Consider the following 72,089-nt stretch of genomic DNA (forward strand, 5'->3'; position numbering starts at 1 on the left):
ACATTAGCAGAACTGCCCAGCTGAGCTCAGCACAAATTGCCAACCCACAGAATCATAAGTTAAGTGATTTACTGTGTTTTAAGCCACTAAATTGTAAGATGTTTTATTACAAAGCAAAAATTAATGGATACATATGATTAACAATCTACTGATTCTTATAAATTACAGTTTAAAATGCTTGTACATCAACCATCTAGTGGATACTTGCTCTATAAACTGCAAAAGACTGTACAAATGTTATTTTAATGCAAATAAAACTTCATGGATCCCACAATAATTTAAAAATATTTTCCCCATTTCCACTTCATTAAAGAGGCCAAAATGCTGTGTTCTGTAGAAATGAGGATCTTGAAAGTCTGTATTTGAAATATTCACAGTTTTAGGGGTAGCTTCCACAGAAGCTTTAACCATCCAAATACTAATGTATACTTTTTGAGAGTTCTCTAAGTAGACAACTAGAGCAGCAAGGAATTCTGGAAACAGACTTTCATGAGCCTTTGGTCAGCAGACCACAAAAGCTACCATTTAAAAGCTGCAAGTAGTATTTGCTTTATTTTGTTTCCCTGTTTATGGAAGAGATCTGAATGAAGTGAAATAATCTGAATGTAGATGCTTCACACTAAAAAAATGTAGTGGTGTGATCATTTCACTAGGGTATGTATTTCAGCAGAGTATTGATTCTGAAGACCGTGTTGCTTAGTTGGGAGAAATAATGCTCTTGTAGTAAGCATTTTGACAAAGACATATACATACAAAACTTATCTGTTCATAAAGATGTATTTGCATACTTGTCTATGTGGTAGTTCAACGGGTATTCAGAGCTGATACGGGGAAGACTGCAGGTAGCTAAATGAGCAAAGTGAAATGGAGTTGAACTGAACTGAATCTGACAACAGAAGGTAAGTCAGAATGCGGTTATCGTAAGTGTAATGTTACCTAAAAGTGATTAACTCAAAGTGGATCGATGCAGAGATTTCTAGTGTGTGAATAGAGTTCAAGGCTATACCGTGTGAGCAGAGATAGAATTTCCTTCAAATCAATGGGAATACCATCATTAATATTGCTTTTAATATTACTTGGAAGATGCCAGAGCAAGGATGCAGAAGATTTGGGAGCTGGAGCTCTTAGTTAAAAGTAACAATAGAGCTTTCTTTTCATTTGGAGTCTTGTGTTTGGATGGAGCCTGAAATTAAGGTAGCACAGACATGGTAGAGAAAACAGTTTTTGGAGGGAGGAAGGTCAACTGGTGCTCCCAGATGATATTATCAAGAGAAAAGGTGAAAACACATTTTACAAGCACCTTAAAGACAAGCCTGCACCATGATGCTTAGGTCTGGATGGTGTAAACTTTCAGTAATGTTTCTCTTAGTGTACAGCCCTCCGTCTCAAAAACCTTACATAACCGTGTCCTGACTTACAGTGGGTGGAACAGTTCTTGGAGCTTCCTGAGATGCTATTCCCAGGTTATAATCCTCAATTTGGCTTGAATAAAATTTTCCATTTCTTTATTAAAAAACATATAAATAAATAAAAATGGGCCTGGATTTGGTCTTGAGTGGTGTAAATTAATCTATTGTAATTTTCCCCCAAATCCACATCTTCTTAATAAGTTGTTCGTTAAAATTGCAGTCTATTTTCTGCTTTCACTGTTGGTAACTGAGAGTTGAGTCTATTCTTTGGATGAAGAACTGCAAAGCGCACTGATAGCTGAGTGAGCAACTCTCGTAATCCACTGGATTAGGGTAGAACTGAGGCATGGTATGGAGTCCAGTGGATGGCTTAGGTAAAGAGGAACTGCCAGGAAAACTTTGTGGGACAGGCAAGTATTCTAAAATGTTCAAGGAATGTTTATGTTTATAAACAGCATAGAGTGCATTATCATAGATGCCTGGAATTCCTTGTTGAAAATGATCTAGAAGTATAGTGATTTCACATTTAAAAGAATGATTTTAATAACCTACAAAGTATGAAGTTATGAAAGGATTATTCAAACGTATATTAATTTAATTTACAAATCTAGATCAAACTTTGTATTTAAAGCTATATTCTGTTAATGCCATAAGTAAAAAATAAATAAGCAAAAAATACCACTTGTATTTCTAATTATTATAGAAAGTGGTAGAAATACCACTTGTATTTCTAATTATTACAAAGAGTATGCTCCAAAACCCAAATATGTTTAAACATATTTGATCACATCATTCAGGGATAAATTCTTCTAGCTTCAGTCCACAAAACCCTCTTTAATCCTCCCAAGACCTAGGTCCTAGAATCTTAGAGCCTAAGCCTGAACTCCTTTAAGTCCAGAAACTTCAGTTTCCCAGTTACTCTAACCCTAAACTCTGAGCTGCTTTGAGCCCGAGACCTGTCTTCACTCAGATCCTGAGATGTAAGATCGAACTTCTAACTGACTTTTAATAACAAAGAAAATTCTTTTATCAAAAAGGTAGAGTGCCCCCAAATAAATCACATAGCACTATCATGCACTGAAAATGACAAGGGTATTTTATCAGAACTACCTTTTCCTTAGGGCTTGATTCATGTGGAAAAAGGAGATTGTGTGGGGCAGGAAAGCAGTGTTTAGTGACAGAAACTCCTATTTCCTTCCTATTTGAGTAAGATTGTTTAACATAGTCCCGAGAAATGCATCTTTTGTTAAAGTCCCAAACTGTACTCCAAATACACTATTAACCTAAGTGTGACCTCATTGCTAATCATTCATGCCTGCCTTTAAGGGCTATGCTTTTTAAAGACAGTTTTTGATCTTTTGATATGTTAATTTAATGTTTTGTAATTTCCTTTTGGTAATGTTGCCCTTTTGTACATTGGAGTGCTAATTATTGAAATGGTGTTTTATTTAAGAGGATATTTTCAGATGAGAAACACCTTAACTGAGTATTTCAAGCCTGTGCATCTCTTTATTGCTTTTCTAGAGGTCACAACTCCTTCCGTCACTGAAGTAAACAGCAACGTGGGTAATACCCAAGGGCATCACTTCTTCGTACACTAATTCTTGTTCATGATTATGATCAAAATGCCAAGGAAAATAAATATAAAGGGTGGGTAGTTTTAAAATATAAGGATATTATAGGCAGAGTACAGTTTGGATCATAATCTAAGACTTCTTGGGTCTAATCCTCATCCTGAGTCTAACAAGATGTTTAATGTTGATCAAGCCATGTAATCACTATGGACCTTCCTGTCATCTCTGTAAAATCAGTAGGTTATACTAAGACTATAATCACTTTACTTCTAAAGTACTACAATTTATGGTATAAATTGTCAGCTCCTCAAACTAAGCAATAAACCCTTCTGACTTCTGAAAGGTATAGCAAAGGATTAGCAGAATTTCCAATAATAAGAACATCTCATTCATAGAAGTTTATATAAAAGAAAAGAATGATAGACTTAGAGACATGACTCTTTTTGTTCAGCTGCAGAGAATGGAGTCAACAGACAACCCCCAGCTGACAGCACATTCCAGTTCCAAGAACCTGTCCATCTCAGCTACAGAGAGCCATCTTGCTCAAGGACACATCCTCCTAAGGCAGCCCACATCCAGCAATGGGGGAGGTGGTGACCCAATATCTCAGCAGGGAGCACTCCCATGAGCAATTACACTCTCCAGAACTCTTCACTGGACAGACTGCAGCTTTGTTAGCCCTACCTCAAAGTTCATCTTTCTCTTTTCCATTCTGTACCATTCTTCCACTTTTTTTGCATGAGTATAGATTCCCAATAAACACTTGTAACACAAATTCCAACTAAGCATCTACTTCCAAAGAACTTAACTTGGGATGAGCCAACCAGTCCATCCATAAAAGGTGGGTTGTACTCTTAGTACAATATTCTATGTCTTCAGAACTTCATGTCAATTCCAGAGCCCAACGGTAAGAACTCAACAGGAGTAATGTTCAAAAGGCCTATTTTTGCTATAAATGTTCAGACTATAATTTAGTATTATGGATTACCCTCCTAAGTGTAAATCAGATTCCAGGATTCATCTACATTAGAGAGATCAGGAGGAACCCTAATTCAAAGCTTCTCTAAAGAAATTAGAACTAATAGGTTCTAGGCCTTGAGGAAAACTCCAGGTGTAGTAAATTACTAGAGTGAGTACCTTTTCATGCCTTGCACATCACAACTAGTCCAATCCTAAAAGCAAAGACAGGGGTCCAGTTGTTTGTTTGTTTTTGAGAGAAGTGAGTGAAGTGTGATCCTTTCTTTTGAGGCACCTAAGTTGACCTATTAATATTAACATTTTGAGTTATGTGAAACTTCTGAAATAGTTTGCCTTGCTTACAGGATATTCAGCACCTACCTTAAGTAGGCATGCGTGTGTGCCTTTATAGAGGCATACTTTGCATGCACATTCTCAAAACTTCGAACAATGAGAATTCAGTAACTTGCGGAAAGTTCCCCATACTAGCCACTAGGAGAAAAAGGGTCTTCTGGCATTTTCCTCAGGATCATCTTATAAATCTATACAACAGAGGTCAGAAAAACATTTTACTGCTAGTAATAGTCTTGTGAATAGAAGTGTTAAATATAGGGATAATCAGTTCTAAATTATCCACTTTATAGTGTGATGACAAATTGAAATTATAATGGATTAATCACAGTTCAGGCATGGAAAATTAGAGTCCAGCGGCCATTGAGGATCTGGTTTCAGACACGTCCCAGCACCACTGAGAAACTGAACTTTCTGTGAACTGTACCTAACCAGGGACATCAGCTGTTTTTAATACATTTGCTAGCTGCAACTTTGTGTCTCAAGATTGTTCCTCCTTGTAACTATGCAACCATTTTGGACCCCAACCAATCTTCACTTAACAAGCACGCTTACCACTCGCCAGCTCCAATTTTTGATAAACAACTCATGTAACTAATTGTAACTTTGCAGTTTTTGCCTTTATATGCTTCCCTCATTTTGTAGTCCAGCAGAACATAATTTAAATGCTTCTTGAATCTGTATCTCCTCAGCTGTAGTCCTAAGAGACCCCTCCACCCGAAACACATTTTTATTTCAATCAGTTCTCTGTTTCTCAAATTTTGGTTAACAAGTATGATACAACTAGACAGAAAACTGTAAAAGTTAACTCCAAAATCTCTCACCAGTTTTGAAGTGTTACACTATTCTAAATAAAAATAATTTAAAGTTTAAAAATAACAACAAACAAACAAGCAAACAAAAACCTTCACCAGAAAGTCTCTGCTCTTGGCATAACAGCAAATAATGGAATCAGAACTTCAACTCTAAGCCCGAACCAATGTTTCCAATTTAACATCCATGATGTTTGGTCAATGACCCAGGAATCTTCTTTCCTGTATCTCTCAAACAATTTCTACCCTTGAGCTGTTTTAATTGAAGTTTATCAACTGAAACAGAAGTCACCTGAGATAATGATTTTATTACCACTCTAAATCCTCAACTAAATTTTCATTTTAATAGCATTTAATGTTGTAATAACATTTAATGTTAATTTAATGTTGTTTAATGTGGCCACCTTCCATGACAGTTTTCTAGCAAACTTTGATATTTTTAGAATTACTCACAATTTTAACATAAGAAAAAGTGATATTATGCTAAAATGCATTAGGGTCAGAAGATCGAATGCTATATGTCAAATGTGATGAAGGTCCTGACTTTATGTAGATATTTTCTTTTTTCCTCACATAATTTTGTCCCATATTTCTATTCAAATCATCTAAAACAAAGGTTTTGAAAGCAATTGCCTTTTCTGGTTTCAAGGACATACCCCAACATTCCTAATACAATTTGGAACCTCTGAAATTCACCAAGAAGTTGCATTATTAGTCCATTAGTATTTTGTTTTTAAATATCATCCTTTGGAGCAATGAAGCCTGTACCTCCTGTGCATCAGACTTAAATATTCTATTCTCATGCCACATACCCTTATGGGAGAAAAAAAACTGTATCTTAATATACACACACACATACACACACATACATACATATATAAAGGAAACGAGCCCAGTGAAGTTAATGTTCTGTTCAAGGTATATATTTATTTACACATATATTTAAGTAAATCTGTGTTTATAAACATGACAAACCAAAAATAGCTTCTTCTAGCAGCTGAATAAGTGCTGGATAAGTCAGTACATCCACATCATGCAATTACTGAACACCTATGGCATGTAAGGCAGTGGACTGATAGTCAGAGGGCTCTGTAACTACTTCTACAGTCTTAATACTGCCACCAACTCTCCAAGCATCTAGAATAGGACCTTAACCTTCACTGGGTTTCAGTTTTCTCAATGATAAAGGAAGAGGACTGGGCCAGACAATCAGCTCTAGCATCCCGTGGACCTGTGCCTCTCTTGTGAACAAAATCACAGCAACATAGCTGATACTCTGGCTTGAAAAGCAGACTGAACTCATATGAAATGGAAAACAATAATGTATATAAAGTGCTAATCTGGATGACACAGTGTGAGAATAGTGAGGACCTTAAATGTCAGGAAAAGCTGTTTAGAAAACACAAGTGGTATTCCAATAGGCATGATGAACAGAAGAGATTTCCCATCAGGGTACATGACATGAGGACAGGGGACACTAAAGGCTGATGCACAAGAAGGTACAGGTCTCACTGCCTCAAGGGATGATATTTAAAAACAGAGTAATCATGTCAAGAATGTTAAGGTTTATCTTTGAAATAAGAAAAGGCAAATTTCTTTCAAAATCCTTGTTTAAAATAACTTGAATAGAAATAGAGGGCAAAAGTAAGATAGACAGAGTTAATATTTTACAGGATCCTGCCATTTTTCCTTAAACAGACCTTTGAATTCAAACACAAAGAAAAAGGCACCTAGCATCATCTCCAAATTTACTTTCTTGTTGAAAATACCAGGTCTGCAGGACCAAACCATATATATATATATACAAATTTTGCTTATATCCACTTTGCTTCGTCACATGAGCAGGAACAACTTGTGTGCAAAAGGCAATAAAGATAATTACCCCAGGTCTAGTCTGAGCTGACGAGATGACAGCCCTTTCAGTCCCACTAGGCCAACTTGCTGGGGAGCAGAGTGATTCCTGTAAAAGAAACATCAGAGTTCTATCATCCCATTTCCTTAGAGCATCCTTGCCAGACGGTTAAGGGGCTTGATTTTGCACAAGAGATGATATTCAAGATATAGAGCAAGGCAGCCTTGAGGCTTGAAGGAACATTAGGTTGAAATATGTGAAATTGCTTGGCTTCTACCACTGAATGGCTTCTGAGGCCAGGTAGAGGTTAAGCGTCAGCTTCTTGTTGCAAAGTAACACACCTGCCCTGGGGCACCAGGCAGGTTATGACCTGTAAACTCTGCTCCAGTTCCCTAAAAAGAAGCCTGCTATTTAGAAAGCACTCTTGCCAGGAGTGTGCTCTACCATATGGACTAAAACACGCTTAGGAGACAATTTTTATCAGCAAGCTAACTGGGGAAGGCTTGATGCCCCTCTGTGTGGTTTGTGCAATCACTGCCCCAAGAATCATTTGTGAACGAATGGCTGTGTCATTTGCATGATCTGCCCAATATATTCAGACTCATGTTCTTCCTTTCAACCCTCACCTAGTTCCCTACTCACTGATTCCACATACACCTAATCTAAACTACCCAATAACGTCTAGAAAGACTCATTTGGATTCTTCAATCATTGATAGGCATGGCTTTTCTTTTGAAGGCACACACATTCAGTGTTTGGAGATGCTCATCTGAGAGACTGGAAGATTGATTGCAAGTATGTTCCTCCATATGCTAGGGTAGCAACTGAAGGCAACTTACATCTAGAGCATCTATGCCAGTTTAGTGAAATTCTACTACTGAAGTGGAAGATGACACTGCGCTGTGACAGAAGGAGCACTGGACTGGGAATAACATGAATGGAGTCCAACTTTGGCATGTACCAGCTATGACGTTTGGAGAAGTTATGAGGGGAAGCAGAATACACCACTCCAGAATATGCCACTTTGGCATGTGGATTATTTCAAGCTGAAGATAACTGGAGCCCAGCAGACTCAGTAAGAGCTTTTTACCTCCCTTTTAACTGCCTAAAAGAATTTACATAGGGGACCTGTACCAGGAAGAGAGCTATTACCAGGAATACCTTTTTATAGCAGAAAGACTTATCTGCATGACATGGCAACATTTGTTCACCTAGCATTTGCTCTTCCCGACTTCCTATGAATTGTCTTCCTTCCCTTTGAGGCCCCAGGCCTCTATTCCCTTCTCCTTAGCTCAGGATGGTATACGAGTCTCAATTACCTGACTGCTTGAGAGTTTCTTACTTTCATGGGGTTTCCACACATATGAAATTTCTTTTTCTCCTGTTAATCTGTCTTATGTCAGTTTAATTATTAGGCCAGCCAATGAAGCTAGTGGGGAAGAAGGGAAAAGTTTCCCATCCCTACAGTTACATTGGCTGCCATTTAATCTGCAAAATGTATAATATCTGTCCCACCACCTGGCTCCCAGGCATGTTAATAGGATCAAAATAAAATTATAAACACAAACTCCTTGCAAACTTCAAATATAGATACATGATTGATTGATACATAAATAGATAGATCGATCGATAGACAGACAGACATTATTATTACATTTGAGTTTTCTCTAGGCCTGAATGTAACATTCCTTCACCTGAACTTCTAGAAAACTGATCATTACCATTCATCCATTTGAAATTTATAGATCTGAATTCTAATGCTATGCTTTATTCATTTCATTAAAATATATCAAAACCCTACCCTGTGCCACATTGTAAGAGCAAGCTCCCACCACATGGAGCATAGAGCTTGGTATCCAAACTTTTTTTTTAAACTTTTCAAGTGTTCGAGCCTTAATCCAGCATCCATGCAATAAGTACCTAACTATCTGCCTTGCACATAGTAGGTGCTTAACACATCATTTTTATTTGAACACCTGATTTTTGCCTGTCATTTATCACACTGTCAATTAGGCAACTGATGGCTAACAATAGGAATGATCTGAGCATTAAAATAATAATAATAATAAGCTCTTGTGTTAGAGGCCCTCTCCAGGCCTACCACACTCAGTTCCTGCTGGTTTTACATAACAGGAAAATGATGACACATGCATAATAAAGACTGGTTGTACTTTCACCCCTGCAATGCATGTGGAATACCTAGTCATTATCACACGACCCATGGATAAGGAGCAAGAAAGAGCTGCTGTTATAAACAAACTACACCTGGAGCGAAATGATCAGAGAAACTGGAAGTATTTTTCATGATTTCGCAGGTAGTTTCAAAATGAGGTGGTTGAGGTGAAAGAAATTTGAGTAGCTGCTATTTGGAGGCACTGGAGACTTGGCAGAACTTCTTCCAGGCCAGGCTGAACATCTTTTCCCCTCAGAGCACAACTCCCTTGGGAAATGGGAATTTTGCAAGCCATGCCCACTGCACTGCTGCCATCATATACCTGCTGAAAACGTATCACTTGAGTTTATGGCAGTAAAACATAACCTTTACCAGACTTTAACAGAACTCCTTTCTGTTGAGGTTTAAATCCAGTCCCTGAAAGACTAACTCAGCAAACAGAGTGTGCATTGACAATAATCATCCTTGGATAATACAAGTAAGCAATGAGGCAGAAGAACCTTCATAGAACTCAGCACACTTATTCATTCATTCACTCATTCATTCATCAGATAATTTTGAGTTTTAGGCAACCTGCTAGAGGGAGGGATACAATGATGCAGGAGATGTATGGTCTTGCCAAAATGGAGCCTCCATTATAGCTCATTATTTCAAAAATTCATATTTGGTACTTGTCGGATTATAATTCCTAAAATATGTAGACATGCTATAAACCTGATAATCTGGTATTTTATCAGAGTCAATGCCAGGAGAAAGAGAAGGTAAATAAGGGAAGTGAATATTTAATCCAGGTGGTGTCACTTACAAGTTCTTGAAAATCATTTAATTCTTACCAAATCAATTTTTTGCCAAACCAGTTTTTTCATGTTTAAGATATGGACTATTGTGTTATGGAAATTTTATGTAAAATTCTTAGTGCATAGTAATGCCTCAATAAATGATAGGTATTGTTATTGAATATCTATATCCTAGATGTTTTACACATCTTAACTTACATAACCACTCCCCCAAAGCACTACACACAAAAATACATGAGAATGTAAGATGTGTTACAGCAAAGACTATCTCTTTTGTCTCCTGCTGGATCCCCTAGTCCCTAGAAAGGGTTCTGGCCATAGTGAGGCCAGAAAATTATTTTTAGTGAGTAAATAATTGAAAAATAGGATGGGATGTATTGACTTCATTTCAAAGCTGAGAAATTTGAAGACTCCCAAGATCTCACGATTAGATAGATGCCAGTGACACGGAGGAGCCCTCTGTACTTACTGCTACATCCTGAGACTAAAGGATGGCTGGCATGTGTTTAGACAATCCCCATTCCAGTTTTCCAGTCGGGCGGTGACATATTGTGATATGTTCTTGTTGACCTGATATTTTGTATTTCACTTTTCTTCAATTAACAGAAGTTGAATCCAACTTCTCCATGCTTTCATATTGTTTCAGTTCTCCCATGCAAATAAGAAGTAGTCCACACTTCTCAAGACACTGGCTTTCTCAATTTACAGTGTTCCTAAACACACTGAGTAGACAAGCAGACATTGTTTCCAAACATTTCAAAGAAAAAGAACTAAAAAAGAAAAGTATCATTTAACACCATCTCTTCTTATTGATCCAGGCAGAAATTAATGGAGTGGCCCTCCAGTAAAGCCCATACAGGAGACAAAAGAAGTTAAAGGGGAGATTTCCTACTTAGAGTGAGCAATACAGCACAGGAACCCAGAAACACTTAGCAAATGATAGGGACAGTACATGATTAAAAGCCATAATGAGAGAATGTGATAATAAGTGTTATAGACATTCAGAGCATGGAGAGATCAGGGGGCTGGAATGATCAGAAAGTTTAACAATGGAGGAGGAACTTTAATAGGAGTCTTGAAAGATCTGCAGACTCTCCCTTTTCTCTGCACTCATTTTCTAATCATTAGCCACAGTAATGAGCATGGTACCTTTAAAGAACAGTAAGGAACCCTGCCTGGCAGATTGTTCAAATGCAGCCCTCCAGGTACTCCCACCCAGTTACTGACCCATCCGGCTAACAGCTCACACCATAACTCTCTGCTACCTGAGATACAGAAACAGGCACACTTCTCTCAATGACAAGACCCTGCCAAAGGGTCGAGGGGACTGTCTGGAGGTGTTGCACTTCAGTTAGCACCATTTCACAAAGTCCACAAGAGAAAATCTAATACCTTTAGTGGAAAATTTTTGACTACCTCAACTTGTCTACTAGCAAGCACTAAAATAAGAACAGATTTTAAGGAATAAGATTATTACAAATATGAAGTGGAAAATTATGCATTAGAGTTGATATTCTTGCAAAAACTTAATACTTCTTAGAGGCAGACTAATAATGTCCACACACATGCCTGGGAAGCTCCATGGACCAGGGATTAGGTACTGCAAGCTAACTAAGGAGAAGGATATTATAGTCAACCCTTGTTAAGGAGAGCCATAAACTACCAGTGACTAGGAATAAAATAATAGGATTTTGCATATTGCAAAAAATGTGCACAGGGAATATGTGAGAGGAGGAAAATTATGAAATAGTTTCTTATAAAGGACAAAAGCAGTTGTGATAGAAAAAAATATAATTAGTTGCTTATTTGACTTTCACTAAGGATCTAGCTGGCTCTAGAATTATCTCCAGATGTAGAATGGAGTCCTGTCACTATGATATATATTTCACTGACAATCCAAAAAAAAATTTAAAAAAGAGGAAAAGTCAGAAAGTCTTCTAACCTTACAGCAGGAGTCCTAAATCTTAAGTGCTAATCTGTTGCCACTTAATCCCACTAAATGCTTACATCATATTGGTTCATTCTCAAAAATTCCTAAATCTTCATTAGAAAATCTGCTTTGTTTTTTCCCCATATCACTTTCATCTTTCTCCCATTTCCTTCAGCTGTTCTCCAGTTTTTCTCTCCTTTTCTCTGTTGCCTATCCCAAGAATGTACAAGCAAAATCCCCCTGCAAGAGCTCACTCATAGCATTGGGATCACATAATCCCCTCGGTCTCTAATGCACCTCCTGCAGTTTCATGATAATGTGTAAAAATGGAGCTCTGTGGCCCCAAGGAAATCTGAGTAGGCAGGGCTTGTTCTTGTAACACACCAGAGTTCCTTTTCTGCCTACTCTGCTCGGAGGTTCCCTCTACTCTCAAGTTCCTTGTTTCTCTTATGTCTTGTCTACCTTCCCTGTGGCCAAAAGTTTCTGCCAGGAGAGGGTCAGTTATTAGTCAATTATACCTCTTCTGAGTTTAATTAAGAAAAATATATCTCTCAGGATAATTACAACGTAAGCTCATCACTAATAATATGCTGAAAGGCTTGACATACCTACAGGTAAGGATTCTAAATGACAAGCAGTGGAAAAGATCTTTTCAGGGAATCCTTTCAGTAACCACATCTTCTATCCACCTGCTCCTGGTAGAAGATGAGGTGAAACTAACAGTCCTCTCTTCTTTTTCCTATCCTCAGAGTCAGAACTGCAGACAGTTTCCTTCCTTACTGAGTTTTCAGTTACATATGTCTATTCAAAATTGAACTCCTGAGAGGCATATCCAGGGATTTGGAAGAAATTTATTCCAAAGGGATCATGCACTTTATTAATGTCAATCAGTCAACATTTGAACATCACCCCTCACTGTGACTCCACAGACTCCCTATGGTACATGTTCTTACAACGTCTTGCTATGTCAGACTTCTCAGTCACTTTTTTAAAAAAGGAAGGAAGGAAGGAAGGAGAAAGAGAAAGAAAGAAAGAAAGAAAGAAAGAAAGAAAGAAAGAAAGAAAGAAAGAAAGAAAGAAAGAAAGAAAGAAAGAAAGAAAGAAAGAAAGAAAGAAAGAAAGAAAGAAAGAAAGAAAGAAAGAAAGGAAGGAAGGAAGGAAGGAAGGAAGGAAGGAAGGAAGAAAAGAAAGGAAGGAAGGGAGGGAAAGGAAAGGAAAGGAAAGGGAAAGGAAGGGAAGAAAAGAAAAGAAAAGAAAAGAAAAGAAAAGAAAAGAAAAGAAAAGAAAAGAAAAGAAAAGAAGAAAGAAATAGTACCCAGACCCTCACAAGCATTCTGCTAGTACCTAATTATTTGTATCCTATGTGGTGCTCCCCAGGGCTGAGGGAGGGGGGTAGTCAACTATATAGCATGTGCATTTGTGAGAAATCCTGTGTTCTTATAAGCTTGAAATATAAATTGTCACTTTTTAAAATGATTTTCCTATATAGTAGTGAATGAAATGGAAAAACAAAGTAGGAGCTTTGATAAAAACTGTGAGCCTGGACTATCTTCTTAAAAAAAATACTCTTTGTACCAGTTTCATCTGAATTATAAGCATCTAGAAGTCAGATCCAATATAACATTAATTTTCATTTCCCTAAAACATGTCACCGGGTACAAGGAAGGTGCTTAATAAAAATTTCTTTAAAAAATAATTTTTAATGGAAATTTTGTCTCAATCAGACAGGGAAATCCTTTGAATCTCAAATTCTGCCTTTAGCAGTGATTACAGATAATCTACAGGCAAGCACTCTTTTTTATTAATTACAACAATTTCAAAATATTGAAATGGAATAATAAACATTCATAGCTTACTCTTTTATAGCCCATTTTGGCCCAGTTATCCATGTAGTTACCAGAAATTTTTTCTCTTTTACTTTATGTTCAGAGCCAACTATAGGCTATTCTATTTACTGAATATACTCTCACAATTCACCTGTAATTTGGAGAAGTTTTAGATGACACACATTTCAAAATTATATAAATTCCTTCATAAAAATTTCTAGTACATATATTCAATCTATATTCATAACCAACTAGCATATTCCCTGAATTCAGAAAATATCTTTCCCACCATAGATTTTCACAGTTTCTAAATTTGTTTGTATTTTATGATGGCAAAAATGAACTTCAAAACCTACCACTTTTGATAGCCATAATCAAATAATTGTAGAAATATTGAATAAACCTGCATAAGAAGATATTAAACATTTTAAAATCATTTAATTACTAGAAATAAACATTTACTTGGTCTATGTTAGTTATCTTATTTAAGTCATGCAACCAAATCATTTGCATGCCAGTTAAATACATACAATATCTAACCCCTAAACTACTAGGATTATTCAGGGAATCATCACGAAAAGGGATAAAGAGAAGATAGCTCTGCATTGTTGAGAGACAGTATCATATTCTGGAAAATATTTTTTTCTGGGCAAATGTAATAGTGTCTTGATTGAAAGCTTCTTTTTTCCATGTATCCAGTTATTTGTTCAATAAATTCTGAACAATTACTTTGTACTTGGTTGAATGGAGGATGTGGTTATTTCTCTCAAGGTAATCATCTAGTATCAAGAAAACATACATACATGAAGACCAGACTGCAATAAAACGATATAAGACATCATATGATAAGTGTCCTGAGACAGCTTTTAAAAGATACTAACGTTTCAAAGGCTGGAAAACTCTTTCTATCCAGGGAAATCAGAGAACTTTTAAACCAAGGCGTGGTCGTGCAGTCTAAGCAGAATTTCAGGAGCAACGAGGAGCATTTAAGTTAAGAAATGAAAATGCAAAGAGTCAGAAGTGGGAAAGTACATGTATGAAAATAGTGAGAGATTAGACTAGAGAAGTACGTTAGAGCCTGACCCCTGGGGAGCCTTATATGATATGCTTTTGACTATAGATTGTATTTGAAATGAAATATAAGACTTTTGAACAAGTAAGTAGAGCGCTGGGAGCTGCCTTCAGGAAGAATAGAGAACCACTGCTGCTGGAACAGTTCTTCCCCAGGATGGCTGGATGATCAGGTCTAGGGTACATCCCCGTGTTTACTGCATGCTGGATACACTAGATACTGAGGAGACAGTGTTTACCCTCTAATGATGGAGAAAGACAATGCAGGGGTGGAAAACGTCTCCCTTCTTCCCTTCTAGGTTCTTTTGCTGGCCTAATAATTAAATTGACATAAGACATATTAACAAAATAAAAACAAATTTAATTTTGTATGTACCAGAGTCCCATAAAAATATAAGACTCAAAGAAGTAACCAAAGCAGGAAACTTTTATACCTTTTAGACAAACAATAAATTTGAAAAGACTTGACAAGACAAAGAGGTTTGGATTTGGGTTTGCCGTAGTAAACTGGTGAAGAAGTAACCTCTGGGCCCTAACTTCCCTATCCTTGCTGATAAGGATGTTTTCTACTCTCCTAGTACAGAGATAGTACCTTCCACATGGGAGATTCATTTCCTGCTTTCAGGGGACAAAGGAGGGTCAGAGTATCCTTCTTGTACTGGCTGTTTCTCAAGTACCTATGTTCAGTTCAAAATAATATGCCAAAGTGGCATATTTGAGGGTGCCATATTCTGCTTCCCTTTGTAATAATAAATAAGTAGAAAAAAATAATGATAAATAAGTAAAAAATTTAAGTAAACAATTTAATCAGGATTTTACACACAGTATCCACATTTTAAGTGAAAAAAGGATATTTGAAGCACTTGGCTCAGTGTTTGGCATGGAGTCAACACACTGCTACAATAAACTTCTATAGTGATCTACTTGGGTACAAACAATCCCTTCCTTTCCTTAAAGTTAGTTATTTCATTATTCAGAAACAGAAAAACAATTATTTAAAATCCTTCTTAAGTCTGGCACATGAAGATAGAAAGCAAGCTACATACGAGTGGCACCCACATAAAGACTGGGTTCTGCTTTTTCTGCTAAAGGAAAAAAAAAGTAAACGATTCCTCTGTCATTAGATACAGGAAGCAGCCAGCTGATTTTACGATTCCTCTTGCCTTCCACAAAATACAGCAGGAAAGAGTGATTTCTAGGAAGTTATGTCCTTATTGTGAACTGAAGAAGTTTTTAAACAACAATCAACAAGTATTTCCACATTTTCCTCAAATATTTCATTTCCTCTGAAGCCTGTTGACAGTTATCATCTGTCGTTTATCTCATCTGTTTCCAAGTTGGACTACATAATGCTGAGAGGCAAAACTCCAGGACCAAGAAACCACTGTTGTGCTTCTCAATGAAGCAAAGGCAGACGAGCCCTGACGATGCTGTCGTCCTGATCCGGGATATTACTGGGCAGATGTGGCTGTGATCTCTACAGCAGCATATAATACGGTGTCATATAATATAGGTATAACATGTGTGGTCTTTGTAATGTTTTCTAGGGATTCAGGGCAAGCATTAGCTATGGGAAAGTGCTATTTCTACTGAGTTTTCTGTTACACTTTGAACAAATATCAAATAGAAACTAACTGCAATGAGTAAAAACATTTGAAATCATTTCTCCACAGGTAGACTATTAGCTGAGACTTTAGAAGGAAAATGCATTAAGACAGAAAAAAAAATGATGAAGTAACACTATAAAACATCATTATGTTGGTGTATTAGCTGTTCTCAAACATCAATATGCACATAATCACCCCAGAGACACTGATACAATGCTCCAGGAAGGAGCTGCCCGGGAATCTATCTTTAACAATTACCTCACAAATTCAGCAATCATCTCATAATATTTAGTAATCCTAATATAGGAGGTCTCCAAAGCATACTCTGAGCTCCTAATGTATCCTTTGGAGAAAAGCAGTTTAGGGAATTAAAGTAAAAACACAATGGTGCTTCTTTCAAAGTGGTAAGACTATGGGTAACTGGTATTTGGTATACACTTCTATATATCTCTAAATTTTCTTCTATGGACATTTGTCATTTTAAAATTTAAAAATCAAATGAAGTAAAATGTAAAATTAAAGAGTTTTATTCAACACATAGACTTTTACGTTAGGAACAGAGAGTGATTACCTTAACATAAATAGAAACTTTAATGTTTTTAAAATTTTTGTCAGTAGCAACTGTGTATTATTCTTTTCTGTATCTCAACACTTTATTTAGTGTAGAATACCATTAAATATTTGAAGATGACAGAAGAACATGCATGTATGGCTGAGCGAAGGAAAAATAAAATTGGATGGATAGATGGAGGACTGGACAGATAAGAAGGAACAATAGATGGAGAAAAGGAATATGTGAATGGATAGACGAGGAGAGGACAATAGAAAGACAGAATGCTTGAGGGATGACAATTAATTTATGTGCATGATTCTGAAAGAAGGATAGTAGTTTGAGTCTTTTGTTAAGTCCCATTTTATTTTAAATTACACTTGAGCTGGTGGTATTTAGAGTCTATATGATTATGGAGGAGTTATAAACAGAAATTCCACCAGACAAGGATCTAGGAATTGAACTGGTTCCACTTAATGTAAGAGTCTAGGATGGCAGAAGAGTAGACACTCAGACAGGAAAGCTAACCATCTTTCAGAGCACCCACAACTGATATGCCTGGAGAGACGAATGTTCCATAATGACATTCCAGTGAAGTACAGCTTTCTGGTTTGGCTCATATTCTGGTTAAGAATCATTGTCTTATTCTCACTTACTCCTTATCAACCATTAAGAAAACTGCTGTAATAATAAACACAATAATTTTCTGTCACATTGGGCTCTACCATTCAATCAGTCTGTGATCCTCAGAAGAACACTTCACTTTTGGAATACACTTAGACTCATCTCTAAATGGAAGGCTAGAAGGTATCAGAAAACTTTTGTGAATTTTTAGCAGGGCTGAGCCTCAGGAGTAACCTAAATGTGTCATAAGCACATCAGGCAACCAGAAGCTTACAGCTTGATAAACAATAAATAAGTCTTTTGTCTACTTTGAACTCTCAAATTATATGCTCTTTCCTTCTCTGGGAGAAGATTAGTTATGCTGAGAAATGCAAGGAATTCAATTTACACATCTCCACATGAAGTTTCCATCTAGCCAGGAATAAAGAGGATTTTCTTATCCAACTTGTAATCGTCCTAGAAAGTTTAAAAAACATTTAGATACATTCATACTCAACTTCCGGTAACCCTTAGCTTAGTTCTACCAGGCTGATGAAGGAGATAAAGTTTAACATACATGTCAGGTCACACAGAAGGGACTCACTAAACACCCCGATTGAACTAAGAGATTTGCAGGTTAGAAAGCAGTTTCACAAAAATGACAGATATACCTAACACATTTGGAGGTTTAAATTTGCAAAGTTGCTTAGTCACAGTGAACTACGACTATTTTCCAAATGTATACTTTTCAGATCTTTTGGTCATTTTGATGGTTAACTTTATGTACCAACTTCACTGGACTATGGGGGCCCAGAATAAACATAATTTTGGGGTTTGTCTATGAAGGCGTTTCCAGATGAGACTGGCATTTGAGTAGGTGGGCTAAGTAAAGTAGCTTGCCCACCCTCCTGTACATGGGGATCAACCAATCCATTGACAGCCTGAATGGAACAGAAGCAGAGGAAGGAGGAATTCACCTCTACTGTTTCTTGCCTGCCAGCCTGAGGTGGGACATCAGTCTTCTTATGCCCTTCTAACGCCAGTTTATACCATTGGCTCCACTGGTTCTCGGGCCTCCAGACTCAAACTGAAATTACACCACGTGCCTTCCTAGGTCTTCAGTTTAGAGACAGCAGATGACAAGACTTCCCATCCCCCGTAATCACATGAACCAATTCCAATCAATCAATCAATCAATATCTGTCTATTGCTTCTGTTTTTCAGGAGCACCCTGACTAACACAGTCATCATCCGTCAATACCTCTTCTTATAATTCTCATCTCCACTTGTCTACCTGGCAAACCCTACAAGTTCTTTAAGGTTCAACTCAACCTTCAACTTTTCACTGAGCTCTGGGGAAAGAAAGCATAGTCATCCCATTCCCTGGGTCCCCACTGTACCTCATGTGTGCCTTTACCAATGCACTTACAACGTTTTACTACACTTGCTGGTTTAAACACCACATCTCCCCTCTACAGCACTTAGAGTGAGAGACAGAAAAAAAAATTTTTTAAAGGTAAGGGTAAAAAAGACACTGCCAGGAGCAGCCCAAGATGGCATGAAGTTTGCATCAGTTATTAAAAAGTCTGAGAGAGCTTACATTTAACTTGTTGAAAAAAGCAAGACACCATTCAAAAGCAAATGTTTAGTAAATACTTTGATGGTGATCTGAACCAAAACACTTTCCACCCTTTTCTTTGCTTGCTTTGAACACAAGAAAGACAGCGAAGAATAAAAATGTCATCAGCCAAAAACAACTCAGCAATTTAAAATTTCTTAATTCAAAATGTAGACCCAGTAATATAAATTTTATTAATCAAATAAATAAAACAGTACCATATAGTGATTTTGGAATCATGCCTTTTGAATCATCCCCAGTTGCTTCTTGATTTCAGTGACTTTTCCTACTTATTTTGTGAGTAGAAAATGAGTTCACTGGCACTTCACTGAACCCAAAAGTAAAAAATAATTGAAAACAACCAACAGAAAAGACATCTCAGTAGGAACAAAAGTCCCTGGGAAGCAAGTCTTGTCTGGAAGGAATAAAGCTAATAAGTAATCCAGTTAAGGACCAGCTTAAGAAGCCAGTTAAGGTCTGCATGGTCAAGTATATAGAAGTTAGGGGAGAGTAAAAATGGATGCCAAACGCAGACATAACAGGCAAGATAATAAGAAGTCTGATGAGAATTTCACAGTTGAGGTCTAAAGTATTTTCTGTTGCTATGTCAAGGTAAAAAGAGCATTTCAGAGGGTGTTTGCAAATGAGAACACAGAACAGAAAGAAATCCTTTAGGTGACCTGCAAGAAAGTTATTTCCTACTAAGAAGCAGCCATCCTCTTTCTTCCAGAGAGAAGCTGCCTAAACCAGTACAAAAGGATAAGAATGGGCCCCAGAACATGGAATGTAATCATCACTCAAACAAAGAGGCTTATCCCTAAACAATTCTCTGATGCAAATATTTATATCCTTTTGATATTGTTCGATACCATGTTATTCAGAACAGAACTCTTCTGTGGACAAATGAGGAGGCAAAGAACATTAAAAAAGATGAGGAGGTACAAACTCACTCACATTCGTATCTACAAACTCGAGCATTGATTGTGCAGTGTGCTGTGGGAGAAGCACTAAGTTAGATGCTTCCACATACGGCATGTCCTTGTTTAATCCCCATAAATTTTTCATAAGATGATCCTTCATTTTACAGATGAGAGTAATGAAGACCAGAAAACTTATTAATTCGTCTAAGTGGCCAAAGCTAATGAGGAAATTTTCTAGGATTCAAACTCGTATCTATTAGCTACAAAGTTCATCAACCCATGTTGAATGGAGAAGCCAAACTCACATCCATTTTGTATTCACATAAAATGAACCCTGGGTTAACTTTTATTAGCATTTTCTTCATTTAGCATTGCCTACATATTACATCATAAACTTTAAGCCTGCTGGAAAATGAAATAAGGAAGAGAAGTTTTATCACATTTTAAATATTAAAAAGGAAGAAAAATTACTTTGATTTTTGATAAGTGACGAAATTGCTGCAAGCCAAAATCCTGCCACAGGATTAGAAATTGATTTAGTCTTTCAAAATATCTGACCTTCAGTTAATCCATAAAAGTAAGTGAAAAATTAAATAGAAATGTTGCAACACGTCAAAATATGTTATAAAAACTAGACCAAATATGGTGTACCGGAAAAAATACCTACTTATTTAGAAATCTAAAATATTAACATATGCATTTTTCAGTTCTATCTTATTCTCACTATATTCAAGGCTTTATTTTTTATCTTCATTTCCACTATATATAAAGCATGCTGGCCTTAGTTCTGTCCCCTGAGTACATCAAGCTCTTTCCCATTTTGGAGCCTCTGCTTTTGTTGCTTTGGTTTATATTCTTCCCCCAATTATTTGTATGACTATTCCTTTTCATCTGTGCTGTCTCAACTCAAATGTCACCTCTCATCTTCAATACTACTTCCTCAAAGATACTTTTATTGAACATCTCAGCTAAAGTAACACCCTCTCTCTACGCCTCCAAACTCCAGAAGCATATGAAATTAAATAATTCAATGTTTTTGTGTGCATATTTTCTTCCTCCTGATACTAAGGTGCAAGCTCCCTGAGGGACGTATGTATTTATTTCTCTAGAACCATGCACGGCACATGTTTATGAGCTGACTGATAGGCAGAATAGTAAAGTCATCATTTACAACATGATTCATTTCTTTTGCTCTTTTATGATAACAAAAGATTCTGGAAACCTTGAAATATTGTTAGTAGTGCTTTATTATCTTTCTTTTTAAAATTTATGATAAACAGGACTAAAAGCAGGCTAGAATGAGGTCATATATATCTGAGAAAATAAATACTCAAGTGTGAAAGCCCTTTAGTAACTCAAAATAAATCACAGTTTTCGTCTTATATCTTCTGCTACACCATTAAGGACCAGAACATGGTGTAGGTTCACAAAATCAATCAAAAGCAGGAAGTTCAATCAAGGAGAGAAACAAAACAAAAAAAAACTGGATCTGGTTTAGCACCAAGAGCCAAGGATCTTGCATAAAGTGAGCAAGGCAAATACAAATTTAAATCAGGAAGGAATACCTAAAATACAGCTCTGATTTGTCAAGTCAAGATCAGATACACAGAGGTGAGGGTCACATGCATAACCCAGTCCAGAAAGGCAGACACAGTCATGGGTGAAGTGGTAAGAGGCACATAGACGTGATCTCACTAGCGGAGTTTCTGCCGTAACCTGAGACTAGCTTCCCTGTTTGTTTAGGTCACGTTTTCTATTTGAAGCAGCCATCTTCCCTCACAACCGAGCCACCTCCACCCAATACATTCTTCTGCCTTTTCCAGTTTTGTTCACCCTTCTTTTTGCAGCTGAAGCCCTTTCTTTGATATTAAGCATTTCCAATAACTCCAACACCTAGAATTATCTTCTTTTCCTCAATACCTGTTGTTATTTCTATAGTCAGTACCATCATTTTTGCCACTTAATTGTTCTTGAAATAAGGGATTCAGCATTTTTCTCTAAAAAGCTTCTTAGGACAGAAATTATTTCTTTTGTGTGTTTTCTCACAGAGACACAACAAGGAAATGCTGATTGGAAATTTTACCTACGTTTTCCATAGATAAAACTATTCACACTATCTATAATTATACCAAAAAATTATGGAACTCTTTTACTGCTTTTGGAAATGCCAAGGACAGGTGGGTTCCAGGTAGCAACACTCTGAACCCAAAGTAAATCAAAACCTACCAAAAGAATGCTAACTCTGCAAGAGCCTCAGACACTTGGAAGGAGAGAAGTGATACTGTAAATTAAAAAAAAGAAAAAAAGGCTCATAGTTGTTAAGATGACTAAAACAGAGAGTCTTTAAGGGAGTTCAGTGTGAGAGTGGGTGGAAAAGGGATTCAATGAAATTTTAAATACAGATCAAATATCTATGAGTAGAAACTAGGTAGGAAATTAGCATGTGGAGAAGAAGTAACTTGTGATACTACACATGGCTTTACAAGACTATTAGGAAAGGACAGCAAAGGAGAGAAGAAATTACATTTTTTAAATAGAATAGTTAATTTTATCAATTATCCAGTTTCAGTCCTCACACCTACTTGCTTTTAATGTTTGGCTATTAAAGTGAAAGAGAAAACTTTACAATGCAAGAAGGCAAAGTGAAGCGAGTTAGCAAGAGAAAGCAAGAATACATTGCTTTCACAGCAAGCCATGTGCTGTTTTCAATAAAAATGACATATGACAAACCTGGAACCAATGTGAATGCAGATAAAACTTATTCTTTTCACTGGGTAATTCTATAGCTGATACAAGCATTGCTGAATATTTATCATTTGAATGCAGAAAACCGTTTTGCCAATGCTCAATGTACAAACAATAAATATAAACATTGCCTTCCTCACAATTTTTTTATTCTTGCTCTGGCTTTTCCAGGACTAGGATAAATGAATAGTAAAGACCCACCTCACAGTTCACGAAACATGATAAAGGAAGCATAAATCCCCAAGATAGCATTGCTAACAATCTCTAAAAGAAGTAAATGGCCCATGGATCCTTTAAATGTTCCAAGTACAGCAGTTGAATGAATATGAGTCATACATTAAGTGGGATCATTTGGAAGGATGAATGGATCTTTAAGGTGAAGGGGTTTCTTGTCCAAAGCTGGCAGAAAAGGTATGCAAATATCCTTGCCTTTCGCATCTTGCAATATTAAGATAGTTGCGAATGTGTCACAGCTCATTTCAGTGTGAGCCCAGATCCATTTACAAAATGAAATCTTCAAAATCAACCCTCTCCTCAAGGGTGATGAAGCAAATTGACTTTGCATTGGTGGTCTCAGTAGAGTCCGAGTTTTTTTTTAATGGTTACTTCAGCAGTAGAATTGGAGGCAAGAAAGATATAAAACTGAAGGGATAAATTCTATAGGTCAGTATCAAGCACTCTAAATACTTTTTCTTGAACGAAGATAGAGTCAGACCCTCTGTCATTCCAGACTGCTGCTTCTCTCTCTTTACATGCGACATATAAGGAGACTCCAAGTCCTACATCGTTCATGCCATCAAGTTACCTTTAAAAGTCATCCGTTCATCTCCTTCACTACTGTCCCTGCCTGCTTCATAGGACAAAATCTCTGAGGCCCAAAAGACTAAAGCAGACAATTATTAAGATTCTCTGTGTCAAGACTTGCTCCTTCCTGAATATTTCCCTCACATAACAGCAGAGTAATATTTTTGCCCTCTGATCATGTCATTCTGCAGCTCAAAACTCTTTTAGGATTTGCTGTTATCTTGTGGAAAGTCCAGACACTTCAACACAACATTAAAAAGGCACTTAAAATCTTAATCCTAATTACTCTCCAAATCCATGTCTACCACTGGTACTCTGTGCTAATCACTTCAAGATTATTGCCATTCCTTAAATTTATCCTTTTTATCCTTCTCCCTTTGGCCAGACCCCCTCCACCTTACTCCATACCAATCTTCAAAAGATCCCAGCTTACAATTTACTTGGTCTGAAAAAGCTCCCCAGCTCATGAAAGGCTGAGTAAGAAGCCCTCCTATGTGACTAAAATGCACCCTTCCCTTATCTAAGTGTTTATCACCATGTACTGTTGTTATATATAAGTTTCCATAGGGCAAGGTCACGTCTGTCTAATTTATTGTGTGATAATCAACACTTAACGGTGCTTGGATCAATACATTTTGTTGAACTGAACTGGGCAAATGTAAGCCAAGACAGATAAACTCTGATTCTGGAATTTTATAGTAGATTTGTGGAGTAGAAAAAAAAATTTAAACAAGACAGACAATCTCTACAAATAGTAAACAGTTTATCTTTTGTGGACCATATCGTATCTGTTAAAACTACTGCACTCTACTGTCACAGCTGATGTACAGTCGGAGATAATACACAAACTAATGGTACCAGCTGTGTTCTAATAAAACTTTATTTACAAAAACATGCAGTGGACTGGACCTGGCACACAGGTCATAGTTTGCCAGCCTCTGAACTGAAAAATCCTATATTCTGTCCCCAGCTAACTGATTTTATTTATATTGCTTTACTTTCCATTTTGTTACTGATAAAACATATGCTTGTTTCATTTAAAAGAATAAATCTGCCAAAAATAAGGCCTACTAAAATTTGGCAGAGAACTTTTAGAATGTGATTCAGAACCATTATAAACAATGTTCTGCTTATAAATGTATTCATGATTTATGAAAAAAATGCTAAATTGTCACAAGCTTTTATAGCATCTTTCATTCAAAGCAACTGCACACTCTTTACACTTACCCTAATTATTTATTTGAAAAGAATATCAAAAGGAATACCTATGTTCTCACCTTTATTTATGTATTCCAAATGACAAGAGTAAAACGCAGCTGTTCTTGGGGTGGAGATGGCAATGAAAGCTCAAGCAGAACTGAAACAGCCCATTACCTGCAAAATCATGTCCATACAGGTGTCTCAGAAGACTGATTTCAGGAACACCAATGGACTGTGAACTACATTGTTGTATTACAGCCCAGGCTCATAAAGTTTTATAACGCAGATGAAGAAAAACACAAAATAATGCTGCAGATGGGATATTCAGAAGTTCCACTTGCCTACAAGTTGATACTGTCCTATAAGTAAGGAATTTGAGACTACTTTCTAGGACTAAAATTTAAATGGCTGCTAAAGATTTGCTCAGGTTTCATAGAGGTTAACCCTTAGGAACCATGATGTGGAATAGCAACTTTGAGCATTTATTTTGATAATAACTAGTTGTTTTCAACTTTTGAAAACTGTACAGAGGTAAGGGTACAGCTCAGTGGTAGAGCATGTGTTTAGCATTAATGAGGTTCTGGGTACAATCCCCAGTACCTGCATTAAAAACATAAAAAAGATGGCCAGTAGGCACATGAAAAGATGTTATGTGTCATTAATTATCAGAGAAACGCAAATTAGAACTACAATGAGGTATCACCTCACACCAGTCAGAATGGTCATCATTAAAAAGTCTACAAATAATAAATGCTGAAGAGGGTTTGGAGAAAAGGGAACCCTCCTACACTGTTGGTGGGAATGTAAATTTGTGCAGCCACTATGAAGAACAGTATGGAGGTTCCTTAAAAAAACTGAAAATAGACTTATCCTATAATCCAGCATTCCCACTCTTGGGCATATATAGGGAGAAAACTCTCATGTGAAAAAATACATGCACTCCAAGGTTCATAGCAGCACTATTTACAATAGCCAAGACATGGAAGCAACCTAAATGTCCATCAATAGATGAATAGATATATATGTACACACATGTGCGCGCGCACACACACACACACACACATATATATACATACATACACAATGAACTACTACTCAGTCATAAAAAAATAAAAGAATGCCATTCGCAGCAACGTGGATGGATGTAGAGATTATCATACTAAGTGAAGTAAGTCAGATAGTGAAAGACAAATATCACTAGCCCATTTATAACTCACCTTCATAATTCCTAAGCTCTTTACTTTGAGTCATCTCTGAGTTTCATTATCGAGCATGTCAGGTATGTTCTTTTAATTAATTGGAATATAGATCTGCCTTGAAATTTACAGTCCTGGTGATGCAAAACAATGGGAGAAAGGGAAACCTAGAGTCAATTTATTCAACTATGAAAAGTGCCTGAAGAGAGCAAAGAGCACATATTTACTTAAATAAACAGAAAGTTTATTTAGATAAAGAGAAAGTTCCCTTCCTCTCTACCCCTGCAACTGCTACCAATGTAGTAGGGGAGATGGACAAAGGGTTGGAGAAGGTTTACAAGTGATGTAACTTAATGGGTAATAGAGAAGGTCAAAATATTTTAAGAGGGGAAGAAAAGAAAAATGACACAATAAAATGAAGAAAAGTGAGAATGCCATTGCATTACTTAAGAGCAGTATTGGTTGCTAAAACGCAGTGAGGCCAAGCATCCAAAATTGCAAGGAAAAATGACTTTCAATCCAGAATGTTCCATCTAGCCAAACCACCCATCAAGCATACCGAGAAAACTAACATATTGTCACATAAGCAAGGAGTCTTTAGCCATGGCCAAATGTCCTAGTAACAAATAAAACAAAAAAGCATTAAGCAGACCCTTGAACACTGACATAGGCCCTCCTCCCAATCTAATGGAATTAAAAAGCAGCAAACATCCAGTTTGTAGTATTTATGATCTTGAGGTTTGTCCACTTTTTGCAGGCTGCATTCACCGCAGAACTTTGAGCACAATTTGGGCCATAAACGTTTTTCTTTTATACCTCATCTCATGTATTTTTGCAATATTGTTTCCTGGTTTGGTATCAACCAAAGTTAAAGTAATCTGAGCCAAATGCAAGTAATCTTTCTCTCCAATCCTGAACTTAGAAGAGCCCTATGAAGTGGCCTAATTCAAAAGGTTCCCAATATTTACCTTCATTTTTAGAAATCTAGAGAATGTGTTCCAACCAAATAAAGGATAAACCAAGAAATGGGGGGGGGGTGAAAGAGAGAGATTCGAGGAATAGGATAGCTAACAGAGGAAAGAAACTGAGGAAAAGACCACGATGGCATTTGTGCGTTCGTTTCCATAGAGTAGTCCTTCCAGATCAGGGCAGAGGGGTGGAGGTCTGGAAGTGGAGGTTTTCAAGAAAATGTACAAAGACATTATTTAATAAGTTGGAGTGCCTGGAAATATTATCATAGGCATTTATTAGATTATGCTGGAAAATCTGGGGGGGGGGTTGATCATGGGTATACATAGAACCGAGAAAATGGAAAAATGAGGCAATTATCAACCAAACCAAAAGCAAATAGCTGATGGGACAGGCAGCAGGGATAAGCTTGAGCACTGTAAAAACGATAACCCTTCAACTTCCTAAGTAGTAAATAGATATGGCCTAAAACTGGTATTTTCTAAAACCACATACACATATGAAAGAGGTATTTAAGTTTAAATTCAAAAAGTTATTGATGAAAACTTGGAAAATGTTACCTCTGGGGACTGAATATGCAGAACTGGGAGAGGCAATAGGGCAGAGGGTGCTGGTTTTCTATATGAACACTTTAGAACAACACAATAGTTTATCAACGTTCACAATACAACTTTGATTTTTAAAAATCTTAAATTTAAAATGATATGTTTAAGATGATGTTCATGAAAGTGTTTCTTCTTAAATCACAAAGCACTTCATCTCAGCTTAAGTCCTTAGAAAACAGAGCCTGCAGCAAAATTAAGGGAGAAATGCTTTATTTGGGGACATGTAAATAAGCACAGGAGTGAGGGTGAGGAAAAAAAAAAGGAGTTGGGGCAACAAAAGATGTGAACTAATGTGATGTAATACAGCACCGTACTGACCACCATTTCACCATGAGCCACAAAGAGACAAAACACGTGGAACATCTTCCAAAAGGGCACAAGGAGGCACTTCCTGGTATAACCTTTTACTGGCTCCCCCTCCTTCTTCTTTCACTCCCTGTGTCTCATTCCTGCTTCCCAATATCACACTTTCAAAAAGACTACTTGCACATAAGCTGATGTTTCATGCTCTGCTTTTTCAGTACTAAGAAACGCACCACAATACAGAATGGAAAAAATAAAAATAAAAAACAGATCATCAAATACACAAGCTAGAGTTCAAACCAGAGGTTGTAGAAGTGGTCCAGCAAAGTGAGGGGATTATTGTTGCCCAGGCTTTGCTGAGAGACAGGTTCCTCTGAACTTCCTGAATTCCTACAAATTCTAGGCCTTTGAACAAAGTGCATGATTAAATACGGAAGTGAGAGATGGTGTAGTTCTCCAGAGAGATTTAGAGATGTTGGAGGATAGTAAAGATAAAGGCCTTTTTTTTCCTTCCAAGAGTTATTTGCTTATATTCCAGGGCAACAAATCTTGTAATGCCTTCTTTTGCTACCCTAGAGGAGATTTTCTTACATTCTGGGTTAATGAGCGTTCTCTCTCAAGAAAGAAAGATGAGAATGTCACCAACAGCCCCGACAAAGCTCAGTCTCCTTGGTTTGAGATTTCTTCTCCTACAGTGCAACCCAGTGCAAATGCAGGTGAATACTGGGCTCATCATCTCACCCTGCGGTAATGGGAACACAAGATGTGGCGCAAGTTACTGCTCTGGCTGCTGCTTTACATTGGAAGCAAAAAAAAAAAAAGATTTCTCTGACCCCAAGAACTTCAACAGACCCTTCACAGTCACTGAGCTAATAGTTCATTGTCACCCCTCTTCTCTTAAAAGCTCCTCACTTCTCCTATTTAACAGAAATATATTAAATCCAAAAAGCTTTTCTTCACATAGAAAACTCACTTAACTGAAGGTGAACCCCAGATCTAACTACTGCTGACAGCTGTTCTTTTATTCACAAGAAGTAGACTTTTCCAACACATCAATATCAGTTTTGTCACTGGAGTGATATCATGGAAAGAGCGTGGTCTTTTAAGTTAGGTATTTGTATATCTGAAATATTTCCAGCATGAAATAGCAATGTAACCTTGAACAGTTTACTTAACTTCTCTGAGCCCCATTGTCCTAACAGGTGAAATGTATCACAGAATTATGGAAAGGATTAAAAAATATTGTGTATGTAGAGCAACTAGTAGAACTCCAAGCAGTCAGTACTTTAAAAATGTGAATTCCCTTCCTTTCAAGGACTACCACCAGGTGTTTAAATCCAAACTGTAAATTCCATAAATTCTTCTGTTTTAAATAAATTATCCACAAAAAAAAAAAGGGTTCAAATGAATTTATTTGATACTGATCAAAGATAATCTCTTAGAGTTATCATTTCTAATCATTTGAACAATATAGATTCTGGCCTGGTTTAGGGTTTTGTTTTTTTCTTTTTGATTTTGATTTTGGTTTTGGTTTTCTTTTACAGGCAGGGTAACCAAAATTTATAGGAAGCTAAATTCTTTGGTAAAGAAAAAGACACATTAATATGAATAATACCTTTTCTGCAGTTATTCATTTACTTTAAAATATAGAAAACTCTTGGTGATAATGTAATCAGAATTAGTGTCCACAGAAACAACTTTTTATGTACCATAAATTCAAATGTCTCCTGCTTTTTGGTACTACACCTACTCCCACGAGAGGGATAATCAGCGTTTATTTATGCCCACCTCCACCATAAAGGGACTTTAATTCTTCTAAATAAGTGCAGCAAGAAACTGGTTAGAATTCAACAGTCACGATTGTGAGGTAGCAAAAAGAACTTAACCAGACACAGCACATGCTCATTGTGTTATAATTAACATTGCGGTTTAGGCACCCCTCACCATGGGTTTTTCTGTGTATATCGTGGGTAAGGACATGTGCAAAGGGGCCAAACATGACTCAGCACTCCAGGGACAAGAGCCATCAATCAATCAAGAGACCGTCTCTAAGTGAGGGTGTAAGAGAAAAGAGAAACAAAACCACTGCTTTTCTTACCTTGGATCAGCCCATCTCCCATTCTTGGGGGTGTACTTGTCCTTTTCTAAATAAATCTTTAAAAATCTTTCACTCAACATATATATGTTAAAAACAGAAGATGTTTTCAAAATATATTATGTGTATATTAATACTATATTATCATTTATAGATTTTTCAACTTACTGAATTCTTGAATTTATATATTTTAAATGAGAAGAGTATATTAAACATTAATTTATACTAGCCTTATCATCTTCAGTATATATTATTTTTAATTACTGTGAAATGTTATTTTCACTGAGAATGTGTGAAGATTTTTTTTTTCATTTTGCCATAGGAAAGGTAGTGTGAGCAAAACTTTTCAAAGATAATAAAGCAATCAGTATAACAAATTAAGCTTTTGAAAATATCTAATTTTTGAATTGAAACTTTATATCAAGGAAGTTTCTTTAAAGAAAATATTCATGATTTGTATTCTATTACTTTTACAATAATTTAGAGACCTATTATTATTGTTTTTAATTAATGTAATACTTAGCCTTTTTTGATTAAAACTACAATTACCTAATATTAACTCAGTAAAGTTCCCAGCATTGACTTGACATCATCACAGATTGGAAGGAAAAAATGGCTTCTTGATTTATTCCCAGAAAACAGTAAGACTTTCTCATCAATTTAAACCTACCAGTGATGTAATTCTGTATACAATTTTTTCACTTAAGTTTATTATCTGGAGGGAAAGTGATAATGTTTATGGGCTATATTGACTACGGAAACATATTTTTCATTAGAAATCAATTGTCTCCTGTTAGTACATGTGGTTATAAATCAGCAAAACAAGTATTAGCAAATTAGAAGCTACTCAGTAAAGCATGATTTGTGCCTCAGAATTACACCTTTTTTCTAATTGTTCTTTCATGGGGAAGCAAATTTCCAGGATAGCTCCAGAAAATGTGTTTGCCACTTTATAGATCTTTGGGGGAAATTATAAAGCACCTTTATGTGACTTTCTGGTTGGAATGGTTCATTATAACCAGAGAGAATGACAGTCTTTTCTTCAATCTAATGATGTTACATTTTATGAGATTTCAAGTCAATGGAATTATCTTTGATGCCAGATGTTACTTATGAAGCAATGGGTGATCTATCTTAATCACAGATTAGTCATCTATGAAAGTATGATGTCTTTCCAATGATGTTCTCTATAATAAGAAGTAAGACACTGAGAAATAAATGCAATCCATTATAAATAGCCATCCTGGATCAGAAACTACTTCCATCGAAAGTAGAACCACATGCAAGAAAGAGGGGGATGAGCATTGGCAGTAATCTAACTGGTGTACTATAACTATTTCTGATCCTTAACCCAAAGCAGGTGTACCACACCTTCCCTGACAGATGAATTCCTAAATGAGTGTAAATTAAGTAAAATCTTCAATCCTATGATGTTACTCCCACAAAATTAAGTGATTCATGTATCAGAACTCTTTTTGCCTTCTTTAAACTATCAAATTCTCTCACACTCATTGATTCACACTTAAACATTTTCCAAGGCAAAACATTAAAAAGGACTCCCCACAAAAAGATAGCAGAAACAAATGCAGTCCCCAGTTTATAAGGGATCAGGACTGAAGTCTATTTATACATCAGTGATTTGGAATGCATTAATATGTTGATTTTGCATATATAATGATCACATTTCCAAACTGGCTCATGAAATCCTAATTTCCAAGTAAAGGATTTTTGCTAATTATTGCCTTTTGCATTTTTTAAAAGGAGTTGTAGAGAGTAACTACTTTATATTCTATATTTCTAGAATATATTTATGACTTTTAGAATATTTTTCACATACTGACTTATATTTGTGTACATATTTGTGTATGTTATTTGTGTATATGTCATCTCTTTTCCACAATGAAATATCCTAAAATGTTTTAGGTCAGGTAAAGCTGAAAATCATTTTTTGAACAAGAAAACCTCCTAAATTAGTTTTACATAAGATGAACATAAAATCCTTTACAGAAGATCTTGTTAACTCTTAAATACCTTATTAGCCTCTATATTAAACAATTAATAATACAAGTAACTATTTCCCTAGGGAAGTGTAGCACAAAACCCCGTGTGGCCTGACAAAACCTGCCTCTTGCAAACATTTTGATTCAGATTCGGTTCCTGAGGAAAATTTATTTGGGGGTCAAGGAGACGTTGAGAAAGGGAATCACATCTTAAATTTCCAATTTAATATTAGCTCTGATGGATGGAGATGGTCTCAAGAGAGGACTGCTAATGGGGAAAAGAAACACAGGCTCCAAAAGGAACCACAATAGAAGAAAGGAGAAGTTAGGACCAGGGAATCAGGCTCATCACCTAAGGCTACAAAGTTGATTTCAAAAGGTCAATTCTATTCCCTCTCATAAGATGGTCAATGAGAACAATGCCTTAGTGAAAGGGTTTAAGTTAAAAATGCCATAATCTTCAAAACCCAACAGGGTGTAACTATTGGGACCAGTGCAGTGATCTGAGCCACCAGGTTTTTCATCCCAGAGTGGACAAGGTTGTGTTCATCTAGTATGTTTAAGTTTTCAACCATGTTAGAAGCAAAGGGCCACCTGACATTTGAAAACAGTACTGACTTCTTTTGACTGAATAAGTAAGTACCGTATTTTTTTGGACAATTTGAAAGAGAAAAGGCGATCTTGATCTTCAAAGGCGACAACAGATTCCTTCTTCTACTAGGGTCAAAAGTATGCACCAAATAATTGAGTAGGAGGAAAAGAGAGATGTAACAAAATTCTGATTCCATACCTTAAACGATATTTTATTTAATAAATCTTTGCTCTTATAATTCTACCATAAACTTTTTTTATTGAATATATCTGTAAAAAAAAAACTTTAAGAAGGAGAGAGAAACAAATATTTTGACTTGTGGAGACTTAGATTGGGAATATTAGGGAATTTTAAAGAGGCTTTATTTGATGGTGAGTTTCGTTTTGATGTCTCTTTGCATACTAAGACTTATAGGATTTTTTTTCTCCATTGCTATATTTTTAATACTATCACTACATTAACTTTTAACAATTAGAACTTGCATATGAAACAGCTACTAGAGATGATTTTCCTGAAATAGAAAATTAGAAGTCAGAGAAAGGAAGATGAAAATGAAAGTCTATGTGCACATGTGAAAAAGAGATATTTGGGAAATTTCACAAAGCTTTTACAAGTAAAAGAGGAATCTGACAATATAAAAGGCAGCCAAACAAATTCCTCAGCAATGAATGATTATCAGCTTTTCTACACATGACCATGACACTGAGTATCTTTATACTAACCTTCCCACTGAGAACATGGAAAAGTTAAATATAATGTTTTAAATTTTGTTTGAAGACACTAGAGAGCCACTATAGCAAAAGAATTTGAGAGCCAAAATCCGAGAGGAAAAAAGAAGGATGAAAACCTGGCATTTGACCTGCTTTTCCCCAATAAGCATTTGCTGATTCCTAAGCTGTGGTCTATGTTCAAAGCTGCAGGGAAGCAGAAAGCAGAGGCTGAGAAACTAAAGAGACTGGGGTAATATCATGGGAGGATGAACAGCACTGAAGCAGGTTCAGCAAGCACCAAGGTGGCTCACAATGTAAATGCCCCAAGATTCCTGGTGGGATCTCTGAGTGGCTCTACTGTAGAGCAAATTAAAAGTAGTTCTACCTTTAGAAAAACTGAAGTAAGATTATCTGCATCTTCTTTAATAGTTTGCCAGTAGCAACGAGTCCTCCCTCGAGGAAGATAAGATCATCCAGAGCCATAAAGAGCACCAAAACTTATTAATTACAATGTCCATCATTTAATTGAAAATTACCTAGCATATCAGACAATAAGACCAACATACTAAAAAGCAAAAGAAAAAAGAGACAACAGAAACATGCCCACAGAAGATCCACATACAGGTTTCTCCCACCATCCAAAAGTAGAGAATTCCAGTGAAACCTTTCATAAACCAAAATGACATAAAGCAAAGAAGCAGTTACCTTAGAACACATCTTGCTAATGGATGCACAAAATAAATCAAGAGAAAGCACAGAGCATTCCAAGCGAAGTAAGCCAGAAAGAGAAAGAAAAATACCATATTATATCATTCATATGTGGAATCTTAAAAAAAAAATGAAGAAGAAGAAGAAGAAGAAGAAGACAAATGAACTTATAGATGAAACAGAAACAGACTCAGACATAGAATACAAACTTGTAGTTGCCAGCAGGGAGGAGAGTGGGAAGGAATAAACTGGGAATTCAAGATTTGCAGATACTGACACATAGATATAAAACAGATAAACAAGTTTATGCTGTATGGTGCAGGGAAATATATTCAAGATCTTGTAGTAGCTCACGGTGAAAAAGAATATGAGGAACTGAGTGTAGTTCCCCATGCCACTCTCACTGCTAAGGATGCATGCTGTTTTTATAATGGCAAAACAAATGCTGAATACTATTTTTACTTTTTATTTTTTTTGTAAAAGCAAAAGTCCTCTTCAGATTTCTTTTGGTTAGAAAAAGAGGTGGTACTAATCGAGATCTTTTATAAAGGTGAAGTCATGTAAACTTTCCAAAAGTGGTAGATACCTGTATTGGAATTATTAACTATGGAATTTAAAATACGTTATTAACATATTTGAGAAAATACAAGCTGGAAAATAAGCAGAAATTTAGAGTCTACATTAAAGAACCAAATGAAAATTCTCAAATTAAAATTTCAATAACTGAAATTAAGAACTCATACTGATTTAACAGCAAAGTAGATAGATGTAGCTGAAGTGAAGATTAGTGAGCTAGCAAGTAGGCCAGTAGAAAATATTTACAATGAAGTATAAAGAGAAAATGATGGAGTATACAAAAAAGATCATAGAAGAAATAGAAAATATGCTGAAAAGATCTAATGTATGTGCAACCAGAGTCCAAAGAACTATACTAGAAAGGTTCGGTCAAATATTTTTCAAAATTTCAGAAGACATTAAGTTTCAGATTCAAGAATTACTATTAAGTTAGTTTTCTTGATACTTAAAGTATCTTGTATATACAAGGCAAAATTATTTTTTAATTATATTTCTATAAAATAACAATCATATCAGTAATTGTTATTTTATGGACTTATACATACTAACTCATTTAATGCTCACAACAACCCTACAAGGTAGCTATACTTAGTATTCTGATTTATAGTTAGGAAATGTGGCTCAGAGAGTGTCAGTCATTTCCCCGGTCACAAACCCAGTATGCAGCAAAATCAGGATTCAAACCCTGGCATTTAGTTCTAGAGGTCAGCTCCTAGCCACTGTGTGTATTTTAATGTAAATAATGAATGACACTTTCATATGAAAATATTGATCAAAGCCTTCCCAGAGGAATTTAAAATCCAAATTAGTTTTTAATTGTAATTAATTCAGCAAATCTTTAATAGAAAACTGCCCAAAAGTTCAAATCTTTTAAAAACAGTATGACAATATGCTTTAAAAAACGATTTATAGACAAAGTTAATTGCTTTAAAAAAAAATTCAACGCTATTTTACAGATGCCAGGAAGCATACTCAGTTCTTGTAACTGGTAAATAATTAAAAATTTTACAATAGTGTAATTGGTTTTCCGTGCTGTGGGAAATATTGGCTCTAACTTATGTGCAGTAAGACTTACATTCCCATTTCATAATCTGTTCTACATGAATTTGTCTAGTTAGATAAAGCAAAGAGGTAAGAAAAATCCGTGAGAATACTAAAGTACATCAAGCCACATCATCACATGAAAATAATTATAAAATATTTATTTGTATTTATGAAATAGCTACATGACTGGAGTTTTCCCAAAGTACGTAAACATTTTCTAATACCGACAAACTGGATCTTTGACAACTCTAGGATATGTACTTTTCCTGAAAGAGAGGGTGATAGAAAGTATGATGGCATTAGGGTCTTTGTTGCTAGCCATCAAATCCCCAGAATGTCTGTTTTCTAACCTTCCCCAGACTTGAGTGCTCAGCTAGGCCACTGGCTCCGTTAGCTACCATAAAGTCCTTTCAACAAATCCCTATTGCTTAAAATAGTTCCATTTTCTCTCCTTTCACCAAGGGTAAAAAAATACATCACAGAAGGAAGAAACTTTGAATTAGTCACCTAACACCTTTGAATCTTTTTTTATGACTAAAGTGAAGGATAAATACTAACTGCAAAAAGATAATAATAATAGTTTATTGAGTACTAACTGTATGCCAATCAATTTACAACAATTACTTTATTTAATACATAAAACATGGAGAGACCAGAAGTAAACTGAAAGAGCTAAGGGACTCACGCTCTCTGGTTGGGGAGTGAAATAGCTACTTGGAGACATCTCTATTGGACCGCTAAGGAACCAGGTCAACGTACATCCCAGCATTAAATGCGCTAAAGCAACAAGACAGTTATCAGAAATTTATTTAATTAAATACAATCTCTAGTCACAAGAATATAAATTAATGATTAATTTAGTCACGATCCAAAGTACCTAAATAGCAAATTCAACGGTAACAGTTAAAATTTATTGAATACTTACTCACAGCACTACAAACTATGCTAAAGCATTTTATGTATTTTATATCATTTAATCCTCAAAACAACCATGTGAAGGAAGTGTTAGCATCCATATTTTACAGATGAAAAAGCTGAGACTAAAAGATACTAAGTTTTCTCTAATGATGATGAATGTAGATACAGTTAGATTCATTGCTATTGATGTAAATGATTTCAGTCAGGAGATTTGTTGTTTATATTAACTAGAGCACAGCTAAGCTACTGTAAGAGACATAAATAAAATTGATTAACAAGATCAAAGTTTATTTCTCAGTTACACAGAATCCAGGGCTAGAAGGAGGCCACTACCTTTCTTATCACATCATTCCATCTCTAAGTCCCAGCAGTCCATTCTAATACTCCCCTTTGACCAAAGAGAAGAGAGTGTTTACCTTTTAAGGTACAACCTAAAAGTTGTACACACATATCCATGGCATATAATGTAGAAAAGTGATTACTATATTTCATTTTGCAGTAGGCAAAACCATGCACATGCAAAGCATGTGAATAAGCTTTTGCTACATGCAGTATAAGGGAGAGGTGCCTGATGTCTTTTTGTATGGTTCATTACTGAAAAATGTGCCTCAGGGTATAATATTTTTATTTTGTAGTGTAAACTAGAAAATATATGCTTGGATTAATCTTAACAGAGCAGCATTTTTGTGTCTAAAGAGGAAAAGCACTACTCAACAATTTTTTTTTTAAGTTATACCTGAATACTAATTCAGCACATTGGAAAAAAATTGTGAAAACTTTCATTATGATCACATTTCATCTACTGAGAATATATGTCTTTCAGCATATTGCATGAAGAAACTGGCAGTAAATACATAACCAACTGTCCACATCGAGGTATACTGGTAGACAAGAAAAATTTATTAAACAATTCAAAATAGGGTATAAGATGAAAAACATTTCATGACAACAATAATGCCTGGGAAAACCACTTAAATGATTACACATGGCTTGCTTTAGTGCCACATCTCAGTGATGTGCTCAATATCTTAAAGAGCTGAAAGCCACCAATTTAGCATCAAAATACCACAATTTTTATTGCTGAAGACAAAAACAAAACAGGAAAATTTCTATCAAATTGAAACGGGAGATTTCTATGAGAAACAGTTTCACTCTTTCTTAGCATTTGCTTTTTTTCCTCATTGATTGGAAAGAGAAAGATTTTTTTAATGTTTTGAGCATATTTACAAACAATATCCAAATACAACAACAGAACAGATGTTCCACAGTTGAAAGTAAATAAAAAATGCATCAGGAATTAATGGATCTGACTTCTGAATGGAAAAGCTTCCTTGACTGAGAAGGAAATTTAATTTAAATATCCAGAATGATCTAACACTTACAGCCTCATAATGAACTTATTGTGAGATAAGATTTTCTATTTCAGTTAAAAATACAGAGTAAAAATTGGATGAGGAATCTAATCTATGGCTCAACCTAACCATTATCAAAATTAATAGGTATATCTTGGTAAAAGGTCACCATCTTTCTCATGAATATAAAGTTGATATAATTATCAATTTAAAATATTTTTAAAATGCTGAAACATAATCTAAAACTCATTATTTATATAATTGATTGTCATTCACATAATTTATTATTATTCATTATTTACATATATGCTGAATGGCCTTAAGAGTTTTAGTTGAGAAAATCTGTCCTTAACTATTTACCATTATTCCCACTATTCAGAGTTGATTTACAGGATGAAGGAAACTTCCATTTGGCATTTATTTCAGTATCTAAACAAGCAGAAATTACAGAAGGGCAAAAAAAAAAAAGTAGAAAGCCACACAGTGAAAAAGAAGGGTACATCTGAATATAACTTTGTTTTATTCCTACTCTGTCAACACCATCAACTTTAATCAAAATATATGTTAATGGTAAATTAGTCAATTTTTTAATTTAAGTGTCTTCATTATTTGAACTTGTTTTCCTTATTGCCACCTACACTATTTTCATTAATCCTTTCACTGACTGACTAATTAGTTTTCTGCCCTTTCAACAGTGAATTAAGAAAATCACGATTCAACCATGTATCCTGTTTTTGATATGAGTAAAGCTTTTATCTATCATACCCAGCACTATGTCAAAGAGAGGATTAAATTATTTTAGCAGAATTTATTTTGTATAAAACTATGATAACTTCTACTGTTTTTGACAAAAGTAAATGTTAGGGTATTTTTTGGGGGGGGACAAAGCTGGCGGGTTTCTTTTCATATCTATATTATGTTTCAGTACTTTCTGAACCCACATACCAATCAGAAAAGTAACAAAAGTATTTAGCATCTTCTTTGACTTCCCCTACTTAATTCCCCCAATTTTCAAAACAATCATGTAGCAGAGATCCAAGGCTGCAAAACAAGATGAATTGAGCAGAAGAAGATCATTAGAAGGAACAATGTGGCACTCATCATTTTGTGCTGTCACAACACCATCTGTGTTGCACCAGACCAGAGTAACTTTGACATGACAAATAAACCTCTTAGGGGAAACGGGGATTCTATTAATTGTTGCACTGTCTGGCCAAACACTATGATATACTCTCCTCTAAAGCAGCACCATACACAATTGTTATTATTGAATTAACAATAGCAATGAGTTATGATTTTTAAAATAACATTTATTTCCTCTGGATGAAAAATAAGATTTAAACTATGTTAGTCTCACTGGGGTGGTATAAATATATTTATGCAGCCTTCTAATTATATTTATTCCTCATCTGGGGGACTGACTCTAGAAATATTGTTTTCTTCACCCTGCTAATAAATATTGTTCAGTGAAACTACAACATGTGTCCTCATGGCAGTCATTCCCCTCAACTGCAAAACGTGCTGAGGTTATTTGTTCAAATAACTTTGATCTGCAAGCACTGACCTGTTCTTGAACATTAATGTTATTAACAACAATAATGACAGTTAATATCTGTTGAAGGTTTATATATGCCAGCTGCCCTGCTCTACGTGGATAAGCCTCACAAAAATCCTATAAGCTAGACGTTTTTTATTAGTACTATAATTTTGTAGACCAGGAGTTAGCCAACATTTTTGGTAAAGGGACAAACAGTAAATACTTTAAACTTTGCCAGCCTTGCAGTCTGTCACAGCTACTCAGCTGCTATTGTGATGCAAAAGCTGCAGAGACAATACACAATCAAATAAGTGTACCTGTATTCCAATAAAACTTTATTTACCAAAAAAGTAAGGGGGCAGCAGGCTGGATTTCCAGTGGGCCATTGTTTGCCTACCCCTCTTTCACACGAGGAAATTGAGGTTTAGCTTAGGTTACATAATTTGCCCAAGGTCACTAAGTAGTGAGGTCAACTTTTGAAAACAACTAACTCCAGATCTGAGCTCCTAACCACTGTGTTTTACTGCCTCCACAATTCTGTAATCTCCTGCATCCTGGGTGATGAATGGGAAGACTGAGAAATGTGAAAATCCTTACATCTTAATAACTGGCACTGGAATTTCTCTCAGAGAGGGTACTCATTTGTTCTAGAGAAGTCTTGATGAGTCACTTGGGAAATGTTGAGAGCCAAAGACAACTGTCAGCAGGCTTTAAGGTAAGAGAATAGATATCAATAGGAATTTTGAGGTGCAGCATGAGTAAGTAGAAAGAATAGCTGAATGTATTATGAGTGATTATAGCCTAAATTACAAGGAAAAAACGTCAACAGATATGAATGATTTTTTTTCTAAAAAAGAAGGAGATTGGTTCTTTCTAACATTCTATTACTTAGGCTGTAAGTAATAGAAAGCACTGCTCCAACAGTCTTTAAAAAATACAGAAAGACAATCTCTTACATAATGTAAATCAAAGTGGGACAGTTTGCAGGTGTGGTATGTTCTTACCTCCAGCTGTTTCTTTGCTCTTCCCTCGTCTATGTGTCAACTCTATTATTAGAAAGCCCTTCTCCATGGTAGCAAGATGACTGCCTGCATCAGCTGTGGCAGCATACTTCTTTTTTCATGTGTAGAGAGGAAGACAGGAAAAACATTCTGTCTCCCAGTGACTGGGAGGTATCTTTTCTTCCCGCCTGAACAGGCTGACTCCCCTGAAGTAAGAAGCAGCCCACCTAAAGTCCCAAGTGTTTGGGATTTAATTATGGATTCCCAAAATCATTCTCTGGAAAGAAGGGTGAATTTCCTGAGATTAGCCTACTAGACTAACCATCACATGGCCCTGCAGCTGCAGATGCGGCCAGTTCACTTGAGTCGTGTGGGCTGTAGGGGATGGACGACTATCTGAACAAAAGTGGGATTCCTTTAGGAACACAGAAGGCGTACATCTCTAACTCTTGTGATCACATACTTACGTTGCTCTGAAACAACAACACAGACTTAAACCAACAACAAATAAAAAGAAACAAGGCTTGTCATTAACATCGAGCTTATGTCTGTTTTAGAAACTACCACATTGCATTTTAAGTCAACAAACAACAAGGTTTTTTCTTTATGTCAGGCAATGTCACAGACCCAGGGTAGAAAGAAAAACTGGCAGGCACTTGTGAGAGACAACACGGAAAGAGACATTTTGAAACAACCTGGGGAGTGGATTAATAGCAGAATACCTCAAGGACTATGGGTGTACTCCAGACTGGAGGAGCCAGAGAAGGCTTCTAAAGGATAGTTTCACCCTCCTTTATTCATTAAGAAAATTAATTAAGAAATTAAGGCTATATGTCACAATGTCATAACATACATGTGGATAAATTCAACAATAAAATATTTTCCTTATAATAGTATAGATGTGAGCTAAGTATTTCTCACAATATCACGTCATTTGTTGAAAGGCACCAGGTTAGGTTCCAGTAAAGGTTAGAAGTGATACATGCATAAACTCTACACAAATATACAGAGATACACATATCGGCACCTCATACACTTACCAGGGAGCATGAATGTTCACATTCATTTGCATTCCCTTGCAAATCTAGAAATCAAGCCCTAGGTATTAGGGTGAAACTACATAGTGAACACAGAAATAGAATTTTGATATTTGCAGGAGAAACATATTTAGAAAATTGCTGCAGTATCCTTTAAATGTGTAATTTACTTTGAAATCGGAACATACTTTGTCTGCAGTGTATTCATTTTCTTAATAACTAAATCTGGCTTAACCTTGAGAAGACAGCTTCACTTGCACTTAAGGGAAGCACTCATGGTTGTAAGTAGCTGAACGTTTTGGAAGGGAAATCACTGAATTTACTGAATTTCGAGCTTTACAAGGAATACATTAATGTGTAAAGGAAATAAGACCCAAAGCATAAATGCTTTTAAATTATCTTTTCCCTAGATAAAAATTATAGTACCATGGCTTTTAAGCATACATTAAAGATTCAACAATATAGCTTTTTCTAGGAATTATTTGAAGTTCAACCACAGCACAGCTGATATTTTGAGCTGGAATAATTTTTGTCATTGAGGCTGTCCTGTGCATGGTAGGATGTGTGGCAGCATCCCTGGCCTCTACTCACTAGACGCCAGTAGCTCCTCCTAATTTTGACAATCAAAAAAATATCTCCACAGACTGTCAGCCCCTGAGGGACAGAATTGCTCCTGACTGAAAACCACCATCTTAAAAATAATTTTACTATTAATCTACAGCTTAAAAATATTACATAACAACTAACTTCCCACCTATTATTGGTTTTTCAATGTATTATGATTATTTGTGAAAAAATAATAAGCAAGCTGTTTCCAAAGTTAAATTTTGAAATATCTTTAAGATCTGTACAACTTAGAGAAACAGCTTAAGGGTCATGAGAATCATGGGGCAAATGGAGATAAAATTATTTTGCAGTAATTCCAAAGTTGATTCTAACATAGGAAAGTATCACTTCTGGTCTTGGATTTATGATCTTGTAAAAAAAAAAAAATGGCCTGAATTATCCAAGAAATGTGATCAATAAGTGATGAGGGAAACATAAACCCAACCAGGATAAACAAGGCAAAGTTTAAGTTTTAGGAGCAATTAACAAGTGATGGTAAGTAGAGAATTCAAACCAATAATTAAGAGGATAATTCGAGAAGATACCCGCACCCAAGTGTACACAGCAGCACTATTTACAATAGCTAGGATATGGAAAAACCTAAATGTCCCTTGAAAGATGACTGGATAAAAAAGTTGTGGTGTATATATATATATATATATATATATAGTATAGTAGTAATCATACATATATATACTACTCATTCATTAAAAAGAACAAAATAATGCCATTTGCAGCAACATGGATGGACCTGGAGGTCATCATTCTAAGTGAAGTAAGCCAGAAAGAGAAAGAAAAATACCATATGATATCACTTATGTGTGGATTCCAAAAAAAAAAGACACAAATGAACTTATTTACAAAACAGAAACAGACTCACAGATATAGAAAACAAACTTCTGGTTACTGAGGGGAGAGAGGATGGGAAGGGCTAAGATGGGAGTTCGAGATTTGCAGATACTAACTACTATATATAAAATAGATGAACAACAAATTTATGCTATATTGCACAGAGAACTATATTCAATAACTTACAGTAACTTATAATAAAAATGAAAAATAATATGAAAAGGAATGTGTATATATGTATGACTGAAATATTATGCTATATACCAGAAATTGACACAACATTGTAAACTGACTATACTTCAATAAAAGTAAATAAATAATTCTGGAAAAAAAGATTAAAAAAAAAGAATTAAGAGGAGGAATGACTCTCAGGAAACAAGCACTTAGGAATAGCCACGGCCATCCTTTCTCTACTCATTATTTTTGTAAACTTTTTAGGGACTTAGATAACATAGAAAAGATAGAAACCATTCTGGCTTGAAGAATCCTAGGAGGAAATATCATTAGATAGAGCCAATTCTCTTCTTAAGCATAATTCAAATATTTCTGACATACAAATTAATGTATACATATTTCCATATTGTTTTTGTATCGTCTTGTTCAATCTGGCACCCCATTTAAAAAGCCTAAGACATTGCCTACCACATAGTAGGCACAAATAAATATTTTTAATAAATAACTGAATATTTAATACATGACTTCTCTTTCTTCCATAACCAAAACAACCAACATTTCACAAACAAATAGCTTTTAGCAAGAAAGTCCCTGTTTCAGGGAACTTTCTTTTTTTAACATTTCCTTATTCTCAATACTCCCCAAAAGTAATCCAGATTCTAAAACCTTCAACTGTACATGACTCTATGGTACCCATAATAGTGCTTTTAATACCCTGACACTCTCAAGTAACCTATGGCATATGCTAGATAAGAAAAAACTTGCTTCTTATCTAGAGAGACTAAACCAATATTGGAGAGGAAAAAAATTACAAGATTTGATACATAGTACTGAAAATACTGTGACATAAAAGAATGGTTATACATTAATAAAATGTATTCAAATAATTAAATATAAACTAAAACAATTCCACTTTGAGTAACTAAAGGCTTTATGGCCAGGTTACAGAGAAAGTCCAAAACAGATTTTATGTTTCAAATACTGTAGTAGAGCTAAATTCTCTTAAATCCCTTTTATATATTAGGACTCCATATGCTTAAATGGTAGAACATCCTGTCATTAGGGCTCTAAACGAAATAATGATCACTATTCAGAACCCAGGGATTGCATAGATCCTGAGGTCAGGATACAGCAGGAAGTCAAAGCCAGAAACACCATCAATCGGGCAAAAACTTATATTCATTTTCATGTTCCCACAGGACATAAAGAGACGTCAGTATTTTTCAACTCTGCCTGCATAAAATAATCACCTGTAGAGCTCAACATAGTACTGCTGTCTAGATGCCATCCTCAGAAATTCAGATTTAATTGGTCTGGGTTGGGGCCAGAGCCTCAATATTTTTTAAGAGCCCCACAGGTAATTCCAATATGCAAACACTGAGATATAGGCATAATTAAATGCTAAGTTTAAATGCTAAGTAAGCAGTATTAGGCGTTAGATATTTTTAAAAGATATCTATTATTTTATTATTCGTTAGTATGCATTTGCTAGAATACATCCTTAGATTTATCATAGTCAGAAGCCACAGGGTGACTTTTATCAGTACATATCAGTGTTTGCAAAAGTAAAATCTCGTGGATCAGAAGTTTAGTTGCTGCATAGCAACATGAATTACAAATATCTTTCCTCTCCTCTCACTTCCCTTTGTTAGCATTATCAAATTCTGAGACATTCTTTAGTATTAAAGATGTAATATTTTATTGTGGAAACAATATAGTTCTTTTAGTGAAAAGACTCCCTTCTTTCAAAGTCAAAGGCACCAAATAAAGTAGAGAAAGACCTGATTAATACCATTATAAATCAGTAGTCAAGACAGTCATACCATTATCAAGAGAGGATGACATGACATTGTAACTGAGCAGGACCCTACGTTCATCATCAGTGACCACCTGATATCTGTAATGGTGCTGAACCATGTAATTAATGGTTGTAGAGTTTTTCTCATGCTCTTGCTGACCAGGGTTGAGCTGGAGAGGAAGGAGATTTAGGTGGTCTGCCCAACCCCCTTGTGGTGCTGTGTGCACGGTTCGTGCTCAGTGCACTGCTCTTGACCCCAGTGCCCTCCTCTTGACACCTTATGGTTTCCTTGTATCTTATTGTTCAAGCTGCAGGCCTCAGACTACAGTCAAAAGTCCCAGGCCTCACTTTGCTTACAAGGCTAAAAGTATTTATCAACCTGACTTTAAGCTGCACAAGTTTTTCTCTAGAGCGCCTTTCCACAGAGCTCCTTTGTATGCATCCTTTGTTCTAGGTACAAGAACATTAAGATTCCCAAAGCACAGAAGGTGAACTTCACACTCAGCAGAGAGAAGGGGACCACTGCATCAGCAAAAACAAGAACAGCTCTGCAACAATTTGTTACCCTGAATACAGTCTCTATGGAAACTAACTCTGCCCATTGAACTCTTACTATAAACCCCACTGTCTTCTCTCCCCAGGAGGCTCACAGTCTTAGAAGAATTAGCCCATTGTGACTTCCTTTGCCTGTCAAAGAAATAAAGCCGTCTTTTCTACTTTATCCAAAACTTTGTCCTAGAATCTCAATTTAGTAAGCAGGGTATGGAGGCTGTGTTTTGGCAACAAAATTATCAAGATTCTAAAGGAAATTAAAAACTTATAAGGAAATTATTGTTTTTTACCTGAATTAAGCCATTAAATCAATTTATCTGAAAATTAAATACAAAGCTTTTGATCTAAAGAACAACAATGATAAAGTGAAATTCTAATCAAATGGCATTTCATCTAAGCAACTACATAAACATTGGATGGCACCAGTTGTAGGTATTTTTAAAGACCAATGGTCAAATGAGATTTTATATAAAGCACACCTACATGAAGCTTATAGATAACATAACAGTTTATGCATACTATCTCTGAGACTGCAATAAAATGAGAGAAAACTGTTTTTTAAAAATTAAATAAAAAGCATAAACATCCAAGGACAAAGACAATGGGACACCATAGCAGCAACATTTGGGGAGCTAGAAAATCACTGGAGAGAGCAGAATGCCAAGCCTATGAGTGTTAGGAAGTAGAGGTACTAGCTCTCTTCCAGAGCGACAGCAGGGGATAAAAATGGGCCATTGCTCCTTCTCAACCCCAGTAGAAGACAGGAGTTTTACTCTATGGAGACGTGGATCCAAAGAGACTCATACAGAATACCACACACACATCCCAGTGTGACTGATCCTGGGGTGGGTCCCTCCAAGATTTTCTTAAATAGAACTATGAGAGAAAAAGTATCCTTTCTTCAAGTTGGGAACCTGAAAAGGTATAACTCAGGAGATGCTAGGGACTGTATATACTACCACATAAAGGAATCCAAGAGAATGAATGAATAACCAATAGAGAAGTGGATGATCTTGTTGAAAGAGACTTTAAAGTTCTAGGAATTCAGCAAGTGCCTGTTTTTGCTCTACCTTGATCTCATAGTTTGGCACATAGTGTTTCCTCAATTAGAGTTTGCTAAATAAAAGAATCAAGTCTCTGCCCTCTAGCAATCATCTCAAAAAAAAAATCTACATCTCTTTTTGCTGAAGCTTATCTGAATTAGGTTTTTGTCACTTGCAAAGAAATAATTTTAATATGTAAGTATAATTATACCAAAAGAAAAGAGTGAAAAGTTAAATGACTGAAAATGTAGAAGTGGCCATTCAAGTTGGACTCAGGATAATGAAGACACTTCCATCCCAGGAAGGGAAAACTAATTGCTCCAAGCCGGTGAAGCAGTTCATTAAGCAATCAAAATAATTTGTCTGAAATATGTGCCTGCCTAAACTCAATCTTCAATGATAGAAAAATATTGGAACATAGGAATGCTGGCATCTTTTCCCAGGATTTAAGAAGGTCCTACATATGAGAGACAAGCTTTAATCTAAGCTCCTCCATCTGGAAACAAAAAGACTACTGCTAGTATAAACAGTTTTTTAAAAGAGATACATATTCTGCCCATGGCCATTAAGCTGTAATTTCATACACCCTAAGAAACTGGCAACATTTGAATTCTCTGACTTATATAGAAATTTGTGTTTGCAAAGCTTAGGAAGGGAGAACCAATGCAGCAGCTAAGACCAGGACCCAGAAAGAACTAGTAAAATGTCCTATTCAGGCTATCCTCAAACATCTCTTGTTCTGAACTCCCTGCTTGGTGAAGATATAAACTTTTCCCTAAAAGTACCATCAAAGGAGATGCAGTTTATGGCACTGGGGAAGATCTGCCTTACCACTCCAGCCTCTTGTTATCCTGATATGAGCAGTGGCTTAAGCCAAAAGCACTGAGCTGAGACCTAAGAGATTGAGAAGGTGTAAAGACCTGCTGATAAGAAACAGAAACTGCAAAGCAAAGACTCAAATGCAAAGTTTCTGACTTCACGATTTCTAATTTTATTTACTGTTAAAGGATTCCCATAATACAAAAATTATCGGCTCTATATGTAGAGCTTAAGAGAGAGAGGAATAAGAGGTGGGGAAGGGAGGAGGAAGAGGAGAGAGGGAGAGGGAAAGGAGCAGGGAGGGAGGTGGGAGCAGATGAGAAAAGGAGAAAGAACAGAAGGAAAGAAGGAAGGAAGGCAAATGCTTAGGGAAAAAGAAATCCCAAGCCTAGTAAACAATGGTGCATAACTGTTTAACTGAGGAGGCAATCCACATGGTCACGATAGAATTGTTCTCCAGAGGTGAACATTCTGTAGTGAAGCCACTTAAAAAGGTATGTCTGTAAGAAATCTTGGACAATGGAATTTTTCTCATGGGCAGAATCAGGACAACAAAACATCTGATCAAAAAATTCACTCTGCTTTCTGGAAAGTGAGTCAAAATATGAATGCACTTTAATGTTCCAGCCGAGCCAGATAATAATGACAATAGCTAACTAACGTTAGCGAGAAATTCACTTACTATGTGCAGGCACTCTCTGTGTTAAAGGTTTATTGAATCCTCAGAACAACGTCATGAGATTGTTCCTATCATTATGTTGGTTTAGTGGAAAAGAAGATAGAGTTACAGATAAGCCCATTGTCCCAGTTAGAAAACTTGAAAGTGACAGTCAAAATCTAAACCCAAAGAACTTGACTCCACAACCAGTGACTACCACTACTCTAATGAGTATACTGCAGTGGTTTGGATCCTCAATGACTCTTGTGCTGCTTCACATTTTCCCCTTAGTTCTAGGGTTCTTTTTTTAATTAAAAAAAAATTAATTTTATTTATTTATTTAATTGAAGTATCATCAGTTACAATGCGTCCATTTCTGGTGTGCAGCACAATGTCCCAGCCATGCATATACACACATATATTCATTTTCATAGTTTTCATTAAAGTTTATTACAAGATATTGAACATAGTTCCCTGTGCTATACAGAAGAAAAATTTTAAATCTATTTTTATATATAGTGGCTAACATTTGTAACTCTCAAACTCCCAAAATTATCCCTTCCCACCCCCTTTCCCCAGTAACCATAAGATTGTTTACTATGTCTGCAAGTCTGTTTCTGTTTCATACATGAGTTCATAGTGTCTTCTTTTTTTCTTTTTTTTAGATTCGACATATGAGTGATATCATATGGTATTTTTCTTTCTCTTTCTGGCTTCCATCACTTAGAATGACAATCTCTAGGTCCATCCATGTTCATGCAAATGGCATTATTTTATTCTTTTTTAATGGCTTAGTAGTATTTCATTGTATAAATATATTATAGCTCCTTTATCCAGTCATCTGTTGTTGCACATTTAGGTGGCTTCCATGTCTTGCCTACTTTATATAGTCCTACTGTGAACACTGGGCTGCATGTATCTTTTCGAATTAGAATTCCCTCTGGATATATCCAGAAGTGAGATTGCTGGATTATATGGTAAGTCTATTTTTAGTGTCTGAGGAATCTCAAATACTGTCTTCCATAATGGCTGCACCAAACTGCATTCCCACTAGCACTGTAGGAGGGTTCCCTTTTCTCCAAACCCTTTCCAGCATTTACTGTTTGTGGACTTCTGAATGATGGCCATTCTGACTGGTGTGAGGTGATACCTCATTATAGTTTTGATGTTTCTTAACTGTTAGTGATTTTTGCCCCTCAGAAGATATTTGGCAATGTTTAGAGACATTTTTGATTGTCACAATGTTGGGTCTGGCAGGGGGTTAGGGGAGGGAGGTGTTACTGACAACTAGTGGTAGAGGCCAGGAATGCTCCTAAACATCGTAGAATGTGCAAGCCAGCTCCCAAAAGGAAAGAATTATCCAACCCCAAATGTCAATAGTGACAATGTTAAGAAACCCCACTTTCACTGAATGGAATTTTTTTTGGTTCTTCATCGTATATTGTATCAGGCAGTGAAATGTACCATTCAATACGTAAGTTGCTGGCTCATGAGAAGTCATTTCTGGACTTGATTGAGATGACATCCATTGCCCAGAGAATCTAGATTTAAAGCTGAATTAAGTGGCTTTGATGGTCACTCATGAGGGAAAGGGTAAGAAAGTTTGTGATTATACATGAAATAATTGGATATAACACAGAAGTCTTTTAAAAGTTATATATGTGGAAAAAAAGATATGGGTGCTGTGCATTCAGAGTGGACCCTTGTGGATGGTTGTTATTTTTGCTACCTATAAACATTCCCCTCCCCTTACTTAGTAGACCTTTGTGTTTCCAACTGAACTGCCAAGTATAGTGGCCTTTTATTTTAGCCAAAGAATGGAACACATCACCCCCACATAGCTGTACCTCATCCTCCTGGCCCAGAGATTATTCCAGGGATGGTTCCATGGCTCTCTTAGTCCAATAGGAGTCTCTCCTTAGTATTTTTCTAAATGGATATTTTGGAGAAAATTCCCCTCTCCTGTCTGATCTTTGATCTGGAGAAATATTTCAATATAGAAGAATTTAAAAGACTGGAGCCTATATCCACAGAAAGGTAGAAACAAAATTCTAAGAGAAAGAAGCCTGACAACACTGAATCTCCAGGTCCAGTGTCTGAAATCTGTAGAACAGCCCTTCCTTCTTTGATGAAGTACATCATTTTCCTTCTAGTCAATCTTTTTTTTCTTAAGTTAGATTTCTTCCCATTATTGTCCAAAGAATTGTGATGAATACAACATCCCATGGGTATGGCTTTTCACAAAGCACTAACTGAACAATTTTGAAGATTTTTTTTTTCAAATCTTTTTTAGGTATAAATGTTCTATAATTCTCACGGAGTTTTTTTCTTAGCTTTGATCATCGTCAAGCAGAATTAGCAAAGCATTTTAAAAGAAGCCAAGACTATATTCATACATTCTGGATACTGCTTATGCCACATCCCCTACAAATTCCAGTCTTCTAGAAATTCTGAAGTGCATTCAGTTGCCTTCTATTATTGTAACCGAAAGCATAGGAAAAAGTTCAAAGAAATAAAAACATCATGTCATTGACCAACTACCACTTCCTAGGGGGACCTATGCACAGAAAAAATAATAATAATTTTAAATTAATTTAATTTAATGTAGCATGACCTCTAAAACAACATGCTCATATGTTTTAATTTAATCTCCTGAAAAACTACCAAACTTCAGTGAAAGAAGAAGCAGTAGAAACTCTTCTCTGGTCTCAAAAAATTATATTTCCACACAGTACTCACCTAGTATTTCTGTTTCAAAAACTGTAATTCAGACAGCCTTGCAGGAAGACCATAAAGCTCAGTGGTTAATCAATAGGTAGTATCGAGGGGAGGATTATACTAACTACAGATGAAAGGATTCATGCATGTCAGGAAACTATGAGATTTCATGTTCAGCTAACATCAACTCCCTATTAAAACAGAAGAAAACCATCTCACATGTATTGCGTGTCAAATGTCAATCTGCAATTTTTTAAAATTCACTTGGAAATGCATTCAAAGAACCTAGATATTCCTACATATTCCTTTGTCTGTGTGTGCAAAAGAAAGAAACAAAAGGGAATATTTTTATAAGTGAATGATTTGGGAAGGATTCTGCAAAATATGAACACTTTAGATCTTGATGGAGAGTTGTATAAGAAATGGGAAATAAGAAACTGTGACTAGCAGAGTTAATGGAAGAGAAAAAGAAACAGGAAAAAGCAAAAAGAGAAACAGAATCAATTAAATATATGTGTTAAAGAAAGATAGACGTCTTTTCATCCCATACATAACTGTGCCTGCTGCTCTTATGACACATTGTGTGACAAAATACATATGCTGCTATAAAAATATCAATCCTGTATGTAAACCAAGCAATATTAGATTAGAAATAATCTGACAACTTGAACTAGTCTAAAAACAATAACCATTAGTCTACAACGTTTATAGATAAAATCATAATTCAATAAAACATCCAGAATGAAACTGTAAAATAATACCAGATATGCATCCTTGCCATTTCTTCAAAATGTATCCAAAAATTACTTGAAGTAATGTCATCTTTGTAACTCATCCTTAAATACTAATTTTAATATTCTTGGTATAACACTGATGAGCATCTTTATCGAATATGGCTTTAGAGTTTAATGTAATGTGGATTAGTAAAAATATATCTATTTTATTCTTTCATTTTAAACCAATAATGTATGTTTTGTGAATAATAATGGAACTAAGTGGCCCTATTAATCTGTTAAAATACACAGCTTAAATCCCTGCAGCCAGGGTTTTTTTTTTTTTTTTTTAAATAAAAGAGATTACAGTGAGAGTTAATAAACACTGTAACAAAGACACTGTGTAATGCTTTATAATTTCACTGGGTCAGTCAGATAAAAGTGAGTATTTATTAGATTATGTAATATGTAGATAAGTAGCTAGGAATATAAAATTCATTGCTATCCAGTTTTTCTGCTTTGAATCAACTTCATTCAATGAAGTTCAAGCTATAAGATGAGTTCTATTGAACACTGATTTTAGTCAATTGTGTTTTCTGGTTTGTTTGTTGTTGTTGCAGTTGGGGAGATATTGTGAAGAAATTTAACTAAAGCAAAATCTGTAGGCCATTCTCAGGAGAATTTATATTGGCATACTCAAATCTGAAAGCTTTGAACATATTGTAGATACACTGAACCATTTAAAATTCCTCAAATTTCCACTCTGCTAGATTAGGGCAGATTTCATAGTTCTGAAGTTAGTCTTCAAGGTAAAAGATGTGTAGATAATTAAAGTGGTTACTAGACAACAGCTCCCTAAAGTATATGGTTCACATTTCTTATACTGAGTTTTCTTCCACATTATGAACTGAATTGTGCTCTCCACCAAATTTTTATGTTAAATCCTTCATCCCCAATGTGACTGTTTTTGGAGAGAGGCCATTAAGGAGATAATTAAAGTTAAATGAGGTCGTAAAATAAGGCCTTGATCCAATAGGACTCATGTCTTTATAAGAAGAGAGACACCAGACATCTCTCTCCTTCAAGAAGGCCACTATCTGCAAACCAAGAAGAGAGGCTTCACTGATAGCACTTTGATCTTCGACTTCTAGCCTCCAGAATGGCCGGAAAATAAATTTCCATTGTTTGAACTACCCAGTCTGTGGTTCAAACTGAACAGACAAATACTCTCCATAACTTTCGTTTCTGGCTTATTTAGTCATCACTTACATATATGTTGGCACTTACTATCTTTACATATGTATGTTTGTTCATTCAATAAATATTTATTGTCTACTGTATGCTAGAAATTGTCTCAGTTCCAATGTCTTTGTTGTTTGTATTAGCCGGGATTCTCCAGAGAAACAGAACCAATAGGAGATCAGATAGATAGATAGATAGATAGATAGACAGACAGACAGATAGATTAGATAGATAGAGATATATTTAACTATATATATATAATGGGAATTGGCTCATGCAATTATGGACACTGAGAAGTCCCACAATCTTCCATCTGGAACCAGAAAAGTGGTGGTGTAATTTAGCCTGAGGCCAAAGGCTTGAGAACCAGAGGGCCACTAGTCTAAGTCCAGGGTTCAAAGGCTGGAGAACCAAAAACTACAATGTCCAAGTGCAGAAAAAGATAGACATCCCAGCTCAAGCAAAAAGAGAGAACATGCGCCCTTCCTTCACCTTTTTTTCCATCCAGGTCCTAAAAGAATTGGATGATGCCCACCCACATTGGTGAAGACAGATCTCTTTACTGGGTCCACTGAATCAAATACTAATCTCTTCCCGAAACAACTTCACAGTCACACCCAGAAATACTGTTTTACCAGCTATCTGAGCATCCCTTAGCCCAGTCAAGTTGACACATAAAATTAACGATCATATTTTCCAAAGGATTCTGAAATCAGATGCTCTTTTTCCTAGACCAGAGGTGCTGGAACTAGCCCATTGTTTCCACTATTCTCCCTTCTTTATAACCTCCAAATCAGACAGCTGAGTAACAGCCATACTGTAGTCAAAGCAGGTCAAAATGTTACTCTCCTGCACTGATAGTCCTTCATTAATAAGGAGAAGAAAAAGAAATAACATTTATGCAAAGACTATACTAAATGTTGTGCAGTCTTTATTTTACTTAGCAAACATATACGGGAGAAATCTTCAGAAATTGTTTAAGATTACTCTACAGACAGACAAACAAGTTTCTACTGTATAGCAGAGGCAACTATATTCAATATCTTGTAGTAATCTATAATAAAAAATATGAAAAGGAATATATGTATATGGATGACTGAAACATTATGCTGTACACCAGAAATTGACACAACATTGTAAACTGACTCTACTTCAATTAAAAAAAAAAAGATTATTCTATAGGATTAGAATTCAAAATGCCAGTATTTTCTAAGGTTTTTTTCCTTTTTCAGTTTTAATAGGTAGAATTACTACACTTTGACTGCACATATACATTATTTTTAAGTTTTAAAGTTAGAACTTTGGCTTCAAAAGTTAGACTTGTTCTTTCTCAACAGTAATGATTTCTACCTCCATAACATCTCTACAAAGCCTGTCATGTATTTTAAAATTCCATTTTGCCTGAGCTGCAACTTGACTTTTCCAATGCCTCATGTAAAATTGAAATACTAATGCAACCCAGTGGTCCAAGCTGGCTAAAATGGAGATGTATAGCTAAGTGTAACAGTGGCTCAAGGCAACCATACACAGCATCGAAATGCACATACCATTTACAAAATGAAAGCAGTCAGAGCTTTTTAATATTATTCTTGAATTTTAACTTCCATGGGATCTGCTACTTTCTCTTCAATTAGTAGATGATATATAGCATAGTGGTAACCTTGAAATCTGTTCATTTTGGTTTTCTATGTTTAGTTTTACAAGCATTTTGGAATGTTCTGTCTTATGGGCATATAAGCATGATTTTAAAATATATAGTAAATATATTGAAGTACACATAGTAACTTGAACAGGTTATACGTGGAACAAATCCTCAGCTCATAGGACAGTACTTATAGCAAGAAACAAAAACAGCAATTCATTAGCACATTCTCAGTATATCTCTGTCAACAAGTTTAATTTGGACTCCTAAAATACTCTTCCCTGGGCAAAATTGCCAAGTAATATTTTAGGTTTTGTCAAATTTCTGGAACTCTTTCAAAATTTCGTAAGTTCTGAATTCTACTAAGTGATATTTTCCTTCCTCTTAATTTGTTTGGGTTGCAAAGGAAATGACATTTTCCAACATATTTCTAACTTAAACTTATAGTTTTTGCTATGCAAACATAATTTATCATCTTGAAAAAACAGCATTTCTGACTCCAAACAGCTCTAATGGAGGTAGTAGCTGTTCATGAAGCCCTCAGGGATGACATGCTTGGTCAAGGGAAAACTAAAAACAAATCTGAGTGAGGAGGCTAGAAGTCACATGATACAGCAGGTACTTAAATAACTGAACTCCATTTAAAACTTCTCTCTTCTTTTTTAGTTGATCTACAAAAGAATTGGGCTGGTAGATTGCAATGCACCTGTTTTTATAAGTTTGTGTGTGCGTGTGTATGTTTTTAATTTCCCAAGGATAGCTTGCTCTCTTAATGAGCTAAGAGTGGGATAAGTAAAAAACCGTAAGATACAGATGAAGAAAGAAGAAAAAAAAAACAACGTAATTTTTGAAAGCTTTAAGCAGATAGTGATTTTCCAACAGTGCTTATTTGTAGACCAATCATGTCTTTGTTTTAAATAGTAATTGTATTAGTCAGCTCTGACTAACATAATGTGATATCATAAACTGGGTGGCTTAAACTCAGAAATACATTTCTCATAGTTCTGGAGGTTGTCTGAGATAAAGTTAGGTGAAGTCAGTTTCTGGTGAAAACGCTTCCTAGTTTGCAGATGGCCACCTCCTTACTGTGCCCTCACAAGAAGACAGAGAGAGAAAGCTCACTGGTGTCTCTTCATATGAGGACACTAATCCTATTGAATTAGGGCTTCACCTTTGTGACCTCATTAACTTTAATTACCCCCAGAAAGGCCACATCTCCAAATACAGTCACATTGGGAATTGGGGCTTCAACATGTGAATTTGGGGAGGGGTGGGAAATACAATTATTATTAGTTGGTAAGAGTAATGTTCTATCCACCAGAGCCAAATGGTCTCTGCACAGTGAGTTCCATATGACTTAACTGGCAGCTGAGAAGTTGTCAAATGGACAATACTTTAACCTGAATATACTCTGGCACTTTCCCTGTAAGTCAAAAGGAAGCAGAGTACTTAGGATTATGGGAACTTTCCCACCCAGCTTTGTGGAGATGGTAAAACTATTCAGCACAGTCTCAAGAAAATCCTTTTATATAAAAACCTATAAACTCATGATGAATGTTGAACATCCCAGTATATTAACTTTTTAGGTCATTCGTGTTCTACACTAGGTTATCTTAGATATAAGTTCAACAAAAAAATACCAACAAAAGAAGGAAATCAAATAAATATTTTCTGAGCCCCTATTACATGAAACCATTACTAGCCATTAAAAAATGGCTCTCCCACAAGATCTATATGATTATTTCCAACAATTTGTGGCACTAATAAACACCATACATCCAAAGCTTTGTACAATGATCACATTTTTGCACGTGAGGTTTTTCTACTGTGCACTTTATTACTAATATAAAATAAAAGGGATGTTGCTGCAAGGAAAGAAATGGATTCAGCAGTACCATATGTGACATTCAAAAGAAGTATAAGTTCTCCTTCTAACAATTTGCTTAAAATGTCAGTAATTTCATCTTCTCTGTTTTTCCTTTCCCACGGTGAAAAGCACAAAGACTTTTCTACTGTAGAATGTTCCCCAAAGCTGGCTTCATGAGAAGCAAACATGATTATACTTTGTCCGGGTTGCAGAGAAGATTCTCTAGAGAACACCTGTTTCTTGAGTTCTGGTTCTACCATGAGTTAATAATATGAACTTGGGTTAGCCATTCTGCAGTTCTCTTATATACAAAAATCAGGGCTTTGAATGAGAAAATACCACAAATTGCTTTCAGTTGTGGAAAGCTACAATCTGGTTTTTGAAATCTATGTTTGGCCTGTGTAAGATGCAGTGACAGTAGCTTGTAGAATTTCCTACCCTACATTATGGCCCAAAACTTTGTAACAATATATCAAAAGTTTAATACATGCTTTAAACTGTTTAATTATTTCTTTAAAGAGAGAAAATAGAAAGATTCTATGGTAAGAGTTGAAATTATTTCCCTCTCAGGCTGTATGTGAATAAGAGTTAAGTTATTCAGTATCCCAGGTTCTCAATGTGCTGACATATCTCAAAGGAGAGCCTGGACATTATAATTGCCTCTGTTCCACAAAGTCTGCTCAGCTTGTACTGTCAGAAAGTGTGACAGTGGTTTTACCCAAATGTTTGTGAGGCCCCAGGGTTTCCCTACACACATACTAATGGGAACTTAAGCTCTAAGACTAGGTTTATGTCAAAGACCACGTTTTCTCCCTTGTACATACCCAGCTCTAAGAATGAGCTTTTGTAAATGTGTATTTGTCCCTTTTTGAAAAACCCTAAAAACTGGGAATTTGGTAATGTATTAGCATTGTATTCCACGAAACAAAATGTTTTCCCCTTAAGTCTCCAGATTTCCCTTACACCACGTATTTCAGCCTTATTATTCTCAATATTTGCTTTTCACTTTCTGAATGTTTCCTCTGGTAAGATGTGGCATTTTGTCCTTGAGAAGTGAGTGCAAGTTACTATATTTTCCTTCTTAGCCATCTCATGAGACAGGCGGTGAAATGCCAAGAATAATGTAAACTATACAGGAAAATACCATGACGTACTACACCTAGAAATATCTCAGCTTAATAGGTGTTGTGCCATTAACGGTGAATTTTATGGAGGTAAGGAGATGTAAATCTGTCATGTAGACAAAGATTTACAATAATACCCACTTCAGTGGATGATTTTCATCACAGTTAGGACCATCAGGCAACTTGCATGTTTTCTCGAGTCTCTTAAGTTATGAAGGACTCCTCATATTAATCCAAGGTTGGTATCTTGACCTTCCTGGAGCTGATGCTGATGATGTAGTTGGCCGTTCTTCCTTCCCACTGATGTGATCTCAGTCGGTGGGGTGGAGTTTTAGTTAAGTAAAATTGATTGAAAACACTGGCTGGAAAGATTTAATTTGATAATAATTCTCTATGAACAATGTTTTTTTTAATTATTGCTAGCATGTTAATATATATTTTTTATAACTCATACCTAGACACAGACTTCATTTTCAAAAGATACACACAGTGTATTAATGTGAAGTTACTGGAAGGCAAACACTCTTATTTAGTAAGCTACTTACAGATTTGGGGGATATCATTGCATTGAGAAAATAACAACAGCTAAAAACAAGTGTACTAGTCTTATTTTTAATGAAGTAAAAGTTATTTTAACAGGAAAAGTACATATAGCCTTTCTTAGCTCTCTTGATTACCTGGTGGCTGCCTGACAGCCAGTATAAAGGATAGAGAATTTTCAAAGATTTTTGTAATGTGATTTAAAATATTTAAGATCTTATTTAATTTTTAATTAATTAATTATTGGGTTTTGTTAAACCTAATTATAAGTTCTTCACAGGTAATAAATGACACTTTGTTACTGAAGAAGATGTGGTTATGTAGTTATGTAGTTAGCGTCTTAGACTTCAGGTTTAACCTACTCAATCCAACCCATAGAGGAAAACATGTTATTCACGCTTACATCTAGGTTTTAGGCAGTAATGTTTCTAGGCATTTGGGGATTTGACCATGAGCATTTTGGTCCTGGTGTCTGCTATACATCAGTTTGTCTGAGGAGAGTTAGAATGAACAGTAATGAGAAGGTATGGTATGACAAATTCTACTTATTACATCACTCATCTTGAGCATTTAGATTTATGCCATTTGCAGCCACATGGATGGACCTGGAGATTGTCATTCTAAGTGAAGCCACAAAGAGAAAGAAAATACCATATGATATCACTAATATGTGGAATCTAAAAAAAAAAAAAAGACAAATGAACTAATTTACAAAACAGAAACAGACTCACAGACATAGAAAACAAACTAACAGTTACCAGGGAGAAAGAGGGTGGGAAGAGATAAATTGGTAATTTGAGATTCACAGACACTAACTAATATATATAAAATAGATAAACAACAAGTTCATACTGTATTCCACAGGGAACTATATTCAATATCTTATAGTAACTTATGGTGAAAAAGAATACGAAAATGAATATATGTGTGTTCATGTATGACTGAACCATTATGCTATACACCAGCAATGGACACAACATTGTAAACTGACTATACTTCAAGAAATAGATATTTTTTAAAAAAACAGAAAAATTTAAAAATATTATTCTAAATTTGCATATGAGGAAACGGATTTAGTGATGTTAGGTCAACTTGTAGAAGGACACACAACTAATAGCAGGCAGGGCCAAAATTTCAATAGAAATCCTTATTCGAAGACTGGGATTGTAACTGCTGCCTGATTCTCCCAGATATTTGCTTTATTATGAAACTATACTCATAGCAATTAAATAAAAACCATAAAGAAATTTAAAAAATAACCAATTTACTCTTCCTATGTCCTGTATTCAGTTTCCACTTTAAGCACTAATTATTTAAATTTCTATATATCCAACGAAGAAAAAGAATATTCATAACATGTATGTATAAATTTCCTTTCATATTTAAGTAGAAAGAAAAGCAGTATACATAGGACAGATGTGTTCTGGATCTATTGTCCCAGGAGAAGCAACAAGAGAGAAGGATTTCATGTTTAAACGAGAGCACAAAATGCAGCTTGTTATACCTTATTTAAAAATTCACAATACTATTTTGCATTTTAAAGGTTCTGAAAAATTATGCTATAAAGAAACCTGTTTCACTAAATCTAACCCAGGATGTTGCCAATTCATTTAACCACAAAATTCTTTTTTCAAATTTACTATGAATAAATTTTGAAATGCTGCCCTAATTAATGTCATTTAAAATCTTTTTATAGGTATGGGCCCCAAGAGACTGCTTAATAGAGAAAATACTTGTAGATAGTTTAAACATATAATACAAAATCGTAAATATTTTATTAAACCCATTGATTCAGTTGAAAGATTTCTCTTCTGACTTAGGATGCTCATATAAACCCTTACTTCATTTCTGTATAATCCAAAAACCCAGTGTTAAAAATGGAAAAAGGAACCACATTGTATAAACCTTTCCTTGATAATGTTCTTTCAAACCATCAACTTACCTAAAGCAGGAAATAACACCACAATTATAATTAGCAAGGCAACCAGAATATTTTGCTTATTGCCAATAATGCCACTTTTAAGTGGAAAACCTCTAATTACTACTTGTATTTCTCCATCCCAATGTACCCACAAGATGCCATTTATGTATTAAGGAACCAATATAGTTTTCTATGCAGCAACATTTAGAAACTATAATTATTGTACTGAAATTTAGTTTTGAATTTGACTTTCAGCAAAAAGCTAACTCAAACTTTAAATAAACAAATAATTAGTAGAAGCCTTAAAGCCTGACTCTAAGGAGTCCAGGGACTGTCTCCGGAAGACCTGTGCACCATCTGTGATTCCATGCAATTGCACATATATATATGACATATGAACATTTTTTATTGTGAGGGAGTTTATCATTTTAATAGTGTTGAAGTTTTAAGAGGCCTAATAAATTACTCTGATATTTCACATTTAAGTTCAGAATCAACCAACAGACAGACACAGGAATTAGGTAGATGGACACTCCCAACTTTTTACTAATAAGTTGTTTGGAGAATACGGAAATTAAGAGCTGCATGGTGATCAAAGGACTAGGCTTTGAAACTGTGCAAAATGGAGGTCCTGAACTTGAGTCCATTTAGTGAAGGAATGGCCGGAAAAAGTCCATCTAGCAATAAAGGGAAAATATGGTAATTTACCTATATTTGCCAGGGCCCTGGATGGAAAAGACTAATGATGATGATGATAATAACAATAAAAATACTAACAATAAAATGTTCCCTGGATATCTGCCAGTAGAAATCTACCCTTACCCTGGAGTTCATTAGCACCATAGTTGGGAAAAATCTCAAACTAAAAATTTTAAATCTTCTCACATTCTTTACATACACTGGTACCCAGCAGAACCTATAGCAAATCCTCTTTGGAAATCTACCTTCAATCTGAGCCACAAATTCCTACAAATTAAGTATAGTTCACAATTAAAACTTACCAAATAAACAAAGAAAGAAGCTGTCATGAGTAAAAGTCAGTTGGAAAAAAAAAACAGTTTTAGGCTTCACAGTGACTTCAGAAGATGTAAATATAAGATACAGAATTTAAAATACCTACTGATGAACTCTTTAAAGAAAATTAATTCCCTCTTTGACTTCTCAGTTCCACTATGTCCAATTCTTTTGCCTAATAAAATTTATCACAGAATATGTGATGAGATCCAAGGAATGGCAAACTATAGCCCCTAGGCCAAATCTGGCTGTGCCCATTCATTTATATATTGTCTATATGACTGCATATGACAGATTTGAATAGAGATCTTCCTTGACTAATAATGGGGTTATGTCCCAATAAACCCATTGTACCATGAAAATATCATAAATCAAAAATGCATTTAAACAAGGACCTACTTACAACACAGGAAACTATATTCAGTTTCTTGTGATCAACAGTAATGGAAAAGAAACCAAAATATATATATATATATATATGTATAACTGAAACAGCTGTATATCTGAAACTAACATTGTAAATCAACTACACTTCAATAACAAATAAGAAATAAGAAAATACAAAATAAAAAATGCACTTAATACCCCTAATCTACTGAACATTACAGCTTAGCCTAGCCTACCTTAAACAGATTCAGAACACTAACATTAGCCTATAGTTGGGTAAAATCATCTAACACAGAGCCCATTTTGTAATACAGTATTGAATATTTCATGTAATTTATTGAATACAGCACTGAAAGTTAAAAAACATAATGGTTGTGTGGATATAGAATGGTTGTAAGTGTATCAGTTGTTTACTCTTGTGATCACATGACTGACTGGGAGCTGTGTCTTGATGTCACCACCTAGCATCATGAGACAGGATCTAATGTCATATCCTCAGCCCTGAAAAAGACAGAATTCAAAATTCAAAGTACAGGTTCTAGTGAGTGCTTACTGCTTTCACACCATTGAAAGTTGAAAAATAGTAAGTTGAAACATCGTAAGTGTAGACATAACCAAAATTGCATTATCCTCAAAACCTAAAATACTACTATCTTGCTCTTTATAGAAATATTCTGCTAAACTCTAGAGTAAATAAATACTTAACAACATGCAAATAATGAAAATGCCAATGACATAGAGATCCCCAAACTGATAAGAGAATTTTCTGTTCAAAACTTTTAATGCTTCTCTACAGTTCCTTCTCTTAAAGGATAAGTAAAGCTCAGAATAAATACTCGTATATTGATTCCAGTTAGCCCCCATTCATAGCCCATAGAAATTACATTGGTAAGAAATCCATGTAATCTACTTCCCAGCTATAAGGAAGGTAGAACTTGTCTTCAGGAAATTCTGCCTACAATCATGTTTGGGTGATTTCTATCCTATGGACATTGGTCTCTTCAGGTGCAAAGGAAATATATTGTCAATGGACCTGATCATGCACAACAATGGTAACTGTGTTTCATTTTATGACACCAGCTGGCTAGTTCTAGGGCTCTGACTAAGGTCTCACTTATCCTTTTCCCTCATATTTCATTTATTTTAGATTTTTAAAAAATTATCAACTTATCATAGACATCTCTGACTACTTTATATGAGCAAACATTATCCTCATCTACCATTTCACACACACTGCCACCATTTCCAGAATGCTCTGTCTCCCTTATCCTACTTTATTTTCTTCAAAAACATCCAAAATCAGGACTTTGCCTAGCATCTAGCAGATAAATAGCTGATAGCTGAACAAAAAAATTAACTGCAGGAATTTTTCTAACTGAAAATCACCTTTAAAGATTTATGACTTAAAACTGCAATAAGTTAGAGTATATACAAAATAATTAGATGTAAAATATGATATCAAAACCAATAATTGTGAGGGGAGGAGAGTACAAATGCAGGTTATCAAAAAAGCACTTAAAATTAAGAGATCAGCAAGTTAAAAGAAATATATATATTTCTATACCAAAACCTCATGGTAACCACAAACTAAAAATCTGTAATAGGTATACATACATATAAGAAAGAGGAATCCAAATACAACATTATAGTCATCAAACCACAAGAGAAGAGAACAAAAAGAAGGAAGAGAAAAAAAACCTACAAAAACAAATCCAAAACAATCAACAAAATGACAATAAGAATATGCATATTGATAATTATCTCAAAAGTAGATGGATCAAATGCTGCAACGAAAAGACACAGACTAGCTGAATGGATACAAAAACAAGACCTGTATATAAGCTGTCTACAGGAGATCCACTTCAGAGCTAGAGACACATACAGGCTGAAAGCGAGGGGATGGAAAAAGATATTCCATGAAAATGGAAACCAAAAGAAAGCTGGAGTAGCAATACTTATATTAGACAAAATAGACTTTAAAATAAAAACTGTTACAAGAGACAAAGAAGAACTACATAATACTCAAGGGATCACTCCAAGAAGATGTAACAATTGTAAATATATATGCACCCAACATAGGAACACCTCAATATATAAGGCAACTGTTATTAGAAATAAAAGGAGAAACTGACCCCAAAAAAGGAGAAATTGACAAAAACAACAATAATAGTGGAGGACCTTAAATGTCCCACTTACATCAATAGACAGATCATCTAGACAGAAAATCAATAAGGAAATACAGGCCTTAAGTGATGCATTAGACCAGATGGACTTAATTGGTATTTATAGAGCATTTCATCCAAAAGCAACAGAATACACATTCAACTGCACGTAGAACATCCTCCAGAATAGATCACTTGCTGAATCACAAAACACGCCTCAGTAAATTTAAGAAAACTGAAGTCATTTAAGCATCTTTTCCAACCACAATGCTATGAAATTAGAAATCAACTACATGGAAAAAAATCTACAAAAACCACAAACATGTGGAGGCTAAACAATATGCTACTAAACAACTAATGGATCACCGAGGAAATCAAAGAGGAAATAAAGAAATACTTAGAGACAAATGAAAACAAAACTATGATGATCCAAAACCTCTGGGACACAGCCAAAGCAGTTCTAAGAGGAAACTTTATAGTGATGCAAGCTTATCTCAGGAAACAAGAAAAATCTCAAATAAACAACCTAACCTTATACCTAAAGCAACTAGAGGAAGAATGACAAACAGAACCCAAATTTAGTAGAAGGAAAGATATCGTAAAGATTAGAGCAGAAATAAATGAAATAGAGACTTAAAAAAATAGAAAAGATCAATGAAAATAAAAGCTGGTTCTGTGAAAAGATAAACAAAATGGATAACCCCTTAGTCAAACTCATCAAGGAAAAAAGGGAGAGGGCCCAAATTAATAAAATCAGAAATGAAAAAGGAGAAATCACAGCCAACATCACAGAAATACAAAGGATCATAAGAAGCTACTATGAGCAACTATATGCCAACAGAAATGACAATGCAGAAGAAATGGACAATGTCTTAGACAGGTACAATTTGTCAAGACTGAACCAGGGAGAAATAGAAAATATGAATAAACCAATTAACAGTACTGAAATCGAATCAGTAATTTTAAAACTCCCAACAAACAAAAGTCCAGCAGAAGACGGTTTCACAGGCAAATTCTACCAATTCCTTAGAAAAGAGTTAATGCCTATCCTCTGAAACGATTCCCAAAAATTGCAAAGGAAGAGGCCACTATCACCTTGATACCAAAACCAGACAAAGATATCACAAAAAAGAAAAATACAGGCCAAAATCACTTATGAATATAAATGCAAAAATCCTCAACAAAATACTAGCAGATTGACTCCAACAATGCATTAAAAGTGTCATACACCATGATCAAGTGGGATTTATCCCAAGGATGAAGGATTTTTCAATATCTACAAATCAATCAGTGTGATACATCACATTAACAAATTGAAGAATAAAAACCATATAATCATCTCAACAGATGCAGAAAAAGCTTTTAATAAAATTCAACACCCATTTATGATAAAAACTTTATGATAAAAACTCTCCAGAAAATGGGCATAGAGGGAACGTACCTCAACATAACAAAGGTCATATATGACAAACCACAGGTAACATCATACTTACTGGTGAAAAGCTGCAAGCATTTCCTCTAAAATCAAGAACAAGACAAGGATGCCCCCTCTCACCACTTTTATTCGACACACTTTTGGAAGTCCTAGCCACAGGAATCAGAGAAGAAAAAGAAATAAAAGGAATCTCAATTGCAAAAGAAGTAAAACTGTCACAGCTTGCAGATGACATGAAACTATACACAGAAAACCCTAAAGACACTACCATCAATGAATTTGGTAAAATTGTAGGATACAAAATTAATATACAGAAATCAGCTGCATTTCTATACACTAACAATGAAATACCAGGAAAGATAAATTAAGGAAACAATCCCATTTAACATCTAATCAAAAATAATAAAATAAACATAAATACAAAACAGAAACAGACTCATAGACATAGAATACAAACTTGTGGTTGCCAGGGGGATGGGGGATGGGAAGGGACAGACTGGGATTTCAAAATGTAGAATAGATAAACAAGATTGTGCTGTGTAGCACAGGGAAATATATACAGGATCTTGTGGTGGCTCATAGCGAAAGAAAATGTGACAATGAATGTATGTATGCTCATGTATAACTGAAAAATTGTGCTCTACACTGGAATTTGACACAATATTGTAAAATGACTATAACTCAAAAAAAAAGTTAAAAAAAAGAATAAAATAACTAAGAATAAACCTACCTAAGGAGGCAAAGGAACTATACTCTGAAAACAATAAGACACTGATGAAAGAAATTGAAGACAACACAGACAGAAAGGTATACTGTGTTCTTGGATTGGAAGAATCAATACTGTTAAACTGCCATACTACCCAAGAAAATATACAGATTAAATGCAATCCCTATCAAATTACCAATGACATTTTTCATAGAACTGGAGCAAAGATGTTAACATTTGTATGGAAACACAGAAGACCCCAAATAGTCAAAACAATCTTGAGAAAGAATAACAGAGCTGGGGGAATCATGCTCCCTGACTTCAGACTACCTTACAAAGTTACAGTAATCAAAACAGTATAGCACTGACACAAAAACAGACACATAAATCAATGGAACAGGATAGAAAGTCCAGAAATAAACCCACACACTTATGGTCAATCAATCTATGACAAAGGAGGAAAAATATATAATGGAGGAATGAGAGTCTCATCAATAAGTGGTGCTGGGAAAACTGGACAGTAAAAGAATGAAATTAGAACATTATCTAACACCATATATAAAAATAAATTCAAAGTGGATTAAAAACCTAAATGTAAGACCAGATACTATAAAACTCCTAGAGCAAAACAGACAGAACACTCTTTGACAAAAATCACAACAACATTTTTTTTGAACCAGCTCCTGGAGTAATGGAAATAAAATAAAAAATAAACAAATGGGGTTTAATTAAACTTAAAAGCTTTTGCACAGCTAAGGATACCATCGACAAATGAAAAGATCACTTACAAAGTGAGAGAAAATATTTGCAAATGATGCAACCAACAAGGGACTAATTTCCAAAATATACAAACAGCTTATGCAGCTTAATATCAAAAAAAAAAAAAAGCAACCTCAAAAAATGGGCAGAAGACCTAAACATCTCTTCAAAGAAGACATCCAGATGGAAAGATACTCAACATCACTAACTGTCAGAGAAATGCAAGTCAAAACTACAATGAGGTATCACCTCACACCAATCAGAACAGCCATCATTCAAAATCTACAAATGATGAACACTGGAGAGAATGTGGAGAAAAAGGAACCCACCTACACTGGTGGTAGGAATGTAAATTGGTACTGCCACTATGGAGGATAGTATGGAAGTTCCTTAAAAAACTAAAAATAGATTAACCATATGATCCAGCAATCCCACTCTTGGGCATATACCCAGAGAAAACTATAATTCAAAAAGACACATGCATGCCAATGTTCACAGCAGCATTATTTATAATAGCCAAGATGTGGAAACAACCTAAATGTCCATTCACAGATGACTGGATAAAGAAGCTGTGGTACATATAAACAATGGACTACTACTCAACCATAAAAATGAATAAAATAATGTCATTTGCAGCAACATGGATGGAACTGGAGACTGTCACTTTTAATGAAGTAATCCAGAAAGAGAAAGAAAAATACCATATGATATCACTCATATATGGAATATATATAAAAAAAAGAAAGATACAAATGAACTTACTTACAAAACAGAAACAGACTCAGACATAGAGAACAAACTTATGGTTACCAGCGGGGAAAAGGAGTGGGAAAGGAGAAACTGGGAGTTCGGGATTTGCAGATACTAACTACTATAAATAAAACAGATACAAACAACAAGTTTATATAGTATAGCACAGGCAACTATATTCAATGTCTTTTAGTCATCTACAATGAAAAATATGAAAAGGAATATGTGTATGTATATGTAAGACTGAAACATTATGCTATACACCAGAAATTGACACAACATTGTAAACTGGCTACACCTCAATAAAAAAAAAAAGAATGCACATTTTTCTAAAGAAGAAAAAAAATCTGCTATAAATGTTACCAAATCCTGGTCCAATGAAAACCAAAACCTCTCCAGACCAGATGCGGATACTTCTCTGTGTATGCATGTTTCAGCCCTTGTATAATACTTCTTTATGCTACATTTTTTTTTCTCCAGTGCTGTGATATGCTCCTAGTGGCTTATATACATTTTACTATTTGCACACTCTTTAAGGATGGCATAACTGAGCTATAATATTTAAAAACTCCTCTTTAAATTGGCCCTCTTTTCCCTTTTACACGTTAGGTTGCTTCTAGATCTGAATACCTTCTTTCCTTTTACTTTGATTTCTGATCCAGATATTTATTTCCCTAACATACTTCTTTAGATTTTCTCTGTGAGGATAGGGAAAGGGGTAAAGTGAGTGATCTCTAGGTCTGCTAAAATCACCCATTGTTTGAACAAATCTTCTCCAGCTTCACCTCCCTAAGCATAGCAGTGGTTAGGTTAACTGCATGGCCCTTGGAGCCAGATCACCTAGATTCCAACTCCAGCTCTAAAATTTACCAACTGCATTGCCTTGGATAATTTACTTAACCTCCCTGTACCTTAACTTCGCTGATGTAAAAACAGATGTAGCACATCTGTCATGCAGGATTATTTTAAGGTTTAAATGACCTAATATATAAAATGGAACAACATCTCACACATAGTAGACACTATAACAGTCAGCCATTTATAATAGCTGTAATCTCATGCAGGAGGTATTCTATCAGATGAACATCTTAATCAAGCTTCGGCTCAATGTAATTTCATCCCATATTGCTCCCATTTGATATCTCTCATTATTCTCTTAGAACACTGGTTCTCAAATGTAGTCCCAGGGTCAACTGCATCAGCTTCACCTAGAACTTAAGAGAAATGCAAGCTCTTGGGCTCCATCCCAGACCTGCTGATCAGAAACTCCAGGGTGGGAGGTGGGGAGGGGGACCCATCAGTCTGTTTTAAATAGCCTTCCATGTGATTCTGATACAAGCTCAAGGTTCTAAAACCATAGATTCCTAATTCAATAATTTTTTAAAAATAATATTCTCTTTGTAAACAGGCAGTAGCCCTGTAACTTTATCACCTTGAAAATTATGCATTATTTTTCTCTTATGAGGTAGTTTCCCAATTACTCATTCTGACCTTTGGATCCCACTTTAGAGATCATGATTTAATTGGTCTGGGTGTGCCTTGGCCATTGAGATTTTTAAAAGAGAGTTTCTAATGTGCAACCAAGGTTGAGAGCACTGATCTGTACTCTTGGCACAAATGATTCTGAATTTCCTCTTTCTGAATCTTTTTTTTTGAGTGGGGGAGGTAATGAGGCTTATTTATTTATTTATTTTTAATGGAGATACTGAGGATTGAATCCAGGACCTCATGCATGCTAAGCATGTACTCTACCACTGAGCTATATTCTTCCCTTCCCTCATTCTGGATCTTAATATGAGAACAGTGTTTCCCAGCCTTCCTTGGTTAAGTTAAGTTATTTAGGTCCTTGATAAAATACAAATTCCATGACCCCATCCCAGTCCTAGTAAATAAGGATCTCCAAGAAAGCCCCAGGAAGTAGTATTTTTTTTTAACAAGCACCCCAGCTGATTCTTCTCATTATGGAAGTTTAAGAAATGATGTATGATCCTTGCTACTTTTCATTGAGGGACAAGAATACTGTCTAGATCAGTGCACTGAAACTAGAATTATACCTCTTAGTCTTCACATTTTCTTATCTCTATACTCATTAATTATAATGTCATAAAACAACTGATAATTCTATTTAGATTCCCAAGGGAAGAAAGTATGTGATTAGCATTTATGTTTCAGAAAGAAAATGAAACTTCCGAGCAGTTTTCAGCAAGAATGAATCCTAAATTCCTTGCTAATCTTAAAAGGTTAAACCTAGCTTGCTCAGTTGGGAAGATGACCAAGTCCACCATCCCATGCATAAAAATTCCCACTACTACTATGAAAAAAATTTTAAATTAAAATGGACATTTATTTTAAATGAAATAAAACTTCATTTAGAGATTATAACTTTACTGGTGATATGATAATTGAATACCAATTCATTATTAGAAAGTTAGTAATTGTGAGGTTAAATAATTATTTGGCAAAAAAGATTACAAAATCCAAATTAAAGAACCAAGAAATTTAATTTGTCAAATTACCATAAAATGTTCACAATGTCTCTGTGGAATTAATGAGACAGAATTCTGTGTGGTAGTGACATTACAGGGTAACTTTATGTATCTCTAATGCAATAAATGTGCTTTTATCAATTAAATACACAGTTTTAATATTTAGCTTACTTGTAATGGTTATCTTGCTAAGTGACTAGAAGTACATTCATTAGGTTATGTGATTTAATTTATTATCATAAAATTTATTCTGCTTTATAGATGCTTAAAACAGCTGAATTCATTTCACCAGATTTAGGACTCATTCAGAGAGTAAAGCTTCTGTTTTGCTTGAAATTTTAATTTTAATTAAGATCATTTGACTCAGACAAAATGCATCTGTAGCATGGCTATCTGAAGAATATTGGATGTTTTCCCCCTGAATTATTCAACAACTATAAGTATGTCAATCTGTACAAATTTCAAAATAGGGAGGGCTCAGAAAATGTCTATCTGTTCTAGCCATCAAACATTAAAGCATAATGAACAGACCATAATAATAATGTATCAAAATTGCTTCATTCAAAATACAGAGTATAAATGAATTACATAGATAGGATATTTTTAACCAAAGGAGGAGCGATATAGTTTAGCACTTTTTAATATTGGGCTGAAGGGCCCCTGGAATCACGGTGAAATCTGCCCTGCTCACCTTCACGGCCAGTTCTATCCCCAGCTTGTTCCCACCAAAATGCCTCAAGCCTTCCATCACCGTCTTCCAACCTAACCCCCCAACTGTTGCAGCCCACCCTTCCATCTAAACATTCCTCTTCTGTGTCCTGCTCTTCTTTCTCTCTTCAGGGTGACAGCTAATCTAATTAACTAAGCACTGTAACTAAATCCAATGTGTTTGTTAAAGCAATGCTTCTCACACTCTAATATGTATATGGATCATCTGGGAACTTGTCGAAATGCAAATCCTGATTCAGTAAGTGATTGTGCAGTTCTGCCTGGCCTGTGATTTTGCAGTTCTATAATGCTCCCAGGTGATGCTAGAATCCTGTTGATCCAAAGATCACATTTTGAGTAGAAAGAAGCTGAAACTTAGCTTTTTTTTTTCAAGTTAGGGCAGTGTCTTTCCAGTCTAGTTCAAGTACTCAGTGCTTCAGAAAAATGAAGATTGCTTGGCTTAATTGCAGACCTACTGAATCTGAACCTCTGTGGAATGAGCCCAGGAATCTGCAGTTTTAATAACCTCCCCACATGAGTCCTACACACCATAAAGCCTAAGTTACAGGTTCTCTTCAACCCCATCCCTAGGTCTTCCACATCATAGCTCTGGGCTTTGAGACTTGGTCTTTACGGATACTGCCCTAATCCAAAGAAGCAAATCAAATAGCGGAAGCAGAAGATAAAATGACAGGTTAGGTGAAAAATCATTTTAGAGGAGTAGGACACTCAAATCATCCATGAAGCCATGTCTTCATTCTAAACAACAAAGCAGCCCTTTCATTTCCTCTGATGTGGGCACCTTAGAGATTACATAAAATTTCTTGTAAACAAAGTTCATATTTGCTACTAGCAATAGTGGGAGTGTTTGCCAGAGCACATGATTCTCTGAGTTATCTCACTTGGCTATCTCCAGTTTGCCAGTTTTCTTATTGACATTGCTTCCAATTGCCATTGCTTGGCACCACATGGCAGGTGCTAAGTCATCACCAGTAATTACACGCTTCAGTAGAAGCTTAGATCCTGCATGTTCAGGAGAGTGTAAAAGCTGTCATGAAAATTTAAAAATAGAGACTCAAGCATGTGGCCTCTCAAAAGATCTACATGCAGCTTCAAACAGCAACATTTCAGCAGAAGTGAATATGCTCCAAATTGAGCAGCTTTTTCTTAAAAATGTAAAGATTAAATGTATTCAGGTTAGTATTTTATGCAAACATCGCTCCAAAAAAGCCATAAATGAAATGACTTTCTGAAAGTACAGCTGCTGAAAGTAGCCCACAAACATATAAAGACAGACCTCATGTAGCATTTACCCTCCATTAACACTGACACCCTTCTTCCCAAAGGGAAGTCATTGACTAATATCGATTTGATTTGCTTGCTTGGCGTAGAAGTTTACTGCTGTGCAGATGGGTGTGTTGAGCATATTGAGCTATTTCTGAGAGGAAGTGATACTCTGAATAATATTTCTTTCAGACATCACTTGTGTTCTTCAAATAAGCTCGACTTTAAGCATGGCGTGTTTTGTTGCTCAAAGCAGAATCTGGAATTAAGTCAAGATTTCACAAATCCTATACAAAGGTATGCAATTTAAAACTTTGACATTTTCAGAAACTTGTAAGAATTCAAGTCAAATGTAGTTTATTCTAAATTACTCTGCCTACCCCTAGGGAAAATCAAATAGAGGAAGAATTCTTTGACACTGGGGATGAGAAATAGTTATTGCTATATCTATATGAAGACACATATAGCAAAGAAAGATAAAAGGTGAAGAAAAAAGGGGAAAAAGGTTAAAAAAGAAAAATGAATCTAACTAAAACAGAACTCCAGTAAATTAAAAGGCTAAGCACTAAATTTTCTTAATATACCTGATCCTAACTAAATAGCTCTTCTACTCCTTAACTCTGTACTTCATTTTCTAAATGGAATGCTTTCTTTTAATGTATGTCAAGAAATGAAAATTTAATTCTGTTT

The sequence above is a fragment of the Vicugna pacos genome, chromosome 1 (genome assembly GCF_048564905.1).
Source record: "Vicugna pacos chromosome 1, VicPac4, whole genome shotgun sequence".
Taxonomy (NCBI): Eukaryota; Metazoa; Chordata; class Mammalia; order Artiodactyla; family Camelidae; genus Vicugna; species Vicugna pacos.